This window comes from Astyanax mexicanus, chromosome 3 (assembly GCF_023375975.1).
Source record: "Astyanax mexicanus isolate ESR-SI-001 chromosome 3, AstMex3_surface, whole genome shotgun sequence".
NCBI classification, from domain to species: domain Eukaryota; kingdom Metazoa; phylum Chordata; class Actinopteri; order Characiformes; family Acestrorhamphidae; genus Astyanax; species Astyanax mexicanus.
Window position 1 is genome coordinate 50,179,755 of NC_064410.1, and position 69,009 is coordinate 50,248,763.

At 38.7% G+C, this 69,009-nt stretch overlaps 4 protein-coding genes across 6 annotated transcripts in view; 2 read left to right on the plus strand and 2 right to left on the minus strand.

The window, feature by feature from the left end:
* Positions 1-13,316, plus strand: part of LOC103031070 (programmed cell death 6 interacting protein) — a 14,748-nt gene extending 1,432 nt beyond the window's left edge. Inside the window, exons 2-18 of one of the 2 annotated variants that reach the window (XM_007245663.4) lie at positions 4,245-4,293; positions 4,381-4,450; positions 4,933-5,060; positions 5,161-5,314; positions 5,674-5,774; positions 6,205-6,336; positions 6,703-6,925; positions 7,077-7,200; positions 8,053-8,230; positions 8,357-8,468; positions 8,716-8,885; positions 9,457-9,705; positions 9,801-9,935; positions 10,601-10,695; positions 10,850-10,970; positions 11,066-11,271; positions 12,560-13,316. In XM_007245663.4, the coding sequence (XP_007245725.2) occupies positions 4,245-4,293; positions 4,381-4,450; positions 4,933-5,060; positions 5,161-5,314; positions 5,674-5,774; positions 6,205-6,336; positions 6,703-6,925; positions 7,077-7,200; positions 8,053-8,230; positions 8,357-8,468; positions 8,716-8,885; positions 9,457-9,705; positions 9,801-9,935; positions 10,601-10,695; positions 10,850-10,970; positions 11,066-11,271; positions 12,560-12,731 (2,419 nt within the window). In that variant the 3' untranslated portion in view covers positions 12,732-13,316. The remainder of the gene's footprint in view (positions 1-4,244; positions 4,294-4,380; positions 4,451-4,932; positions 5,061-5,160; positions 5,315-5,673; positions 5,775-6,204; positions 6,337-6,702; positions 6,926-7,076; positions 7,201-8,052; positions 8,231-8,356; positions 8,469-8,715; positions 8,886-9,456; positions 9,706-9,800; positions 9,936-10,600; positions 10,696-10,849; positions 10,971-11,065; positions 11,272-12,559) is intronic. The other variant, XM_007245664.4, reaches the window with a different exon arrangement.
* Positions 13,317-28,897: 15,581 nt separating this feature from the next.
* On the plus strand, positions 28,898-49,074 carry arpp21 (cAMP-regulated phosphoprotein, 21). 2 transcript variants are annotated; one of them, XM_022683284.2, is made up of 20 exons: positions 28,898-29,126; positions 36,254-36,329; positions 36,435-36,500; positions 37,983-38,051; positions 38,610-38,727; positions 38,865-38,943; positions 39,059-39,118; positions 39,208-39,345; positions 39,426-39,525; positions 39,922-40,020; positions 40,123-40,160; positions 40,558-40,617; positions 41,299-41,471; positions 42,146-42,271; positions 42,377-42,531; positions 44,163-44,234; positions 44,865-45,089; positions 45,237-45,315; positions 47,027-47,145; positions 48,391-49,074. In XM_022683284.2, exons 2-20 carry the CDS (start codon positions 36,279-36,281, stop codon positions 48,598-48,600), a joined length of 2,037 nt encoding a protein of 678 aa, XP_022539005.2. In that variant the 5' UTR covers positions 28,898-29,126; positions 36,254-36,278; the 3' UTR covers positions 48,601-49,074. The 2 variants fall into 2 exon arrangements, with proteins under 2 accessions (XP_022539005.2, XP_022539004.2); XM_022683283.2 differs by having other exon boundaries at positions 28,899-29,126; positions 36,114-36,329.
* Positions 49,075-50,606: 1,532 nt separating this feature from the next.
* Positions 50,607-59,821, minus strand: cyhr1 (cysteine/histidine-rich 1). The gene is made up of 4 exons (XM_007245665.4): positions 58,855-59,821; positions 56,159-56,397; positions 55,523-55,734; positions 50,607-53,846 (listed from the first exon to the last, which is right to left on the minus strand). The coding sequence occupies exons 1-4, from the start codon at positions 59,161-59,163 to the stop codon at positions 53,455-53,457; spliced, it is 1,152 nt and encodes a 383-aa protein (XP_007245727.2). The 5' UTR covers positions 59,164-59,821; the 3' UTR covers positions 50,607-53,454.
* Positions 59,822-67,423: 7,602 nt separating this feature from the next.
* dclk3 (doublecortin-like kinase 3) overlaps positions 67,424-69,009 on the minus strand; it is a 13,633-nt gene continuing 12,047 nt past the window's right edge. Inside the window, exon 5 of the mRNA XM_015604894.3 lies at positions 67,424-69,009. This exon is cut by the window's right edge and continues 871 nt beyond it. The gene's annotated coding sequence lies outside the window, so the exon portion shown is untranslated.

The window sequence follows — 69,009 nt, forward strand, 5'->3', positions numbered from 1 at the left end:
CTTCTTAAGTATATATAGGCTTATTAAACAGAACAAAAAAAAACATTTAATAAAAGTACAATATGTAATATTTTCCTACAAGTATGTTTCCTTTACGTTACCTTTTACTGATGCTGCGGATCCTGTGGCTTTTTATAAAAGAAATACATTATACAGCTCACAAACTGTCTTGTACCCTTAACAACATGCCACAAGGTAAAATTCAGTTATTTGAGTTCTTGGGTAATATTCATTTTGGTTAACATTTATTATACAGGACTTAAATAAAAGCTACATATTGTACCTTTAAACCAAGGGAACAGATTATTAAATTGAGAAATGTATGTATTTAATTGGGTTAAATGACTAGGACTGTCTGTGAATATTATTCCAATACTCTAATAATGGATAAGTGTCTTATTATTTTTGTTTATTTTCTTTTTGCTCATGCAGATTAGTAATGGCCCAGCCAACAAGATATTAAAACATTTTTAGCTAGGTGGCTTAACTTTGACAGTGTATCAGATTTCAGTCTTCCTGAGTTTATATCACCATCAGCCAAAATCAAATCTTGTTTGTTCATTATTATTTGTAACATGGAGAGCTTCTAAATATTTTCTCACTCTTACATTCAGTCAGTCCCATTTTAGGTTGTTCCATTTCTGACATTCTGGCGAGTGTTTAGCGTTTAAAGTTGACCAGTAATATTAATTTTTAAATCCCCCAGTCTTGATTCAATGTTGTATTTCCTGTTTCTTTCCCAGACCCACGTGTGTATAAAATGGGTACGTACATTGCTTTAGAGACCACAAGTCTTGAGACTATTCTGACCACACAACTTTTTATGGGTCAAAGAGCGCCACCTGCTGAAACGGACATGGTCTGCGCCTTTTCTCTCAAGCCCCTGGCTAACATTGAGCTTCCCTGTTCTTTGTGACGCATTTTGCCTTTGGCTCTGAAGACTTCTCAGTGCCTGTTAGACAAGTAGTCTTAAGTTCTCTGCTATTGCAGCATTACTTGATCTGAAAGCACACATTATGTAGGTAGCCTGTGTAATGTTTACCAGTATTGCCTCTGCTTGGTCAACAATAGGCAGAATGACATGTATTTGAGCACAGTGAAAAGGAGAAGTGGTTGCAGTGATTAAGACTAAAGCTTACCTCATACACTGGTAAATTCCCTTCTCCATTACTGGGTCATGCAGTGAATAACTTAAGCGATAATGATAAGTTTGCATACGGAAGAGTCCAGGAAGTGGCGTGATGATTTGTTAAACAAAAGCAGTGCAGGGGCTGCAGTCTTTGCCTTTTGTCTCTAGTGTATCTTGATTGTATTTCTTAACTTCAAATGCTGTGTGAAGTAGATGGAACCAATGTTTCAGTCTCAGACACACTTTTAAATCTAAATCTGGTAAAACTGACTGGCTAGGTTTATAATAATACCTGGAAATGTATTTGTGGGACTGGCCTTGCTTTAGTTTATCAGTGAAATATGACTGGGAGGCTCTCCTAATGCTTAGTGCAGCACCTGTTTATGAATAAAATAATGCCTTTCAGCATCGAGCCAATCGGCTTACTGGTAACTCTGCAAGAGAAGGAGGGGCATATAGTCAAGAAATTCCAAACAACTGATTACTTTCTGGCTGTAGAAGAATACACAAATAAATACAACAGTTATGATTGTGAAACAAATTAGTCTGGAGAGCTGCTTGTGTCTTGTGTTTCCGTTTTCCGTCGTTTTTCTCTTTTTGTATTTTTATTTATTTATTTATTTATTTATGTATTGCATAATTTGAAACGGCCAGTTGTTCTATACATATGTTCTTTTCAGTATCAATTCAATATAATAAATGGACACACACAAATGCTCTAAACACATGGCTTTTGCTTGGTATTGCCTTATACACTATGTCAAATGTTTTTGGACTGCCTTTCTAAAGAATGCATTCGACTACTTAACTATTGCTAACACAAATGTGCAAATGCACACACACACACACACACACACACACACACACACACACACACACACACACATCTTTAGTCCTGGTAGAGAAGTACTGCCAATAGAATAGGACTCTCTGAAGCAGGTAAGCATGAACCCATTGGGTTGCTGTTGGTTTAAGAGGAGGGGTATAAAGCCACCCTGCATTAAGCTGTTAAGCAGTAGAACTGTGTTCTCTGGAATCACTGGGCTCTTTCCAATAGCTTTGGCATGAGCTGTGGAGCATCACTAATGTTATTCAGACAGAAGAGACAGGATAAACTTATTAATTTTTAATGACCTCGATTCTAGAAGGGGAAAAAAGAAAAGATTTTTCAGTACTATTGTTTATGTCGCGTATATGTAAACAACAAAGTCTATTTCTCTGTGAATTATCCATGTTTATGTATCAACATCAGCCGATCTATGTAAGAAATATTGATGTCGGCACACAATTCCCGTGTGTCCATCTCTAGTTATGAATGTTAATGTAACTGCCAGAGCTGCTGTGAAAGTGCTGACAGGGGCTAAAGAAGGGGGCAGTGACTCATCAGAGGTTTGTGCCAGATATTGAATTACTTGCTTCTTGAGTGGCTTTCTGTTCTGCCCTGCATTCTGCTCTGGAATAAGTCAGTGAGTGCCGTCTGGTTCTCAATAAGACAGTGTTAAGTTTCCAGCTCCATTCTTCTGTGTGGAGAGTGAATGAGCCGTGTGTTGCGATGGAGACCGGCCTTTTGTTTTGGTATCGGCTTGTTGTGGCCTTGATGAATGCTTGGCTTTGCTACTGTGTTGGCCCTGCGTCTCGCCAAAAAGGTTTGTTTGATTCGTATGACAAGCAGTGTCTTCGGTACGCGGTGATCCTGATCAATGAGTCAACAGTCACACACCTGTTTATGTCATCGAGGAGAGGCTAAAAATAGCCACCAATGAGGGAATTTCCTTCCTATGACATGAGCAAGCCTGGCACAATGACACAGCATATGATTCAGTAAAGGGTAAAGTCAAGCTTGTTGATGTTTGATGTTACATCACAGCTCTTCAAATGACAAACAGTCACATGAGCCTGTGGGTCAGTCTGCCCTTCCCATCACTGCCCTTATAAGCTCAAGTTACTTCTCGCAGTCTTTTTTCAAAACAGTGTTTTTCTGGTTTCCTCAGCTTGAACTTGCTCTGTTTAGACATTTTACTGGATGATATTTTATGCTGTCTAAGGAAAAAGACGACACGTCCACTGGATGGAAAAAGGAAAAAATGAATTAATGCGTCATCAGCCAGTAGATTTAAACATGCACCATAAATGTCCGACAACAAATAGAGCAGATATGGTTACTCATTAACTGCAACTGATCTCTCTCTGGAATAGAACAGACACATGTGAATGTGAATTTGCCTCAATTAAATTTAAGGGTATTGTTTAATAAGAGAGAGTCTTTCAGAATGTACATCAAATTAATGGGATTAATAAGACAAGATTGAAGCGTTCCTAAGAAAAAAAAAATATTTGTAGTTCCAATGTGTGTTCTTAAATGCAGTTCTTTGTTATTTAAAAATTATAAGAAAATTTGTATTATTTTCTGAAAGGTTCTATAAATGTTCCTTTAGTCAAAACGAACACTTCCTGTTTATTCACGCCCCTTTCCCCATCAGCCATGCCTTCCTCCTCCTGCTCTTGTGTACAAGATGGTGTTGTAAAGCCTAAAGCACTGACTAGGCGGGTATATTAGCAAGAACTTGCCAATATGATGTTCATCATGATACAGGGGTATACAGGGGCAAGAAAACCATTTGGAATTTTAGGAATTTCTGCATAAGGTTGTCATAAAATGTTAAGGATATTGACAAATAAATAATGTGCCTAAAATAAAACGCAAATATATTATAATTGCAAGTCTAAATTGAACACATTATTCATCTTGGGAAATAATCTTCCCCTTCATGGTTGTAAAATGGCCAGGCCCTGATACAGCAACGCAGGTCCAAATCATGATCTTTCCTCAACCATACTTTACAGTTGGGATTAGGGGTTGGAGATATGGCTTTAAAATTATATCACAATATTTGATGATATTATTCCATACCATATGACATGGCACACCCCTAATCAAGATTTTCTGTTCTTTATTAAGATTATTTTGTGAATTTAGTGTGCCATAATTTAACTGTAACGTTAGGAAGTCTTTAAGATCATGTCTTGCATGTTTCTTCATGGATCGTAGAATAGTGGATATTTGCATGTGTTTGTGACGCTTTTATGCCTCACGTCTTCCACTTTCTTTCTGCAGGTACTATGATCAGCTGTGTGCCGTTGAGCCGAAATTTCCTTTCCCCGAGGTAATGCTCTTAAATACATGTGAACTGAAACATGCATATTTAAATGTAACAAACTATTATGATGCTAATGTTAATCTCTGTTTTCAGCTGTGTCTGACGTTCACATGGAAAGATGCGTTTGATAAAGGATCTCTGTTTGGTGGCTCGGTTAAGCTCGGTAAGCCTGTCCTTTAAACTTTTAGCTGAAGTTATAAACATAAAGATGTGTAAAAGGCTTTTTTGAGGGTTGCCATAGAAGAGCTACTTTTGTTTGCAGTAGGAGTGAGTGATTTGGCCTGAAAATATCAGAATATTTTACTTTTACACATTATTTTTGCAATAATGCTATTCTTGTTATTGAAAATATTTTATGAATGCAATAAAATAAATGTTAAAGATTTTATTTATTGTTCAGTTATACAAATCAGAAAAAGTAACTAAATGTAATAATAACAATGTAATGTAACCAAAATCGAATAATATTAAGTGCATGCATTTAAACAGAATGCAAACACAGTGCTTCCCTGGCATAACTTGAACCATTTTTAGCACCTTTATATTGAATAATGTGTTTACAATGATTCTGAACAGCAGGAAACAATTTAAATAGTTAGTTAGTTGGCATTCTTTGTTAAACTATGTTAAATGTTGTGTGTTTAGCCTTGGCCAGTCTCGGCTATGAGAAGACCTGTGTGTTGTTTAATATTGGAGCTCTGGCCAGTCAGATCGCCTCAGAGCAGAACCTGGACAATGACGAGGGACTGAAGTCAGCTGCCAAGTTTTACCAGGTCAGAGTCTGTTCTTAAACCATACTGATCTCTGCTGTTTATATCAAATTATTTGTTATAATGAGATGATTTTTCTTTTGTTTGTGCATTTTCTCTGTAGCTGGCGAGTGGTGCTTTTGCTCACATCAAGGACACAGTGCTGTCTGCTCTGAATCGGGAACCCACCATGGATATTTCTCCAGAGACCGTGGGCACACTCAGTCAGATCATGCTCAGCCAGGCACAGGAGGTTTTTGTGATGAAAGCCACTGCAGGTGTGTTTAATAAGGCGGTTTTATCACTAGTTAATAATAAATTATTCAGTATTAGACTATGACATTAGGCATGACTGAAGCAGATAAGATAAGCAAACATTTATTTTATAGTTAGCAGTGATGTTTTACAGTACTTTGTGATGAAACCAGTTAAAATGTGTTTTTTTTTCTCTATATTGAACTTTCAGATTTTGGTGAATTCCTCTTTTAATCATTAAATTTGATTAATAATTAATATTTAATCTTGAGTTATTATTGATTGATTAAGCAAATTTATATAATCTGAACTATATTAAGTTTAGATATGTGTTTTGATTGACTGATTTTGTTGTTGCTCTCTGATATGCTTTGCTCTGCAGACAAAATGAAGGATGCAATTGTAGCTAAATTGGCCAATCAGGCTGCAGATTTCTACGGTGATGCTTTCAAGCAGTGCCAGTATAAAGAGAACCTGCCCAAGGTACGTCCACCTCCTCTACAAATCTGACCCATTTACCAGTGGAGAGGCGTCCACTAGGGGACACTGTAGACACAGTATATAAACCATCCAGACTGACACATTGCATGCAGCAATCACTGTGTGTACCTGTGTTTTGTCTTTTACATTTAGTGTCTGTAATGGCCACTAGTCGTACCCTCACACACACACACACACACACTTGGACAATTTCAATTTCCTTCTTTTGTTTCTCCTCCCACTAACCTGTGAGTGTGAACGCTGCATGAGCGTAGTGTGAAGGTTTGGTTAAGGTTTGCTGAAGGTTGCGTGCTGATTTGCTGTTCTGTTCTCTCTTCCTGCGCCCTGTGCTGTGTGTCTGTGCTCGTTTGTGGTTGCTCGTGGTGTTTGTTCGTGGTTGCCGTGGTGTTTGTGGTTGCCTCTCCCTGGTCAGTATTTTTATTTCCAGGAAGTGCTTCCAGTCCTGGCTGCCAAGCACTGCATGATGCAGGCCACTGCGGAGCTCCACCAGTCAGCGCTGGCCAATCAGAAGAAGCGGTTTGGTGAGGAGATTGCCCGTCTTCAGGTGGGTCTTTGTTTTTCCTGAGTGTTTGTGTTTCTGCATCTGTTTTTCAGCATCTGATGCTGATTTAGGTCTCCAGAGAATAAACAGTTTTTTATTATCCTTAAGTTTAACACTATTAGATGAACTATGCCTTTAGTTAATTTTTTTTTTTTGTGGATTAACACTTCATTAATTTATAAGATATGGACAAAGAATTGTCTGTAATCTAATGCATGTTGTAAAAAACAAAACAAATGTAAGGGTATATGCTTTTTAGAAAATATCTGTTGGATTTTTTTCTTTTGTAACTATACGAACAAAGTATGCATGTTTGATCCATTTGTGTTTGTGAAATTGATTGGAGTTTTTTTCTCTGTGTCTTTGCAGCATGCCACAGAGCTGGTTAAGACTGTGGCGTCCCGCTACGATGAATATGTAAACGTAAAGGATCTTTCTGAAAAGATCAACCGTGCTCTCACAGCTGCTAAGAAAGACAACGACTTTATCTACCATGATCGTGTCCCTGAAGTTAAGGACCTGGAGCATATTGGCAAGGCAGCACTCGTCAAGACAACCAGCATTCAAGTACCTCTTAGTCAGAAGTTCACAGGTAAATGATTCATTATCAGTCTATACTGTTTTATTTAACAGCAGATTAGATTCAGTGAAATAGATTAAAATTTAGAGAATAAATAAAACAAATTAGCATTGATTGTGCAATAAATAAAAATTGGTTCATTCTCTTTTTTTCCCCTCTTCAGACCTTTTTGAGAAGATGGTGCCTATGGAAGTGCAACAGTCTTTGAGTCTGTCCAACTCCAGGAGGGCTGATACAGTTAACAGACTTGTGGGCAGCCTGAGAGAGGCAACCAACCTCTGCAATGGGTGGGTTTGAGATTTGTAAAATTCCATTTATTTTTATTTAACCTGGTTCTTCTAACTGAAAGTTTTTGTTTTTCTTTTTTCTGATGAGCAAACTAGCTGGCTGCTATATTCTTGTAAAATTAATACATGGTTTTATACATGTTTAGGTTTTACTACAATAAGAAATTGTAGGTTTGATTTGGCTGTGTATAGGATTCAGATAGTTTTCCACACAAATATTTAATTGGCAATTGAAGAACAGTTTAGCTGTTCAGAAGAGTAGGTCATTATATGATCCATGTCTTATGAGGCTGTCCCAAGACCTGGCAGATCCTTATTTATTGCTAGATGTCAGTATGAAGCTCAATTATAGCTGCAGAAAATCATGTGTGCCAATTACATTTATTATATATATATTTATATACATATTTTATATATTATATATATTTTTTATATATGTTCATATACTGTCCCCCTAAAACATACTAGTCATGTAGCGTAACGTGGAATCATGTTACTCTACATCCAGTCTATGATGTGCAATCAACATGGAAAACTCAAAAGACATATATATAAACATTCCATATTTGTAGGATGTGTAAAACTAACACATCTCATGCAGGAAACACTAAGTAAAGTTATTTTGAGTAAAATACAGAAAATTGCAAAATGCACAATGATTCATTACCCAGTAATGCCTGGAAATGTTAATTTTATCCAGTCTCACCAGTAGTCTGTATCTGTGATTGGCCTATAATGTTAAAAGACATTCGGCAACCAGTATTGACCCTAAAACCACTGATCATCTCTGAATGAAACTGAATTGATAATTAACTGGTTGAATTTGTGGATTGATTGTTGATAATTTTTCAGGGTGCTGGCCTCTCTGAACCTGCCGGCAGCACTGGAGGATCTGTCTGGAGATTCAGTCCCACAGTCCATCCTGGAGAAGAGTCGTGCTGTAGTCCAGCAGGGAGGACTTCACAGCATTGAGCAGCTCATCAAAGATCTGCCGGAACTACTTCAGAGAAACCGTGAGATCCTGGATGAGGTTGGTCTCTTATTCAGATATCCATACTGTAGATTAGACCCCTAGTTTAGATCAGCTGTCTACAGTAGGTGTTCATGCACTCTGCTTATTCAGTTCTGATTTTGTCTGTTCTGTTTGTTTTTGCAGTCGCTGAAGATGCTGGATGATGAGGAGACAACAGACAATGAACTCAGAACCAAATTCAGCCAACGGTGGAACAGAACTCCATCTGGAGACTTATACAAACCACTCAGAGCAGGTACAGCTCCACTATTCAACAACAGAATGTCAAGGTCCAAGTCATTGCTTGTGGAACAACCCAGACAACAACCCAGACACATATATCCATATATATCCACCACTTTAGCTCTAAATAAATAGTCCTTTAGTACACATGGATTTCCTAACCATTTTTATTCTTATTCTGTTCTGTTATTCTTGTTCTGTTATTCTGTTGTGTTTCTATATGAATCTTCTAATATGTTAATTGTTTTGTGTCTGTTTAGAGGGTGGTAATTTCCGCAGTGTGCTGGATAAGGCTGTGCAGGCTGACCAGGTGGTACGGGAGCGCTATAACTCTCACTGTGAGATGATTGCTTTACTCTGCAAGCCAGAGAATGAGCTCTGTGCTGCCATTCCTTCAGCCAATCCTGCCAAGACTCTGCAGGGCAGCGAGGTAACATGCCAACCCACACACAGACACTTTTTTTAGGTCAATGGGATATGAAAATGCTAGTATACTTTTGTTAGGATGGGGAATATTAAAATAGTTTAAAGATTGTGTTTGTGAAAAGTTGTAACATGTAATAAAGAACAATGATTTTAGAAATGCTTTGGAAATGGCAAGGCTTTTTAAAAATGTTATTACATATATGGAATTCAAATGCAGAACTTTGGTCAAACACTTCTTGCTGTAAAAAAGAATATTACTAGTTTTTCATTTCAGTTATTTTATTTGTAGCAGAACTGTGGTAGTGCCAGGTTTTGTTTGTTTATTTGTTTGTTTTGGTTAGATGTTGGTTTTCTAAAGTTCTCTAAGGGTATACCTGAGCATTGCACTGAACAATAGGAACTACCTCTATAAATTAAGATCATTTTAACATAAATATGCTTTAAGGAAACTGGAACCCAATTGTTAAATATGCAGAATGATTATTTTAATTGTTTTGTCAGGACTCAGTTTGCAGGATGTGTCTCTGTCAAAATAAATACACAATGAAACTCATTAAGCTCCTTCACTCTTGCAGGTGGTAAATGTGCTGAAGGCTCAGCTGGGTCAGCTGGATGCGATCAAACGAGAGCGTGAGGTTCTGGAAGGAGAGATAAAGTCTGTGACCTTCGACATGACAGCAAAGTTCTTAACTGCATTGGCTCAGGACGGAGCAATTAACGAAGAAGCCCTTTCTGCTGCAGAACTGGACTCGCGCTATGGCTCTCACACGCAGCGCGTCCAGCAGAATCTACGTGCACAGGAAGACCTGCTGGGCCAAGTGCAGGTACACAATACTGAAGTAGCTTTTCTGCCTGTTGTTTTACATGTTTCTCTTTTTTTATAAGCTGTTTTATACATTTCTCTGCTTCCTTATTTCAGACATCCCATCAGGAGTTTGCGGCCTTGAAGCAGTCCAATGCTGAGGCTAACGACAGAGAGGAGATGCTGAAGAAACTGGCCTCAGCTCATGACAGTTACATTGAGATTACCTCCAACCTTAAAGAGGGCACTAAGGTAGAGCCAAAACAAATTACTTCACTCATCTGTTTTAAAATGTCTGTGAACATCACCTCTTTATTAAAGTTATTTAGTGTTTAAGTTATAAATAGTATGCATATAAATGTAGAATATACAAAGTCTAGTCTGAAGTCTGCTGAAGATTTTAAAACACATCAGAGTCACTGCTGGACTGAGAATAGTCCCAAACCAGAAATATCCGGCTAACAGTGTCCTGTAACCAGAACAAACTGAACAGCAGTAGATGAACTTATGTCTCTGATTTTATATGTACAAAGTGGAGCAGCTAGGTAGAAGGGTTTAATAGAGAAGACAATAAGTAAACAGTGTGTCAGATCTACTTGTGGATCTCTGGAGTTCTGACTGGTGAAGCTCAGGGTGAGAAGATGCAGAGAACAGATGGACTACATTCGGTAATTATAGAACTACAGAGTGTTTTTATATACTCAGTAGAAGTAGAAAAATGGACAATATGTGTAGAAACAAGGAGGGTTTTTTTTAATATTCTGGCTGAGCTGTGTATTTTAGTAACCCAATAAACCAGTTTCATGGACATGGATTAAGCTTTGTGTTTGATTTAAATTGTAATCAGTGCACCAGTACTGATGAAATATTAAATGTATTTCTTTTTTTTTTCCTCTCCCTTCCTCCATTTCATGCAGTTCTACAATGATTTGACTGAAATCCTTCTGAAGTTCCAGAACAAGTGTAGTGACATTGTTTTTGCCCGCAAGACTGAGAGAGATGAACTTCTCAAGTATGTACTTTTGTTTATTTTGCATATGATTGTTGGTGGGAATGTGTCTGAAATGTGTTGTTATTCGTTTTCAAATCCATTTTTTTTTTTCAAATAAATTAGTCTTTTATTCAGTTTGTATGATTAATTAATATTGGTCATATCTAATTTACAGGGAATTGCAGCAGAGTATCGCTCGTGAGCCTAGCGCACCTTCTTTCAGTGTCCCTGCATACCAGTCCAACACCTCCACACCTGCAGCAGGAGGCCCCACCCCTGCCCCCAGGACCATGTTTGTGAGTGGTCAATCAGAGCAGACCTCTAATCAGAAATCTATGAAACTTTGTAATCTTCTTCTTCTCTTGTTCTGATCTGATTCTCTGTATTTCAGCCAGTGCAGCCCCAGCCTAAAGCCCAGCCTCCAGCAAGACCTCCACCACCATCCTTCACTCCACAGGCAGCCAGCAGCACCCCCGGTCAAGCACCTGCCAGCCAGGTCCCACCACCTGCCAGCTCCAACCCACCACCTATGGCACCAACTTCTGCACCCTCACAGGCTCAAGGACCACCCTACCCATCTTATCAGGGTTACCCAGGGTATACATCCTTCCCTTCTTTTAGAAGCATATCTGTCATTTTGTTTATTTATAACTAAAATAAATAATAGCACCAGTGTATTGTGTAGGCATCTGCAGCTGTAAAAAGAAAAATATATATATTTCTTCTATTTTACATGTTTGTCACTTTTTTTTTTTAGATAATCCAACTAACTTTATTATGAGATTAAGACAACAGAAGTAAGCATACAGTGCAGATTTTATAATCATTCCATGTATTGAAGACAAAACTCCTGAATAATAAGACTTTCCAAATTACAATTTATGTACTGATGAGTCAAAGGTGGAATCTTTCGTAAGACATGGGATGTGTTAAAACTGGCATAAAGCCAACACCACATTCTGCAGTGGCCAACAGTCAATCAGTGGTAGTAGTTTGATGGTGTGAGGTTGGTTAGTGTCTACATGGTCTGTAAATCTTGTTGTAACTGATAACCACAGTAACCCTACGGTTTGTATGAATGCAAATTATCAGTTCTAGATATTACTTTTTTTCTTTTTTTCTCTCGCATGTTGCCATACCAGATCCCTTATGGCTCGCTGTGTGTGCATATCCATTACGTTTTTGAATTAAAATATAGCTACAGAAGCAGGCATCATAAGTTTAAGGTTTTTAGAACTGTAATCTATAGCTCTGTAAATCCATATTCCATAATTTTCAGCTTATCTTTTGAAATTAAAAGGTACCTGTTCTGTCTGTTTTGCTGTTCTCTGATTGGCTGGACGCAGCGTGGTGGCAGGATACATGCTCTGCTGAACTTTTTCACCAGAGGGAAGGGTGGCGTTTTTATGCAACGTAACCCAGCATGCACCGTGATCTTTATTGAAATTAATAGGATGCGTTGCAGCTTACGTGCAAGTGGACACATCCCGTCTGTAGTGCAAAGCATGTGTAAATTAGCAGGTAGTTGTGGGTCAAGCCGTTCCTCCTGCACGTGATACACAGGTGCTACCCCTTGCCTGTGTGTAAAGTGGTATAAATGAGAAGCATAAGTGTTACTGCTCGGGAAGGTTTCTGAGGGTAATTACTTTCTTACATGGGAGATATGTCCTAAATAAATGAAATGATTGTTTAAAATTTGCATTGTCTATTTACTTGTTGGCATCTTTTAGTTGGAAGATCTGAAATGCATAGATGTAGAAATATAAGAAATTAGTAAGGGATAAATACATTTTACAAAGCTATATACATGGGGTTTGTTTGTTTTATGCGTTATACAGTATTGGATGCTAACCGTTGCACATCCTTCCTCTGTTTTGTCTCTCAGGTACTATCAGATGCCGATGGCGTATAATCCCTATGCCTATGGCTATAACATGCCCTATATGCACTATCAGGGCCAGGCCCAAGCTGGATATCCTGGAGCTCCACCTGCCCAGCAGACATACCCCTACCCCCAGCAGCCACCTCAGCAACAGCCATACTACCCCCAGCAGTAGACTATAATTACTGACAAAACCTTCCCCAGCTACAGCCATGCTGCCCCCTGTATACTAGCACTCCTTTCTCTTACTCATAATCTCTAACACCTCCACTCCTTTTCTTTGTCTTTAACACTTCACCTCCTGTGGGCAGATATTACAACACTAGATGGACCAATGGGATTTGCCCTCACATTCGAAGCCTCAGAGGGAAGCTCTCTGCTCTGGTTTGGATCTCTCTCTCTCTTTCTCTCTCTCTCTCTTTCTCACGCTGATTATCTCACTCACACCCAAAGTCAAGCTGCTGGCTGGCTGCCTGCCGCTGCGTATATCTTATTTTTGTAATGAATACTGAATATATACTCTAATGCAGGATATGTAGATGTTTTCTTACCCAGAAGATGCAGATAATTGTTGGGAGAAAAAAATACTGTAACTCTTTCACTATACCTCTGTCTGTACATCTGTCAATCAGCGCTTAGGGAATGGATCAGTTTAATGGACTATTGAATAATGCAATGCATCTGTCACCTTAAAAACTACTTTGCATTTTTGTTTCTCTTTTGTTCTTATGTGATTAAAACCTGTCTGATGCTGAAATAATTACTGTGTTCTCTCTGTAAATCTCAATGGGACACAGACAATTTTTTTTTATGTTTTTGTGGGTGGAATTTGAGAGGTGACACTGGAATGTGGAATAGGCAGGTTAAGGTTTTAAGGTTCCTTGCTTTTAGACCATAGGCTGTATATAAGAGTGGACTGGATGAATGGGGTTAAAAGTGACACTAGAATGTCTCTGACACCCTCTGGTGGTTGACTGCTGTTACAAATTTAACCCTGCCCAACCAGAGAAAGGAAACAGAAACACAATTTTATGTAAAATTTGACATTCAGTTATTTGGTTTGTAAATTATTTAGTTAATTTGGCCTTTGTATTGTGCGAATTCTGCAAGCTCGCCCTACAGTAATCCCCATAACACTTTTCTTCCCAATTAACAATTGATAAATAGTTCTTTGTTGATATGTAAAGGGTTGTGGCGGTGAGGTGATCAGCAGCCATGGGCGAAGATGATAGACTGCTAATACTGACTGTCTGATATTGATGATAATGCAGATACCTAAAAACAATCATTGGGGAAAAATAAACTCCTGAGCAAGTAAAAACAAGATGGCAACTTACCTGTTGGCCTCCAAACATAATAATAGGAGTGAACAGTATTGTACTGTCTGCTCTTGTATACAGTCTGTTCCAGACTGCAGTGAATTTCACATTGTAATGTTTCAGACCTACCCTGGTTTCATTTAATGTGACTTGGTTGTTTTTTATTTTTGGGCTGCTGCTCTGCTTTTATTTGGGCTTTCAGACTATTGACTTTTAGTTTTCATCAGTTGAATGGCAAAAACCTACCAGAATACCTTCTGGCCATCATATAAATTCCCTGAGCAAATACACTTACATTGCAATAGTCATGGGCAAGTGTTTCTCAGGGATGGCTCGAAATGCCCACACCTGTACATGTGAGGTGTTACGTTGTGAGGTTTAACACTGGCCATGGTGAATTTTTGTAGATTCAATGCAGAAGGCCCCACATGCATATCCTGTAGGACAGTGTAGCATTCTTTAGCTTCCTTAGGCTAGGACAAAAGTCACGGGACACAATACTCTTCCCAGTCTTATAGGTTGGTTTTGAAGTATGTGTATCTTTCAATGTTTTATTTGCTATAATTGAACCCATTGTTGCTTGTATTTGGACACTAGACAATTTTGAGAAAGTTTCCGGCACAAAAGCGGAAGCGACCAAAATAAGAATGGAAGAGCAGGTGTTTAAATGAACTTCCTCGCTCTGGCTGTGCTTACTGTAACTGTAGGAGGTGGAATGCTCTGTGCTGCTGTTGAGAGATTTGTGGGAGGTTTATGTGAGAGTGTCAGAGTCAGGGAGGGCGAGAGGCAGGTGCCACATTATTGTAGATATGCCAGATTTTCCCTATGTCTTTATCCTCTGTGACCTATAGACCTCTCAGACAGCGATCCCTCTCAGATGACTCACAGTTACGAGAAAGTGTCATCAGAGACGCTGCAGCGAGATGCCAGCCTGTGTGCGTGTCTGTTCGGTTAGATAACAAAAATGCTTTGATGGCTCAAGGCCCCCGACTGCTGTAGTCCGAGCCTCTGAAAGACAAGCCGAGAGGTGTGTTTATTAATGTGGAGTGGGCAGGTGCTGGTCTGGACATTTTATTCTCAGGAGGACGCATACCCGGGCATCATGTACAGTAAATGGGGCCAATAGTGTTTGAGGTGAGAGAGGACATCTCAGATTGTGGACAAAGGCCTGTGCTTTGTAAAATACATTTGCGTACAGTGTGAAATTTTTCCCCCTCGCTGCAAATTAGGTTTATTAGCAAAATAAAGTGTTTTAAATATAATAAAAAAATAACATATTATTTAAGTATACTTGATTCTACTCCCACACCTTCAAATGCATTGTGTGGGTTTGGGAATATAGACCGGAAGCAGGAGAGTTCTTTAAGCAGAGAGTTTCTTTACATGGTGAATCATCTCCAGGTTGTGATTCAGGATTTATACAGAATTTACCTCCACAGGTTTGTGCACTGTCATGTGTGCAGATGTTAAAAAGCATTAGTAACATTTAATCAACCCTGTAAGTACCCCAGCTACAACTTAGCAACACATACGCAATCGCCTGACACACCAAGACAACTGCCCAGCAACCAGTATGTACCGTAACTCCATGTTAACCACATCTGCCTGGAAGTGGAAAGCACTTGAGCTGCACTAAGCACTATTTTGATTTCTCTTCAGGATATATGAGCTTTAATTTAATTTTGGGTCTGTATCTTTTATTTATTCATAAAATTAAACCAAGATCATACTAGTCAATACTAAAAATATTTTGTGGCACTAAAAAAATAATCTAAATGGTTTTAAAATGGCCTATACCAGAGCTTAGATCAGGCCCAAAATACCCAGCCTGACCCGGCCCGAGCCCGACCTGCCCTGCCACACACTGTCCTTTTGAGCCTAAGCTGATTCAAACCCGACACTATTAGAGTAAAACTGAGCTTTGAAAAAAATCCGGCTGTTTAAGCGAAATCTGTTCTGAATGATGTTAATTAACATTACAACACTGAACAAGCATAAACCTATTATTTAAGAAAAAATGTTTATTTAATCTCCGAAAGATTAAAACACAAACAATGCGGACAATGAGCCACAGCCTAAACATCAGTTAAGAATAATGTCCGAATGACTTTCCTCTCATATCAAATATAATTTAACATGGTTTAAGAATAGAAAATACATTTTAAACAAAAAAATATATATTGAGCTTATAGTCTATGTGCAAAAACACAAAAAAACAGTAATAAGGCTATGCCCTGCACTGCACAGCGCTGCATGTATTGTGCAACTTTTTTTAAAGCGCAGTTTCATATGTTACTTTGCTATATTGCGATACACCATAGCTTTACATGGAATAAAAATAGCATAGACTATTTTCTTAAGCCTGACCCGACGAAAGTCGCGGGAAATCTCGGCCCGAGTTCAGGCCTAGAGTCGGGTCGGGTTGGGGCAGAGAGTCTAAACTCTAGCCTATACAGGCCAAAAATAGCAAATAGAAGGATAACAATAACTTAAAGCATCAATCCTTATGATTGATGATCAAAACACTGTTGTACCTAAATGGGGAGAGGGCAAAATAATATAATAAAAAGGCATCAACATGCTTCTACTACTATTCCTAAAAAGCCAAATATATTTATTCTAAAAAAAAAAAAAAACTTGAGAGAGCGCAATCAGAGAGTGTAACAGAATTGTCAGTATAATCATCAGATTCATTTACTCTTACATTCTTACTCAAAACCTATGGACTGACACTTTAAGATCTATTACAATATTAGGTGATAAGATATGCTTTATTATGGATTTAAAATCAGCTAGAACTGTTGAGTCAATTCTGAATAGAAAAACACAACAGGATGGTTGAATGGCTCGACCAACGCAGTAACATATCAAGTGATTTCTCTATTCTGGCAGCACGCAAAGCCTGAAATATTAGTGGACTGGAGTCTACTGCCCATGAGGGCTGAGCTAAGATTCCTCAGGAACGCTGCCAGAAGCTGCAGTCTGGGTATGCATTACTTTTGCTGCAGGTCATAATCACAAAAGAGAGTTCTACTATACACTAATGATGCACAAGGGAATAAAGAAGCTCAAAACTGCAATAGTCATTTAAAAGTGTCATTTTGTGTTGAATTGGGAAACTATTTGGTATATAAGTTGTGTTTGACTATTTTATTTGCTTTTGTTTGATTTGGTTTGCAGCCAATCTTTTACTAATAAAGTAATTATGATAAATAATTTCCCACTTACCCAGAGGTTTGTGGACAACTGTCCATGTAATATTTATTCGGTAACACTTTATAATACTGTTCCATAGTTAATAGATAACTAAGCAGGAACTAAGCAGTAACTAATTAATAGTGCTGCATTAACACCTACATATTTTCTATTAACTACCAGGGAGTACTGAATAATTACTCAGTAGATAGTACTGAACTAATATTTAGAGTAGTTCACTATTAACTCCACAATAATTACTGAGACTTACATATCTCCCAGAGAACTACTTACTAATGATGTCTCATTTATAATAACTATTCATTAATTACTGCTCAAATCAACATTAACTACTGAAAACCCTTACATGCCACCTGGGGAACTATAGATCTAAATCAGTCTAAAGGCATATTTGAGTTAAATGCTTAATAATTGAAGGCATGTTTGAATTAAGCAAGTGACACCAGTTGTAGTAGTGGTAACCTTTATTACCTTATTATCCTCAGTTTCTTCCAAATATTAGCAACATATTGTAAAATACTTTAGTGTGTATTACGCTGCTTAACCATCAATTTTTGGAAGAAAAAAAAACATTATAACGTAATATTATTGCATAGAAGACATTGATGAAAGTTCTCCAGAAGGCATCTAAGACTCTAAGAATGACTGTAAGACTGTAATAATTTAATAATCATTGCTTTAATATTAGGTATCAGCCTTATAAAAGTGCATCTTCAGCCTTTGCAGTCTCACAATTTTTTTTTTTAACTGCGCACTATTAGGGTAATTACGTTAATTTCACAGCGGACGCAGCTCTCCTGGTCCTTCGTGTAAATTCTCTGCTGTGCTGCTGCTGCTGCTGGAGGAGGATTAAGAGAGACTGCTGCTTTCATATTTCTATTTGATTGAAAATGAACTAGTAATCAAGATATTGAGATCTTTTCCAGCTTATTTTACCCCCGGATCAGAGGAGGACTCTTTGTGGGTTGTTAACCAGCTTTAGGATGTGTGTAAGCCAGCTAAGTTAGCTAGGTTATGTGTGTGTTAGTTAACTGGCTAAGTTAGCTAGGTTATGTGTGTGTTAGCTAGTTTAAATATGTGTTAGTTAGCTAGGTTATGTGTGTTTGTTTGCTAGCTAAGTTTACTTAACTAGTTTATGTGTGGGTTAGTTAGCTAGGTTAAATGTGTGTTAGTTAGCTAGCTAAGTTAGCTAGGGGAATTGTGTGTGTGTTAGCTATGTTAAATGTGTTAGTTAGCTAAGTTAGGTTAATTGCGTTTGTTAGTTAGCTAGGGGAAATGTGTGTTAGTTAGCTCGGTTAAATGGGTGTGTGTTAGCTAGTTTAAATGTGTGTGTGTTAGTTAACTAGGTTAAATGTGTTGTTATTATTATTATTATTATTATTATTATTATTATTAATGTATATTTCCCTTTGTAATACTGTGTTCTGATCTGCAGTAACTCTCTAGTTATTAGTAATTATTTACCATGTGTTTCACTTTATAATACTGTGGTATGATTTGCAGTAACTCCTAAAGAAGAACACAGTAACTCTTCAGTAATTAGTAATTAGTTACCATGTTTCTCACTTTATAATACTGTGACATGATTTGCCGTAACTCCGAAAGAAGAACACAGTAACTCTTCAGTCATTAATAATGGGTTACCATGTGGTGCTGTTAACTCCCTAAAAAAAGAAGACAGGGACACCTAATTAATTATCTATGAAGAACACAGGGATGCCTAGTCTGTTATCTAACACAAATATTTATTCATTAAAACATGATTTCCCCCAGAATATGGATGTAGGACACAACCTACAGTAAAGCTGTATGTGAGCCATCACTTCTACTGAGCACATCTCCAGGAGGACTGAAGAAGAGCACAGGTTTACAACCCCTGGCAAAAAGTATGGAATCACCAGTCTTGGATGAGCACTCCTTCAGACATTTCATTCTGTAAAACAAACTCTGATCAAAAACATGATACAATAATAAGGTCATTCCAAAGTGCAACTTGTTGGTTTTCAGGAACACTCAAAGAAATGAAGAAAAAACATTGTGGAAGTCAGTGAATGTTACTTTTATTGACCAACCACAGGGAAAAAAATATGGAATCACTCAATTCTGAGGAAAAAAGTATGGAATCACTCAAATTGAAGGTAGAAAATAAAGACACACCTAGTCAATTTCCTTTCCCTAAATGGACACCTGCCTCAGATTAGATCTGCTCGTTAGTCTGCAGTTAAAAACACCTGCAGTCATGACACCTTAGAGGGCTGCTGGACGAATTAGAGTGGCAAGAACCATGGCTCCCAACAAGAGAAATGTCTCTTGAAACAAAAGAGAGGATTGTGAAACTTCTTGAAGAAGGTAACTCTTCACGCATGGTTGCTAAAGATGTGGGCTGTTCACAGTCAGCTGTATCCAAGATATGGACCAAATACAAACAGCATGGAATGGTTGTTAAAGCCAAGCGTACTGGTAGACCGAGAAAGACATCAAAGCGTCAAGACAAGCATTTGTCTTGAAAACCGAAAAAGTACAACTAAACAGATGAAGCATAAATGGGAAGAAGCTGGAGCCAATGTATGTGACCGAACCGTAAGACATCGCCTAAAGGAAATGGGATTTCAAAACAGGAAAGCTAAAAGAAAACCATCATTGACACCTAAACATAAAAGAACAAGACTGCAGTGGGCTAAGGAGAGGCAATCATGGACTGTGGATGACTGGATGAAAGTTATCTTCAGTGATGAGTCAAGAATCTGCATTGGACAAGGTGATGATGCTGGAACTTTTGTTTGGTGCCGTTCCAGTGAGATTTATGAAGAGGCCTGCCTGAAGAAAACAACCAAATTTCCACAGTCCTTGATGATATGGGGCTGCATGTCAGGCAAAGGCACTGGGGAGATGACTGTGGTTAATTCTTCTATCAATGCACAAGTTTACATTGACATTTTGGACAGTTTTCTCATCCCTTCAATTGAACAGATGTTTGGAGATAATGAAATAATTTTCCAAGATGACAATGCATCGTGCCATAGGGCAAAAACAGTGAAGGCATTCCTTGGAGAAAGACACATTCAGTCGATGTCATGGCCTGCAAATAGTCCAGATCTCAACCCAATTGAAAACCTGTGGTGGAAATGGAAAAAAATGGTCCACAAGAAGGCTCCGACCTGCAAAGCTGATCTGGCAACTGCTATCAAAGAGAGTTGGCACCAAATTGATGCAGAATACTGTTTGTCACTCATCAAGTCCATGCCTCAGAGACTGAAAGCCGTTATAAAAGCCAAAGGTGGTTCAACTAAATACTAGTGATGTATTTTGAATCATCTTTTGTTCATCTGTTTTTCATGATTCCATACTTTTTTCCTCAGAATTGAGTGATTCCATATTTTTTTCCCTGTGGTTGGTCAATAAAAGTAACATTCACTGACTTCCACAATGTTTTTTCTTCATTTCTTTGAGTGTTCCTGAAAGCCAACAAGTTGCACTTTGGAATGACCTTATTATTGTATCATGTTTTTGATCAGAGTTTGTTTTACAGAATGTAATGTCTGAAGGAGTGCTCATCCAAGACTGGTGATTCCATACTTTTTGCCAGGGGTTGTAGAATAAACACCTGTAACACACTGACAGAACATTACAAAAATGGGGGTTAAACAGACTACTGCACATTTCAGTCCTGTGTCTAACATTGAGAAGATATTGAGGATACTAAGGTAAGTAAGGTTAATATATGATTTGCTAGTATTGACCCACGCCCTTGATTGGGCAGAGAAGAAGAAAGAGGGGGAGCGAACTCAGAGTATTTGGGATGGAGTTCGGGGCAGCTTCGCTGTAAAGCGTGAAGCCGAAGCCCCAAAAATTAAATCAGAACTTTCGACCACTGCTAGGATTTAAGAAGCAACTGAGTGTTGGAAGTCCGACCTTGTAGTCTTTGAGAAAGCCAGAGGATGAACCGATGCAAGGGGAAGGCAGTGTGGAAGTCAAAGGAAAGAAAGGTAGGGAATAATTAAGTAAGGTATTTGAAGGTGCTGCCAGCCTATTCGAGTATAAGAATGAATGAGGTCCTTGGTGGCAGAAATCGGTTGAAGTGGAAAGGTAGTGTTGAGCGACTTAATGGAATGATGCACGTGTTGTACATGTAGTTTAAAGGCCCCAAAAGCAGCCACCGACCCGCATGCGCAGCAGGAGCGACCCGGTAAGGTAGAAGGGGTGCTCCTGATGGTCCAACAGAAGTGAGGGGGGGGGGGCGATGGAGTGGGAAGATGGTGTGGGAAGACGGGGCGATGGAGTGGGAAGACGGTGTGGGAAGACGGGGCGATGGAGTGGGAAGACGGGGCGATGGAGTGGGAAGACCAGGCAAGGTAGTGGGAAGATGGAGAGGGAAGACGGAGCGGGAAGATGGGGCGATGGAGTGGGAAGACAGGGTGGGAAGACGGGGTGGGAAGATGGCAGCAACAGGAGATAAACAAAAGAGAGTAGGGAGGACAGACAGAATGAGGACAGTTGGAATGGCGGTGGGAAGATGGAGGATGGGAAGGGAGGACAGATGGACTGGTGTTGGGATGATGGAGGATGGGCAGGGAGGACAGATGAAATGGCGTTGGGATGATGGAGGATGGGCAGGGAGGACAGACCGACTGGTGTTGGGATGATGGAGGATGGGCAGGGAGGACAGATGGACTGGTGTTGGGATGATGGAGGATGGGCAGGGAGGACAGACCGACTGGTGTAGCGAAGATGGGTAAGGAGGCGAAGACGAGGGTGGCGGTGACAAAGGTTAGTACGGTGAGGGTGATTGTTACAACGGCAACGAAAGATTGGAATGAAGAGGGCGAGATTACGTCCCAGATGGTGGCGATTATGCGGGCGGTGAAGGTGCAAGCTATGAAGTTGCGGCGATGATGGCGATGACAGGCAGAGATGGTGGCAATGATGCCGATGGTGGTGAAGATGGCCAAAGTGAGGGCAAGATGATGCCCAAGACGATGGCGGCGAAGGCAAAGAAAATGAAGATGAAGGCGGGAAGATTGCAACGATGATGATGGCGATGACAGACAGAGATGGAGACAATGAGGTTGGCCCTGAAAACTGAGGCAGAGGTGATGAAGGTGATGCGGGCAGAGATGGTGGCGATGGTGACCATGGTGATGAAGATGGCCATGCGAGGGCAAGGTGATGCCCAAGACGATGGCGACGAAGATGAAGACGAAGGCGAGAAGATCGCAGCGATGATGTCGATGACAGACAGAGACGACGACAATGAGGATGGCCAGGACAACTGTGGCAGAGATGATTAAGGTGATGCAGGCAGAGATGGTGGTGATGGTGATCACGGTGGCCAAAGCGAGGGCAAGGTGACGCCCAAGACGATGGCGATGAAGAAGACGAAGGCGAGAAGATCGCAGCGATGATGATGTCGATGACAGAGACGACGACAATGAGGATGGCCATGACAACTGTGGCAGAGATGATGAAGGTGATGCAGGCAGAGATGGTGGCGATGGTGACCATGGTGGCCAAAGCGAGGGCAAGGTGACGCCCAAGACGATGGCGATGAAGATGAGGAAGATGGAGATGAAGGCGAGAAGATCGCAGCGATGATGGCGATGACAGAGACAAAGACAATGAGGACGGCCATGACAACAGTGGCAGAGATGAAGGCGATGCAGGAAGAGATGGGGGCGATGATGATGACCATGGTGGCGAAGATGGCCATAGCGAGGGCAAGGTGATGCCCAAGACGATGGCAATGGAGACGAGGAAGATGAAGACGTAGGTGAGAAGATCGCGCTGGTGGGATGTAGGCAGAGAGTGTGGCAATGATGAGGATGAAGATGGCTACTACAATGACAATGATAGCCACGACGAAAACTATGGCAGCGACGATGAAGGCGATGCAGACAAAGGAGGCGGAGACGATTAAGGTGAAAATGGCCACGATGAGGATGAGATGATGCTCAGCATGGCGTTGATGAGAGCGAAGAAGGTGAAAGCAACGAATATGCAGGCCAGAAGATGGCGGTAACAGAGATGAAGGCGGTGATGTAGGCAGAGACAATGGCAATGGTGATGAAGACTATGGCGGAGATGAAGGCGATGCAGGCGGAGATGGTGGTGATGACGATGACGATAAAGAGGGCAATGACGAGAGCGAGATCACGCTCAAGACCATGGCGATGACGAAAGCAATGATGCAGGCGAAGCAGGTGAAAGTGATGAAGATGCCGGCGAGAAGATTGCGGCGATGATGGTGATGTGGGCAAAGATGGAGGTGATGATGGTGAAGACTGCCACGAAGATGACGACTACGATGGTGATGCAAAGATGGTGGTGATGACGACTATGGTGAAGATGGCCATGCGATGGTGATGATGGAGGTGAGTATGATGAGGGTGCCAAGGATCGTGGTGACGACAATAGCACAATACAATAGACAGAGCAGCGATGGTGGCAGAGATATGGAGGCAACGACTACAAGGGTGAAGATGCTGATGGCAAAGATGAATACGATGGTACGATAATTATAATGATGGCGAAAATGATTACGATCATGGTGAGGAGGGTTATGATGGAAGCAGGGAGCATATGCGACCCACGCACTCTGTCCAGCTCAAAGGATAGACACCACGTTGGATAATTGTCTTCAATTCCGAAACGAGGTCAGCATTAGAAGGAACGCCAGTTCCGGGCCGAGCAGCACGCGACCAGCAGGCGGCGCCAAATCAGCAGCAGGGATACCACAGTGGCCATGCTCGAGTAACGCCCAGTGAGGCTGCAGGGAGGCGGAGCCACACCAAGCCAGCGGGTCAGGCGGAAAAGCATGCTGGAAGGGGAAAAAGGAAAGGGCGGGCGCCGGCAGCGGCAGTGGTAACGGCGTGGGCGCCGGTAGAGGCAGAGAGAGAAAGAAGATGCTGAGAGAGAGAGAGAGAGAGAGAGAGAGAGAGAGAGAGAGAGAGAGAGAGAGGGGCGCTGAACTCATATGCAGAAATACCGCTGATCCATGTACATGAAGGCACGCCGACAGAGAGAGAGAGAGAGAGAGAGGAGGCGTGGCTACGCTCTAGAACGGCCCAGTGAGGCTGTAGGAAGGCGGAGCCACACCCCGCCAGCGGGTCGGGCGGAAAAGAAACACGGGCCGGAAGGGGAAAAAGGGAAGAGCGGGCCGCGGTAGCGGCACCGGCGTGGGCGCCGGTAGCGAGAGAGAGAGAGAGAGAGAGGGGCGCTGAACACATCTGCAGAAATACCGCTGATCCAAGAAGGCACGCCGACAGAGAGAGAGAGAGAGAGAGAGGAGGCGTGGCTACGCTCAAGAACGGCCCAGTGAGGCTGTAGGAAGGCGGAGCCATACCCGGCCAGCGGGTTGGGTGGAAAAGAAACGCAGGTCGGAGCGGGCCGCGGTAGCGGCAGAAAGAGAAAGAGAGAGAAAGAGAAGGGCGCTAAACACATGTGCAGTAATACCGCCGGTCCTCGGATATAAAGGCACTCCGGCACTCGCACGGGAGAGAGAGAGAAAGAGAGGGAGGAGGCGTGACCACGCTCGAAGCTCGAGCATCGCCCAGAGAGGCAGTAGTGGGAGGAAATGCAAAACAGACGGCTCCAAGCAGTGCAGCGAGCCGCCGGAGGGGCGCGTGCAGCGCCGAAAAGGGTTGAAGAGGAGTCCGGCGAAGACGCGAGGAAGCCCTGCCAGTGTAGCAGGAGTGGTTCAGCGGAAGCGCTGAGAGAGAGAGAGAGAGAGAGAGAGAGAGAGAGAGAGAGAGAGAGAGAGAGAGAGAGAGAGAGACTGCCGCGGATGACAGGGTCGCGGGGAGGCTTCGTGAAGGAAGCAGCAGCGGCGAAGAGAGAGGGAGAGAGACCGCCGAGGACGCGGAGGTCGCGTGGAGGCCCGGCAGTGGCAGCAGGAGAGGATAAACAGCGGCAGCGTCGCTGGAGAGATGGCGGAAAGAGAGAGAGAACGCGGAGAACGCGTGGAGGCCCCGCAGGGGCAGGAGGAAGGGTTTAGCAGCCGCGGCAAGAGAGACCGCCCAAGGGCCGAGGAGACCATACGGGAGCCGCCAGACCAGGTAGAGGAGACGACAGCCACAGCAGCCGAGACAAGATAAAACCACTACCAGGGAAGGCAGCCTGGAGCAGAGGCAGTGGGGGAGTCAGGGTGGACGGGAGCAGCTGGTCGCAGGAGACAGACAGGTGCAGAACCATCGTGTACCAGGTAAGGAGCGGTCGGCAACACCACATGCGAGGTTTGTTCAATGAGTAGGTAGAGAGGAAGTGACTGTTTAAATAGGGATGGAAGTGGGAGGAGTGAGGGCGTGGCTCACTCCCAAAACTTAGTTATGACACATAACTCCACTAAGTGGTGTCACTGACTTTAATATCACCTCTGATCGAATAACCTGCAGCAGCAGATGAACACACTGATAGAGGCTAGCGGTCCAGCGTTGTGGAATTACCGTAACTACCCTAATAATGCGCACTAAAAAGTCTCTGTGACACTGCAAGGCTGAAGATTAATGTTTATAAGGTTGGTGCTTAATATTAAAGCAGTGATCATTAAAACAAAATTGAGTACAGTCAGTCTTAGAGTCTTAGATGCCTTCTGGAGAACATAATGTCTCCTATGCAATAATGTTACGTTATAAAGTTTTTTTTTTTTCTTTCAAAAATGTGGGTTAAGCAGACTACTATACACTAGTATTTTCCTATATGTTTTTAATATTTGGAACATAATGAGGATAATAAGGTAATTAATGTCACTACTACTACAAATGGTGTGACTGGCTTCAAATATGCCTTTAATATCACCACTGATCAAATAATTGTTTGTGTAGACTGATTTAGATCTATAGTTCCCCAGGTGGCATGTAAGAGTTTTCAGTAGTTAATGTTGATTTGAGCAGTAATTCATGAATAGTTATTATAAAGGAGACATAATTAGTAAGTAGTTCTCCAGGAGATATGTAAGTCTCAGTAATTATTGTGGAGTTAATAGTGAACTACTATAAATATTAGTTCAGTACTATCTACTGAGTAATTATTCAGTACTCCCTGGTAGTTAATAGAAAATATTTAGGTGTTAATGCAGCACTATTAATTAGTTACTGCTTAGTTCCTGCTTAGTTACCTATTAACTATGGAACAGTATTATAAAGTATTACCCATTTATTCTAACATGGGGAGTCTGTCTTTGGTTTGCTACTGTAAAACAGAAACATCTTTGCATTAGCTAAATGTTACATCAGTGGCCTCCTTCTTTTCTCTTGGAGAGCTACAACTTCCCACAGACAGGATTCAACTCTGACTCAACTAATTACTGTCTTATTTATTGATTAGTATTTATATACAGTCAAAGGTTAAAACCTGTAGTACTCCAGGAAGATCTCCAGGAAGAAGGATAGAAACACGTATAGTATTTTAATACCAGCTCTAGTCCTGGTCTTGCCCTTGGTCTCTTATGTTCAGGCAACATTATCGTGGTCGGGATGATTGCTGTGATGTTTTGATATCTGAGAGCACTTATAGTGATGATAAGAGGATTTGCACTGATATGCTACACCTGCTACTGTCTGTTCTCAGTGACGCCAAAGACAGCTTACTCTGCCAAACTGTCCATGGTGGTCTGTGTTCAGTTCCAGTCATGTCAGTTATTGCTAATATAATATAATTTAATAACACAAACAATTGTACTTTTGTCATTGAGCAGCAATTATCCCACCAAACAGCTACACCTTGCTAATGTGTTTCAGTTTCTGGCAGGCCGTTATGTGCACAAAGACCTCCACATATACAGGGAGTAGCAACTAAATTTTCTGTACTTATAGACAATTTGTTGTAGTTATTGAAACAAAGACTTTAGCAAAGTTTTGTAGCATTTTCCAGCTTTTTAACATGATTTCTGAAAGTTACTGGCATCAAGGCCTGGTCCACACTCACCAATCATTCTTGAGAGGAACAGATTTATCAATAATTAGACTTTAAAATGCAGCGATTGTCACAGCCACACTTCTAATCCCATCTCCTTAAATGAAACACCTTTTGACAATTGTCTCTTGGAGAAGTCGTTAATTTACTTTTCCTAGCCTGCACTGTGAATGTGGATACTCAATGCGCTGCATACAAGACATGAAAAAGTACCACTGTTTTTGTGTAGCAGTTTAGTTAGATTGTGCTTGTCTATAATTAGGATTTATTTATATTATATATTTAGTGTCTTTTCTTTTTTATAGTAATTTATAGTAATCAATGCAGAAATTCAGTCACAAATAGTTCACTTTCTTTTTAGCAGCTGTACAAAACATTTAAACAACATAACAGTAGAAAAGGTAAATCATACTTAGAAGTAAGAGAGAAGCAAAAAACATTTTGGAAAACAGAAACACTGGAACACAGAAACATTGCTCCTAGTCATCATGTTTAAGCGGCACAGATGCAGGTGGTCTGCAGAAACACTAGTTTAAAGCATTCAGTTTCAACCATTTCCTGAACCATTGAGTTTTCTGTAGCTAAAGGTGTGAAGACCACGTCTCCAATGCAGTGAGTTCATGCTACAGTGGTATGCAAAATGTTGGGCATATAATTTGGTCTGATAATTTTCATGATGTTCCTTTATAAATCACTGGTTGTTTGGATCAGATATTTCAGTTAAATATATCTTATAGCAGACAAACACAGTGATACTTGAGAAGTGAAGTGAAGTTTATAGGAATTACAGAAAGTGTGCAATAATTCTAAAAATCTAAATTGGCCAAATTACAATAATATTTAGAAGAGCCTCCTTTTGTAGAAATAACAGCCTCTAAACACTTCCTATAGCTTCCTCCAGGTACACACAATGTAACAAAATTACGTTCCTCCGGAACCATGGCGCAACAATACAACAGACAATATAAAGTGCAAAATTGTAATGATGTTATGTTCCTCACAGTGGAAATTGACAGCTGAAATCTATGAGATCACTTTTTGTATCCTTCCCCTAAACCATGATGTTGAACAAAGATGCAAAAAGGAGAAAAAACTTGCAATTGGCACCTTTACCTTTTCTCATAATTAGATTTACCTTTGTATGTAGGTCAAGGGTCAGTAAAACTACCAAACAGATTTTGTGTTCCAATAATTAATGCTGGGGTTATTCAAATCAATAAAACAACAAGGGTGCCCAAATTTATGCACCTGCCAAGTTTTGTTTAAAGAATTATTGCACACTTTCTGTAAATCATATAAACCTCATTTCACTTCGCAAATATCACTGTTATATGTTCATCTGCTGTATGATATATTTATCTGAAATTGCTGATCCAAACAACCGATGATTTATTAAGAAAAACACACTGTGTATAGGCCTTCATTTCTGTGCCTTGGGGACACCACTTTCTCATAGTGCATATAGAAAGTAGAACAGCATGTTGTGAGTGCACTGATGGGTTTGTGTGGTGAGAGAGTTTTATGTGTGTGTGTGTGTGTAACTCATCACCTAACAGGTGCTTTTTGGTTTTGTGGCTTTCCTTGTGCTCTTCATCAGTCCATACAGTGTGCGTGTGTGCTCGCGAGCGCGTGGGAATTTGCATGGTATTGTTTATCTATGCAATTACCGCGTGCTGCGGTCTTCCACGAAATGCCCCCTTTGATTTTATCACTCTTTCATCCAAGTTCTTCTGAAAAGCTACAGTGCACGTGGGCTACTCAGAGAAATGTTTTGAGCGTCACTTCTCGTCTGTCTGCTTCGTTCTTCCTTTACTTCAGTCTGACAGGTGTTTGTGAGTGAGTGTGCGCGCGTGTGTGTGTGTGCATGCATGCTTGTTTGTGAGTATGTGTGTGCGTGCGCGCGCGCGCACTTCACAGCGGCAGCAGCACTGGGTGTAGGCTGGAGCGCGTGCGTGCTTGTGTGTGTATTTATTAGCTCGTGCTGAGAGCGCGAGCAGGGCCAGAGCCTGTCAGAAACAACAGTGAGCAGTTCGAGGCCTGACTGTCCTTTACTCACCTCCTCTAACTGGGAACTGTGGTCAGCAGCTCTCCACACGGATTCGACCCACCATCACCATCATCAGCTCGCGGTAAGACACAGTCTGGTTCATTGGCTTCAGTTTTAGTCGATGAAACTTTAGTTTTGACTTGAGAAGACCAGCTTGCTGAGCTAATGTGATGCCTAATATTACCTATTTTATCTGGAGATTATTTTTATGATGTATTTTGAGCTTTATAAGGTCGTGTTCTAGTCTGCTGTAGTGTTGTATCACGTTGTTACATTGTGTTAACTAAAGCTAATAACTTTAGGACTATAGAGTAAATGTTGGAGAGTAAATTGGAGGCTGAGGAGAGGATGGGCAACGTCACAGCTCCCCACCCGTTTTCACACAAGCCCCGCCCTCAAACGCTATGATTGGCCGATAACTCACCCTTTCGGTTTGAGTGAGTGAATTGTCAGCCAATCGTATCTTAGAAGTGAGAAACTAACCCGAATCCAAGCACAGAATGGCGGGGCTTGGGGTAATTTAGGTGGGGAAAAAATAACAGCTGTCATGATAACATTTATTTTGGAAATAATTGCGATAAAACGATACTACTGTTTTATGACACAGATATAACGCTACAAATCAGCACAAATTATTTGTTCATGTCACATAAATACATTAAAAACACATAATTCAATTATCTTGACATATCATAATATTAAAACCAATGATGGCTGAAGACATCATTACAATAAAACGATATTAAACAATATTAAAACAATATTTTGAGACCATTTAATGCCACTGGATGCCACTCAGAAAAAAATATCCTAATCAGTATTAAAACCACTGATGGGCGAAGTCAATATATTGTCCCAAAAAAAAGCGTTAAACAATATTTTGACATTTAAAGACCATTTCATGCCACGGATATAATGATGAAATAATAGCTCTCTACAAAAAGCAATGAATTTTTAATTATCAAGAATATTCAGACATTCAAATTGGAATATAAACTGCCTTAAAACTTGTCCTAAATAAATAAAACATACTGTACCACTCAAAAGTCTGAACACCTATACATTCAATGTTTTTCTTTCTTTACTTATTTATTTAATTTATTTTCTACATTGTAGATGAATATTAAAGACAATAAAACAATAGAGGAACACATATATAACAAACAATTGCATGGCCTCTACAATCGTCTGATCGAAACTCAACTGAGATGGGTGATTTGGTGATTTGGGAAGAGCTGGAGCTTCACAGGCTGAAGGAAGCGCAGCAACTATTGTTCAGCACCTTCAGGAACTTCTTCAAGATGCTGAGAAGTCTATTCCAGCTTTAATGTCTTCAATATTACATTTTCAATGTAAATAATAATAATAAAAAAAAAGAAAACAAATTGAATGAGAAAAGGTGTGCCCAATCATTTGACTGGCACTGCATACGTAAAGCAGACACACCGGCTCATTCACTTTAATTGGCTGTTCCTGCTAGGCAAACACAATGGGTAGTATTGACGTCAGCAAAAAATAATTGAGCTTATGTGCATACCGTACATTGCATGATAAGTCAATAATGTAATTATCGTTACAGGCCTAATTAGCCAAAAATTCAAACCACCGATGACCAAAGTGAACTGCGTTGACTGTCTTGTCACAAAGGCACCTGTCTAGAGGTGGGATTTACATATTTACATATTTGCAAGCAAGTGAAGAGTGAATTCCGGGAGTTGTTGTGTTGTTACCAGGAAACAGAGTCTGAGCCACTTTATCAAAAACAAATCTGTGGGAATGGTCAGAGCATCTTTGGTTGTGTGGGATGATTCTGAGTAATGCAGTGGTCAGTACTTTTCAAAAGCGGTCGAAAGACAGACAACCAAAGACAGGTTCACACAGTGATAGCTCTTTTAAAGTTTATAAAGTCCATTCCTTTAAATAGTTACAGTAGTTTTAGCTGCACCAGGAGGGAGGCCTACACAATATGAGGTACTTTTTTAAAATATATGGATGATTGGTGTGTGTTTTCAGTATTATTCAGAACATTGTTAAAACAGCTGACTATGTGGGTCTCTTTATCATTAGTCTTAGCTGTAGTTACCACTTAAAAATGATGAGTTTCTTTGGTTTTACCAAATAGAAAACCTCTGGAATATAAACAAGAAAAAGATGGATAATCACAAGCAATTTTTGCACCAGGAGTGGCATAAAGTTATCCAAAAGCAGCGTGTAAGGCTGGTGGAGGAGAACATGCCAAGATGCATGGAAACTGTGATTAAAAACCAGGGTTATTCCACCAAATATTGATTTCTGAACTCTTAAATCTTTATGAATATGAACTTGTTCTCTTTACATTATTTGAGGTCTGAAAGCTCTGCATCTTTTTTGTTATTTCAGCCATTTCAAATTTTCTGCAAATAAATGCAAAATATTTTTATTTGGAATTTGGTATAAATGTTGTTTGTAGTTTATAGAATAAAACAACAATGTTCATTTTACTCAAACATAAACCTATAAATAGCAAAATCAGAGAAACTGATTCAGAAACTAAAGTGGTCCAGAGCTGTATTTCTGCTCTCCTGACTGGGTGGGTGATATGGTCCGGGGGGGTTATAAGTGGGTGGTTTATAAGAGCCATTGAGCTCTACTTTTCTTTTTAGAAACTGCAGCTGCTCGCGCTCCGCATGCGTCACGGTGCTGCCCGTTTGAGCAGGAGGCTCGAGACACGCCAAATATAGCGCGCGCCGGCAGAGGACGGCGAGGCAGGGACACTTACCGGCAGCGAGTGTTCACCAGCGGCCACTGGCAATGTCAGTGAGGCCACCTACCACCATTGAGCCCTGCAGGGAACAGGGCCACAGCCCGTCACCAGCTTCAGTAATTGTTTAATCTGGTTAAATGTTGCCTGTGACGTCAGAAGACCAAAATGTTAGAACAACCTCTAATGAACACTGATGAAGTTGTGGTATATTACATCATGTGTTCATGTTCATGTGAAAACCGACTTAATGAGGTATGGTAACCAAATACCAATGTCTGGTCGTAACCTTTATGTCCAACCTTAGTCCATGAAGTTCTAACATCATTAGATGTTAATATTTCCAACATCTAACATTTTCCAAACATCTCACACAAAAAAAGGTCACACACTCTAATATTTGGTTGGACCACCTTTAGTTTTGATTGCTGCACAAGTTCACTTAGGTATTGTTTCAATAAGCTTCTGCAGTGTCACAAGATTTATTTCAATCCAGTGTTGCATTCATTTTTCACCAAGATCTTGCAGCATTGATGATGGTAGAATCTGACCGCTGCACAAAGTCTTCTCCAGCACATCCCAAAGATTCTCAATGAGGTTAAGATCTGAACTCTGTGGTGAACAATCCATGTGTGAAAATGATGATCTCATGCTCCCTGAATCACTCTTTCACAATTCCAGCACCATGAATCCTGACATTGTCATCTTGGAATATACCTGTGACATCAGGGAAGAAAAAAACTAACCTGAACCTAAACCTGCAGACCAACTGCAGCATGTTCAATGTCTTAATGTCTACTTGATGTGGCATTCTAATATCTATTGATGTTAATATTTTGTTGGTGTTAAGTTTAAGTAAACTTAAGGAACCAACCTTAAATATTTAAGTCCAGCACCACATGCCAATGAAAACCAAGCCTAATGAGGTATGATAATCAGAATTAAACAGCTGGTGAATGTGATAACCTAAATCCAACATCATTAGACACTGAAATATTTAGCTAGTTTTCCATTGAGATGTCAGGTAACTAGATAATGTAATATATGTGTAACAAATGCCTCAGGCAACACGCCAAGGTAATGTTGATGCTCAGTTCAATCTTTATAAGGTATGGTGACTCAGTGTGCTATTCTAATATCATCACATAAGGATATGTTGTGGGTTTCAAATTGTGATGTTAGGTGACCCATATCCAACATGCAACTAATGTCTCACGCCAGCATAATATTGGTGTTAAATACTGACTTCATGAGGTATGGTGACCAAGACTCACAGGTAATCAATGTCATAATATTATTGTCCTCTCTAAATGACATTCTAACATAATTAGACTTTAATATTATGTTGGTTTCAAATTGTGGTGCCAGCTGACCAAAATCCAACATTTTCCAAATATCTCTTACCAGTGTATACCTGTATGGTATATAACCTTAATATCCACTTGATATTACATTCTAACAGTAATAGACATTGATAGTTTGTTGTTCCATTGTCTGCCTAACATTACACCACTAAATCTTGAGGATTTTATTCAAGCATCACATAAAACGTTTTCATGTTTAATAAGGTTTATAACTGAAAAGCATAATTGTAATAGAAAATATAAAAAAATATTGAAGTGAATCTGCTAATGCCAAAACATAACGAAAAAAATCATAAAATTGGCTCTTTCCTGAACTTCATTTTAAAATCATATATATCAAATATTTTCCTGAATACCAATCAAACAGTTAATTTCCTCCAAACCTTTAGTTTCATTATGTTTGTCTAGTTTTTACGTCTATTTTCAACCCTGCAGAATTTGGGTTGATTCCTGTTACTGATCTGAAATTATTAAGGGGAGTAGAAAGTGCACAGGCAGTGTCTCCAAGTGTCCTGTAGGAGATTACAAAGCCCTCAAATTTACAGAATGTAAATAAGTAATTTTACTGCAGAAAAAATGTTTTTGTATCACCTACTCCTGTAGCTCATATACAGGACAAGGCATTTTAAGGGGTTAAATTTCAGTCTCAAGTGGAGCTTAATGTCAACGCAACATTGTTTTTGACATAAGTTTGTTTTTTTATCTTCAATTAAAACTCATAAATTAAGTTGTTAAGTTAGTCCTATATCGTCTAACATCTGTCTGACATCGAGCTGAAGTACAGTGTGTGGTGGGATTTTTTTTTCTCTCTATCTCTCTCTCAGATCACAGCGCTGATGCCTGATCATGTCTTAGATAATGTCTCCGCTGTGCAGACGCTGAACAGCGAGGCCTCTCAGCCACCTGTTCACTTTCCAAGATAAGACCTTACAGATGATGTCAAGAGGAAAGTGCCAGAGAGACAGAAAGGGAACAGGAGAGAGAAAGAGAGTGAGAGAGAGAGAGAGAGAGAGACAGAGACAGAGAGAGAGGGGGTGAGAGAGAGAGAGGGGGGGGGTGGTGGCTAGCTCAGGGCTGGTGTTGTGAGGCCTGGGCAGTATGAGAGTTGTGTGAGCACTGAGGAAACAGTGGAGGTTAAAGCAGGGCACATTCTCCTCATGATGGTCTAGCTGGCATGATCACACAGCTCTGCTATCTGACACGCTACAAGACACACGCCTCAACAGGCTGTGTGGATTAGCTGTGTGCAAAGTGTACAATTCTAAATTTATAGGAGAACTTGAAACTTCTCAATGGTGGCCTAAATATCAGTGATATGGTGAGGGGGAGAGAAAGTGATTTAAACTATTGCACACTGTGACAAATGCAGACTACCTCCAAAACCAAGCATGCTTGCTTCTTCATATAAACTAGATATACTATCTGGCTTTGACGTAATGACACACCATGTTAATAGTTAGCAGTTAGTGTTTGTGTATGTGTAATGTATAAAAATGTACAATCAAAATTTGAGACCCACCTCAATGTAATGGAATAGCTGTTACATATTCTGCAAAAATGTGATAATGACTACCATATAAAATATATGCATCCATATTTGTCAACAAGTTTATATATCGTCCCTGTCCTATTAAAAACACAATTTTTAGTTTACTACATAATTTGAACAGACAAACTGTCCCAACACTGTGCTAAAATTTGTAGATGAACGGACCAATAGAAACTCTTCAAAATGACCTGAAATAAACTCTTTTTACATTGACTTCCATTAAAAGTTTACAAGGTTTTTTCTCTCTCCTGTAAAGTTGCTGTTTTTTAGATAAGTGTTTTTCATTGGACAGCGACGATATGCACTATACAGACGATATGCTATAGACACTTTATATAGAGGGACAGTATGGAATAGTGAATTCGGGTGTTTCATTCAGTTCCATTTAGAGCTTGGATTGGGACCAAAAAATCCTGCCCGACCCAACTCGCCCCATAAACTGTTTTTGTGAACCCGAGCCCGATTTATACAAGCCTTTTTAAGGAAGTAGAGTGTTAAAACTGAGCTTAAAAAAGGGATGTTTGAATGAGCAAAATCCATTCAGAAAGATGTAATTTAACACTGCAACACTGAAGAAGCATAGACCTGTTATTTAAGAAAAAAGTTTATTAGGACCAGTGCTCACTGCTCAGGTCCAGAGCTGAGTGATTATAACATTCTAACTTGTGCAACATTTTATTGAAAACACAGTTTGATTTGTTAATTTATGATATTGTAATTACCATGTCATTGCTCTATATAAAATAAAAATAGCATTAAAAACAGAGCCCTTTACAGCAGGTGAATAAACCCCACTAAACTCCAGCGTGGCACAGTAATAGGATGGCAAGACTGCAACAAGTAATTTCTGTTAATTGCGTTTTACAAAAAAAAAAGATCTTATATCATTATTTAAAAAATATATATTTTAGGCATTTTCAGTTTTGTGTGCTTTAATGTGCTAATGTTTTGACACACTGCTGTATCTATAAGCCAAGTCAAGTGTTTTCCTTCTAAAATCATTTGTAGATTATTTATGTATTAACTTATGTGTTTTTCTATTAGTTAGTTAGATATATAGTTATACATTGCAATAGATATACTGTTTAACAGGTTCCAAAACTTACAGTAAGATTCTTTAATATACAGCTACTACAGTGATGCAAGACTATTTATTGGTTATGCTGCTACTTCTACAACTTGATAAAGTAAACAGAATGCATGTGATCTCACCTGGAATTATTTTACAGCTCTCAGACAGGAACATTAAAGTACACCAGAGTAACGGAAGCCCATACACTGAACACGTACTGAAAGCATACCATGGAAATATGTAAATGATTAATGCATGCAAAATATTGTCTATAAATAGAGCTGAAATCACAATGATGTAACCTTTATCATGTAAAGGCTGAACAAATGTCCGTCTTTTTACAGTTCTGACATGGGAATGTGAAGATGTACAGCCATGCTCAATCAGAGGATGCATGAGATTTATGACCTGTGACTTTCACAACCTGTCTGTCTGGTGTGGAAAGTGAGGAGAAAACTTATTTCCCAGCGTCTATCATGAGCAGGGAGACGTCACCCACATGCTGTATCATGGAACCGACAGAGGAGGGTGGCCCTGAGTGCAGCCTGATGGAGCAGCAGGTGAGGAGAAGTTGTGCCCTTCTGCAGTGTCTCTTTCCAGTGTGGTCTTTCCTTGTCTTTATCCTGTTCTGATTATTTTCTCGTCTTTGTTTCCCTGTTGATTAGACATGTTCTTCTGCTGAACAACAGGACTCAGATGCTGACCATAGACAAGCTAAAAAGATACAGAAGGTAGGGGCTCCTCAGCTTTACACAGAAAACATGCAACAATAGTACACTGTTAGAGGGCTGAACACACTTGAAGGCGAACATCGTAATTACACTCTGTGGTAGAGCAGTCTGTAGAGTGTTAAAATAACGTTGAAGTTTTTCTAGTGCAGCGTGAACAGAATCTGCTGAGCAGTATAAGATTGAATCATCTGCATAAAGGTGTAATTTGCAGTCCAAGATAGAGGCGGCAAGTTTATTGTTAAAAATACAAAATAAAACTGGACCTAGGATTGAGCCCTGTGGGACTCCTTTTGTTATGGGCTGTAGGTCTGATTTATGGTAACCAAGAGACACACATTGTTTCCTGCCAGAAAGGTAATGCTGGGCCATAGTCTTTCTCTGAGTCTAGATATTTATTCAGAATAAAGGTTTCATACAGAACATACTTGAGCTGGTTATTCCCTAGAGTTTCTAAAATTATGGATAAACAAGACAGTTTTGAGACTGGTCTGTAATTATTTAGATCTGCCGCATCTCCTCCTTTATGCAGAGGAATAACATGAGTTTTTTTCCAGATACTGGGAATTCTGCAAGATAAAATAGAACGATTAAAAATGTATGTAATATGTACTAAAATAACTGGGGTTGCGAGACACAGAAGGTAGGGGTCCAGACCGTCCTCACCTATTGTTTTCCGAGAATTAATAGAAGAAAGAGCATTAGCCACTTTATATGGGGAGCGGGTCTGGAGAGTGAAGATATCGAGTTTCAGGGAAGCAGTAGTTGTAATGGTAGGCTGATCCACGGGCAGGTTTTAATCAGTGTTTTTAAATATCAGACCAGCTGCAACAAAGTGTACATTAAAAGCTTGGCAGAGTTCTTGCTGGTCAGCGATCAATTTTCAATCAATTTTATAAGCTAGAATTTTAGTTTGGATTTGTTGGGAGTTGTTTTTGAGGGGGTTTACTGCTGTACAGAAATCTTGTGGATTAGAGTAGCTAGTAATTTGGTTGAGGAAATAATCTGATTTGTCTTTTCTAATTGCAGAGGTGCATCTGTTTTTTAACAGATATATCTATCTTAAAGGTGAAAAATACCTTGTAGATTAAAAAAAATCACCAATTCCTGTTCAGTGTTCTGAAACAGTAGTCCATGATTTATCTACAATATCTGTTCTATAGGAGTGATATTGCACATACTCAAAATAAATTACTGCATACTATAGAAGAAGGTACAAAAGTCATATTACGCATATATAATTTTCCTAATTGTCAAAATGTAACCTTTTCTTTTTACAGAAAGAGCATGAATTATACAGAGTGATAGCAAGTGGTAAAACAGATGTCCTGTGCCGAATTGTTGTACACCATGGCACTCTCAGTCTATCACCATTGATTTAGGAAGAAACAATGAATAAGCAGGTGTCCCAATACTTTTGCTCATATAGGGTATGTAACATTTGTGGTTTATGTGCTGGTTAATAATTGTATTCTTGTGTTTCAGTCTAAAGGAAAACTGATTAGGAGTGTAGCTGTTTGCGAGGAGTCTTTACCCTCTGAATTCAACAGCAAGGTAACAACAAATGCAAAAATGTCTATGAACTTTCTGTCTTATTTATGGGTGTTATATACCGACTAAATATCCGACTAAATATTCAGACTCCAAACATCTGTTTTAGCTAGGCAGAATTGAACTTTTGAAGTTTAAAAAATAAATAAATAAATCACTAAATAATTCACAAACACACTTTGGCTGGTGTATTACATGATGGGTGAGAAAGGTACACTGTATGTCCAAATATTTGTGGACACCCCTTGTAAGAGAAAGATTGGTAATAGAATTGGACTGTGAGAGATAAACATGAATGGATTGGCACCATGCGTAATGCCAGGCATGAGCTACAGAAGTATATAACCCCAAGCACTGAGCTGTGGAGCAGTGGAACTGTGTTCTCTAGAATACAATACTGATACATTTTGGGTTGAGTTAGGATAATGGTGTGTGGTTTCTTTGTTTTTTAAACCATTGATTTGAAAAAAAAAAAAAAAATGTATAAACAGGTGCCCCAATATGTCTGTCCATATAGTGTTACTTGTGCAAATTTGCTTTAATGTCTGGTGTGTTTTGTAGGAGTCGGAGGTGGAAACTATTGCAACAGCTGAAAATGCTGGCAGCTTAGAATTGGATGAGGATGAACAAAGGAGACACAAGGAGGGCAGCACACGGAAAAAGCCCAGCTTATCCAAAGGTCTGTATGTACTATGGTGATTGTGTAAATGTAAGCAGGAGAGAGGGGAGAAAAGAAAATATGGTTATTCGTACATTATTATTATTAATAATAAAGTTTTGAACTGTGCAAGTAAATTGTGTTTGAATGTGTTTTAGAATCAAGTCTGGAATACACCGACTCCACAGGCATAGATCTGGAAGAGTTTCTGATCACTACTCTAAAGAGCAGCCCCAGGTAGTTATTCCATGTATCGGTGTGTGTCGGTGTGTGTGTGTGGGTCTGAACTGATGATCCCTTACTTTGCCATTTTGTGTGCTGTTTTATTGACTTGGTTTACTCTGACCTGCAGAGACAGACTGATGCTGCTGAAACTGGAGCAAGACATGACTGATTTTATGACAGACAACTGGTAGGACTGCGTGTGTGTGTTTGTGTGTGTGTATAGTTCTGTTTAGTAGATAAAATGAAGAAAAAATTAATATGGCTTCATGTTCGCAGCTCCTATAAGAAGTTCCCTCAGATGTCGTCCTATCACAGGATGCTGGTTCACAGAGTTGCGGCTTATTTTGGGCTGGAGCACAACGTGGATCACAGTGGAAAAGCTGTGATCATCAACAAAACCAGCAATTCCAGAATGTATGTGTCTGCTATTGTGTGTTTTGTTAGTGTATATAGTGTATAAGGTGTGTTATGTAATAATTTGGGTTTATATTCAGACCAGAGCAGCGATTTGCTGAGCATGTTCAGGAGGAAAAGGCTGAGGAGAGAAGGTCAATACTGAAGAGAGACAGCAGCCAGGAGAAAGAGGACATCCAGGTACTCACACTCCTCACACCATCTCATTTAAATCTGTCCTACAGACCATCCCTGGTTCTAGAGTATTTTTCAACTGGAAAAAGCTGATGCTGCCTTCATTGTTCATTGTTGGATGCACATGATAGGTTTCTTCAGTAAGTGAAGAACAGCATGTTAGGCTAATTATTTTGCCAGTAAAACTCTGCAGTACTTATGAAAGAAATTATGCATGCGTTCATATCTGATGTTTTCCGCTTTACAGTAGTTAATTGTGCAGGAACACAGTATACTACTGGGGATTTCACAGTATTTTTTTACAGTGTTTGGAACCACAGTGGGAAACCACTGATCTATACATACAGATATTCTGTAAGTTGTGAAGGTTAATGTGTCTGTGTGTTTTACTGTGTGTTGTAGCGGAGGGTGCCTTTACTGAAGGAACAGGCGAAGAGTAAGTCTCTTGAAGAGAGAGAGGAGGAGTATCAGAGAGCGAGAGAGCGAATCTTCTCTCAGGATGTGAGAACACTAACTTTACTACCACACAAATATACACACCTATACACACCTGTCTCACAGTTTCTGTCTTCTTTTACCTCCCCCTTCTGCTCTCTCTTCCAGTCATCCTGTGCTCCTAAAAGTGTTTACATTGAGACCAGGTAAACACTGCCCACTCACACCTGTGTGACTGTAACTGGGGTTGAAATGCTATAAATATCTCCTGCAATCATCACATTCTAATAATTAGCAAAACAAAAAATGTTTACACACATCACAATATTTTACACTGAAAGGGTTTATTAATCAGGTTTGTTTTAATATGCAATAAATGTGCTGGGCAGGGGGGCTGCAGGACCAGGATACAGACTTTTTGTCTGTAATTGCCACATTAAGCATCACTCCTCAATGTATTATGCTTATGATTTTTTATACTAATTTTATAGTATTTATTTAATCACTTACGGTAGTTAGAATATGTCTTGACACTAATAGTTGTATAATAACGGTAAGAGACATTTAAAACAGGTACCTAATGTTATCTTTCTGTGTCTGCAGAGTCTCAGAGGACTGCTATAATTTGCACAGTGAGACTCAAAGAAAAAGACAGCTTTTCAGGTTAGTACTGTAAAACTGAAACTGCAGATTGCAGTATTAGATTTTTTGTGTAAATAGATTTACTTCAAAGGTTTGTGTTTTAGGGTTGTTTGACATGAAATATGACTGAAAATACTGTATGTACTGAATTAACATATGGTTAAATATACTGAATTATTATATGTCTGAACATACTGAATATACTAATTAAAAATATAATGAATTGAAATATGGCTGAATATAATTAATATACTTAATTGAAATATGGCCGAATATAATTAATATACTTAATTAAAATATGGCTATATATAATTAATATAATGTTTTAAAATATGGCTGAATTTAATTAATATACTGAATTGAAATATGGCTAAATATAATGAATATACTGAACTGAAATATGTCTGAAGTATACACTGAATTAATATATGGCTGAATATATTGAATATAGTAAATTCATTTTTTTCTGAAATATACTGAGTGCATTGAAATATTGCTGAATGAACTGAATTAAAATATGACTGAATATAGTGAATTGAAATATGGCTAAATGAACTGAATTAAAATATGTCTAAAAATACTGAATTAACATATGACTGAATATAGTGAATTGAAATATGGCTGAATATTCTAAATTGACAGATAAAGGTAAAGTGTGCTATCTGACAGTGTAGAGTAGCTCATTCTGTGTTTTGTTTACAGTAAAACGAAGGATGGGTCTGGGCGGCTGTCAGGCAGCATGCAGAGCAGTTTTGAACAGGAGTGTTACTGGAGTGACTGCCGACCCTGGAGCAGCACAGACTCCGACAGCTCCACATGGACCTCCAAACCCCTGCACTCGCGCTCAGACAGCAGCTCCAAGCTTTACAAACCAGGTAGATTTGACACAATGCTGCTCTCTGTCCTCTCCAGAATGTGTATAAATGCATTATTGTTTTTATTTCCTGTTTCAAACACGTCATTAGTCATTTCCTGATATCATGCTGCTAGTAACCACAGCCGACAGTAAACAAACATAAATCAGTCTGACTTCATCTGACTTTTTATTAAAATATTTATTAATACTGTTTTACACTGACATTAAAATAAAATCACTGATACTAATACTGAAAACGTATTAAAAGTAAACCTTTTCCCACCATTATTTTACTTGCAAGATACTTGTGGAACTAAAGGAGCTCATTGGCCCTACAGGCTATTGAGGCTATTTACCTGTATGTCTTGGTAAATGAGGAAATGTTTATGTAATAATGTTTATTAAGATAGCTGCATGGTTTTAGATATATTTAAAGATCCCTTCTACTAGGAATGCACATTTAAAAAAAATAAAATACAGAAATAAATTCATGAGATATCTAGAGATATATTAATGCACTCATGTATCATGTATCCAGGATTGGAGTAAAATAAATTATATTGGGTAGATATTATACAATATCTTACAATACTAAGTAGCTTTGGGTAAAATAATTGCAAGTATTTACAGTATGTTATGCTTTATCACAGACCATTAGCTGATCCCTTTAACTCTATTTTGTTCCTGCTCCAGTGTCAGAGGCAGGGGCTACCAGTGGTCCTCTATCAGCAGCTCCAGCAAGTAACAGCCCTGCTTATATCATTGTGCCCCCAGAATCCTCCATACTTCCTGGCAGTATTCTAATTAACCCACACACAGGTAAATAGACAAACACATACACAAAGACATATATATTACACACGCGATTATACAGTAAATAACAGCATATCGGTTTACTCTAAGTGTGTGTGTCTGATATTTTAGGACAGCCATATCTGAATCCTGATGGAACGCCAGCTGTTTACAATCCACCAGCGAATCAGCAGCCAATGAGTAATCAACTTAACACAATGCAGCCACAAGCCCCACCCCCTCTACACCAGCAGCAGCAGCCGATGACGACTCATGGTGTTCCACAAGTAGGAAGAGCTTCTTAGGATATGTTCACATTACCAGGCTGAAGTGACTCAAATCTGTTTTTTTGCTGTATGTGGCTCAGATCTGATTTTTTCATGGCTGTGTAAATGAGCCAAATCATATAAAACACTTTTATATGTGGCCCTAAATCGGATATGTACCCAAACATCTCTTGGTGCAGCTGTGCAGCTATTGCTGCAAAAACAGCAAAAGCAAACCGCCTGGCATTTTTCCTCCTCCTCGACTTGAGCATGTACTTCAGACCAGCTGTTTACTGTTTCTCCACTCCAGCAAAAGATGCTCCACATATGATCTGCTAACACATCCATCCATTATAAAGCTACGAGTCGTCTCTCAAATATGAGTTTTTTTGCTGTTGATGAAAAAGGCGATGTTTAAACACGTTCAGGGACAGATTTGTTCATATTACACACAGATACAGATCACTTACATTTGTAAATGTAAACTGTCTGATCTGAGCAAAAAATCGGATTTGAGCAATGTGGCTTGTAATGTGAGCGTAACCTTAAATACTGTTTGCTGGTCCAACTGTGAAACAGATTTCTTAACATAAACTTAAGTTTAGAATACAGAATAATACAGAAGAATGTCATTAAACTGATTAATAGACAAATATTGCTCTATTTTTTTTGTGAGACCACAGAAAACATTTATCCATCAATCTAATCCATCAGCTAGCTTTGTCATTCATTTGAATAAGCAAATCAACGAGCTCAACCTAAATATGTAATGGTTTACACCTTAAATTTGCAATAGGGAAGATAAAAACAAAATCCAGCAAATGGCCCCAAAGCAGTACCACTGCAGGCTCCTGGAAAAATGAGGTCCACAGGTTGACAACCACTGTTGTAAATTATTTGTTAAATTACTGCTACACTGTTATATTCTCTGATTGATTTGAAAATGATCAAAAATGTGTGTATCTGTGTACATCAGTAAGTCCTGAGTTCTGTGTCTGTCAATATATATTGTTTGCACATTAACACAAATACATGTTTTCCCCTTGTGTCATTTTGACACAATCATAATAAACTGTGTATTTGGGAGGAAAGGTTAAATGTGTGGGCTGTTTAGCTGCTGGGTGTTTTTGTTGGCCAGTTAAAGTGTCTGTTTAGAAGATCAGATCACTCTAAGATTTCCATATTAGCCACAAGCACTACGCTAAACTCACTGTGCTGTGATCAGTCTCTGCTGTTCACCTGAATTTGTGAAACAAAGGTGTTTCTTAATATTCTGCACCAACTACAAAAAAGTGAGTCTCCTGTGTGAACCTAGACACTAAAGCTATATAAATAGAATGTGCTCATTAGTAGAAAACACAAAAGACTTTGCTACAGGTATCAGTGTCAGCACTCACTGTAGAATCTTAAATTAGGAATGACTCCTGGAGTGACAAAGACATTCTCATTGTTGTGCAAAATAGTCTGGTTAAGCATTGTTACAATTTCTTAATGAACCTACCACTGATATTATATTATAGATTATAATTGTTACATTAATTTCATTATTTATTTCCAATTCAAGAATTGCTTTGCTTCACCTGTACTGTTTTAAAGATGCAGTTTTTGTTCTGACAAAATATAAATATAAATTTCTCTGTATTTCTCTACAGTACTCTACTGTAACGTACCTTCCACCACAGCAGATGTTAAACCCCTCACAGCTCCACCCACCAGAACAGTGTGTAAGTATGCTTATGTTTCCTTCTGCTTATTTTAAATACTATTTTTTATATTGTGTATATATATATATATATATATATATATATATATATATATATATATATATATATATATATATATATATATATATTTTTTTTTTTTTTTTTTTTTTTTTTTTACACAATACGTACAACCATATATAGACACCCTTTCTAATTAATGGATTCAGCCACTTTACGTGTCCATTTTTGACAGATATTCAGTTGGAGACACATAGCTGTCATTATAATATAATCCTCAGCCATTGTAAGTGTCTTAGCTGAAGCTAAGACATTGATTTTAGCCAGTCTCACTCTTCAGTTCTTCATCTCTTCTCTGTTGTAGGTGAGGATGAGTCTGTGAGACAGTGACCTTTATCATGTAGAAAAGAGTGAAGTGCAGTTATTTATGTGGGATGTTAAAATAGTTTTATATTTCAATTCCAATGTCTGAATATTCTCAAATGTAAAAAGTTAATTTCTGGGATAATATACAGTTAAATAACAGTTTTCATGACAGGCCTGTAGAAAAGTATTGTTAATACAGTACAGTAAACAGTACAGTATAAAATATAGAGAGAGAGTAAAACAGACTGCTGGTTTTTTTCTCCACAGAGGGAGGATCTTTCATCTCAGTTCAGTCACATGACACTGAACCACCAGTCGTCAGCTGAGTCCTTAGATCCTCCTGCCTGTTACCTACAGGGAGCACACAGCTATGCACAACCCCAGCACAGTTATGCTGCACCGTTTCCTGTAGACAGCTACCTAAACTCAGGAATGGCTTTGGCCCCTCCTACAGCCCCGCCCCTGCAAACCTGCAGCCAGCAGAACACTCAGGTTCTTATCATAAGTGACTGCCATTTGGTTATGGATATCTTCACTGATATTATCTTATCTGATCTTAAAACTTCAATGAGTTGATATACAGTTAACTAGTAAGATATTTTTTTGTTTTATTAATTTTTGTTTTCCTCCTTCTCTAAGGCCTCAGTGTACAGTTACCCAGCTCAGTGTCCCAACTCACTGCAACAGTATGGACCAGCCAGTTACAGCACACAGACAGGTAAACACATCACTGCTTTGTGAAATCTCATTAATATACAATGCCTGGCCAAAAAAAAAGTCACACACTCCAATATTTTGGTGGACAGCCTTTGATAGCTTTGATTGCTTTATGGCATTGTTTCAATAAGCCTCTGCAATGTCACAGGCTTTTTTTTCAAACCAGTGTTGCATTCATTATTCACCAAGTTCTTGCAGCATTGATGATGGTAGATTCTGACCGCTGCACAAAGCAGCGCTTCTCCAGCACATCCCAAAGATTCTTAATGGGGTTAAGATCTGGACTCTGTGGTGAACAATCCATGTGTAAAAAAAAAAAAGATGATGATCTTATCCTCCCTGAATCACTCTTTCACAATTCAAGCACCATGAATCCTGACATTGTCATCTTGGAATATACCTGTGACATCAGGGAAGAAAAAATCCATTGATGGAATAACCTGGTCTATATTCAGTATATTCAGGTAGTCAGCTGACCTCATTCTTTCAGCACATACTGTTGCTGAACCTAAACCTGACCAACTGCAGCATCAACCCCAGATCATTTATTTAGTTAAAACCAAGTGGAGACTTTTTTCTGCCAGGCAGTGTATGTTGAGTTGAACAGTTTAATCTCAAAAATATAAACTTGAACACAACTGAGTGTTTTGCTAATCAGCCATACTATTAATACCACCTCTTTCTTTCTGGACTCATTGTCTATTTTATCATCTCAACTCACAATTAAGGAGCTTTTGTAGTTATAAACTGGTGCCAACAATCAGTGTGTAAATTAATTGAGGTATTACCTCAAGAGACTTCATAAACATATCCTGCAGGTCAGGGTAGCGTTATTAGAGTCTATGAGACATGGCAGAATCTTAGGACACAATACTGTTTCCTGGCCCATGACATTTGGCATGTCAGTGTGTAACTACAGACTGTTCATCAGCTTCTCTGCATACTTTTTTTTTTACACTATTTTACACGTTTTTTACAACTATCACCCTGTTCTTCAATGGATAGTTTCCTTCAGGACCACCACAGAGCAGCTTTTATTTGGGTGGTGGTTCATTCTCTGCACTGCAGTAATGGTGACATGGTGGAGGTGTGTTGATTAAATGGACAATATGTGTAGAAACAAGGGTGTGTGTTAATATTATAGCTAATCAGTGTATAAATAGTTACTGTCCTGTTGGAACATCTAATTGTGTCACAGTTTGAACTATTAATACTAAACTATTACTATACACTGTTACGCTTAAGGATTCTGAAGCAGAATTTCTTATTCAATATTCCATCCACTTTGTGCAGTTTACCAGTTTTTCTGTAAACAGCAGCAGAGAATGATGCTTCCACCACCATGCTTAACAGGTGTTACAATGTTCTTGAGGTTTAATGCCTCGCCTTAATATAGTGTATCATTTTGTGTTTGTATCATTCTACCCTAGAAAGAACAATAAAAAAAAGTATAGTGCTATGAAAAATATTACCCACAACTGTGTATTTATATATATTAGCTGTCAAAAAGCATCACATTTTCATTATCACCCAACTTTAAAACAAAGGTAGGCTGAACTCATGAAGACTCTGGTCTTTTAAATCAGGAATTTTAGTGAAAGAAATTCACCAACCAGAGCAGGGACCACTGCTCACTTTAGTGATAAGCATGAACAGAGCATCTGTTACTGTTTATCTGCACAATCTATAACTTTACCTGTGCTTTCTTCTAGGATATCCTCCTCTCTTACCCAATCAGCAACAAGCTTACTCAAGCATGGTGGGAACTCAGGTGCTACCCCAAACTCAGCAAAGCATCATGGGTACCTACCCTTCCTCCTCCTCTTATCAGGTAATTGTACACATACAAGTGCATCTCAGAAATTTTGAATATCACTGAACAAAATTACTTTATTTCAGTAATTAAGTTAAACATGTGAAACGCACAGATGTATTACACACAGAGTGATATATAGCATTTATTTCTTTTACTGTTGATGACTGAACACACTAAGAAAATTAAGTACAGATTTGAGTACAAAGCTTGTCGCTGGGGCTGTACCTCTTATTGAGGTACAAAAAAGTACCTTTCAGTGAAAGTCCTTTTTTGTACCCACATTTTTGTGCCAGTAAAGATTATAAAGATTATAAACATTATCATCAACTAAATATGTGTCAAGAACTTGATGATCCAAAATTGTCTGGCTTTCAAATTAAAAATGTGCAATTCAAATATATATAATTTATTTGTACAGTGATACAGAATACTGACTGTACCCTTTGGCTGGTTAAATGGTACAAATCTGTACTTATTGCTGTTAGGAATGACTTTGTATTTCAAAGGGAACAAATCTGACCCTGTAAAGACCAATATTGTACCTTTGAGGGTAAAATTATAAAGAATGTACCTTTGAGTACAAAAAAGTACTCATATCGTACCTCTGTTTTTTAGAGTGAATGAAACCCCCCAAAAAAACTCAGAAAATTTGAATGTTCTATAAGACTAATTGGTGCTTTTGGCAGTGTGGACAGTGTGCCAAGTCCGGCTGGAAAATGAAATCCACATCTCCATAAAAGTTGTCAGCAGAGGGAAGCATGACGTGCTGTAAGATTTTCTGGGAAAACACTGCACTGACTTTAGACTTGATAAAACACAGTGGATCAACACCAGCAGAGACATGGCTCTCCAAACCATCACTGATCATCAGTAAATTTTACATTTCATCTGGAAATTAAGGGAGCAGAGTCTGGAGGAAGAGTGGAGAGACACACAGTACAAGCTGCATGAGGCCTAGTGTGAAGTTTCTACAATCAGTGATGGTTTGGAGAACCATGTCATCTGCTGGTGTTGGTCATAGCCATTAGTAATAATCCATTAATAGTAAAAGAAATAAACGATTAAAATAGATCACTGTGTGTAATACATTTATATATGAGTTTCACCTTTAGAACTGAATTAGTGAAATAAAGTCACTTTTTAATAATATTAAATTTTTGTTAGATGCACTAGTATTTCAGCTTGTAATAGTAACTACTGCGGGACCACCACCCGTTGTTACATAACTGTGACTGTGTTATGTCTTTTATTGTTTTGAAGATGGCACCCCAGCTCCAGCCATACTCTACAATGCTGGTGCCCAGGCAGGGTGGGCAGTCTCAGAGTGCAGCGCCGCCAGCTGGAGTATCGGTGTATTGCAACACTCTGCCTCCTTCACCACCCCCACCAGTCAGCAGCCTGGCAGTCACCTGCCAATCAAGCAACTGCAGAAACGCATGTAATAGAAACCAGAACCAGTGCTGGTACTAACACAAATACACACACACACTCGCACATACCTGCACAGTGTGCCACACTGACTTGAATTACATGCACAGATACGGACATATGAATAAATACAAACCAGAGAGACTCACTGTTTACTACTCTTTAGTACACCAACCAAAAATAGACAGTAGTGTTTCAGGGTAGACCACCCACAGTCTAGTAGCATCAAACTACCTACCTGCCACACCTACCACATCACCAGGACAGTCCAGACACACCCAACCTTTTCTACACATGTGCCATTTTAATTACAACATGTTTATTTGTGACTTTTTTTTACATGCACTGATGTACTGTATATTCTATAATGTTGTGCCAGAATTGCTGTGATTCTCTTCAGGTTATATTTGATATTATAGTAATATGTGTTTTAAAGCTATATAATAAAAGTTATAACATATCCTGTATTGATGTGATTGTTAATTTAATCCATAAATAAAATATATAAGATAAGAATGTTTGCCCTCAATTTAGCCTCTAAATGCCTTTCAACAACATGCTTATCATCATTGTCATGTCACTCGACGTCCATTTATGTTGTTTTTCACTTTTTAACATTATCTGAATCATTTTGCTTTTCTTCATTTTCAAATGGTATGATGAATGGACCAATACAAAAGCTCCAGAATGAGTCAGATTAAATCATGCAATTAAATCATTACAATTAAAGGTAAGAAGTTTTATTTATTTCCTGTAATATTGCCTTTTTGGAGATGTTTCTGTTTGGCAGCAATAATATATAGTATGTGTTAATAATACAAATAGATTTGCACAAAGTTGAACAAATTAATTGAGCATTTTTTTAAAGATGACTTCCCCTTTCAGTCATTGCACAACAGCTGAAAGGAATTCAACCTCTGTGTTTAACCCATCTGGTCCAGTGAACACTCACACATTCAGATTAGTGAATAGGTGCTGCAATCACACACACCCAGAGAGGAGCTGAGCAACTCACAGCTTCCTCAAGGACACCTCGGGTGTGAATGCTGTAGGAGGTGATAGCACTGCTCTTTCGCACCATTTGCCCCCACCTCCTGCTAGTCCTGGGAATTGATGAATGCTGATAGAATTTTCTGATCCCCAATCCTGTTTCTCAAACCTTTAGGACATGGCTGCACAATTTTATTGTAATAACTGCGGTAACTGGGTCAGAACATCTGCAAAACATCAGGCAGGTCCTGTAGGGACCACTTCAGTTTCTGAATCAGTTTCTCTGATTTTGCTATTTATAGGTATATGTTTGAGAAAAATGGAACATTGTTGTTTTTTTCCTATATTTCTCCCAAATTCAAAATCAAAATATTGTCATTTAGAGCATTTATTTGCAGAAATGGCTGAAATAACAAAAAAGATGCAGAGCTTTCATATCTTAAATATTTGCAAAGAAAACAGGTTCATATTCATTAAGTTTTAAGAGTTCAGAAATAATTTTTTGGTGGAATAACCCTGTTTTTTAATCACAGTTTCATGCATCTTGGCATGTTCTCCTCCACCAGTCTTACATGCTGCTTTTGGATAACTTTATGCCACTCCTGTTCCAGCAGTTTAGCTTGGTTGATGGCTTGTAATCATCCATCTTCCTCTTGCTTATATAAACCCATTATTTTTAAGTGGTCTCTTAATATTTTTCAGAGCTGTATGTAGTGGTCAGGAACAGCTGGTGAACAGGTTTATTGATGCAATCAAGATCTGACCCCACAACGTAGAGTATAGAAGTCTAAGAAAGAACTGCTACTACTATCTTGGTTCCAGACATCACAGGACACTAAACACCAAAAAGAGAATACACAATATTAGGCAGGTAGTATTAATGTTCTGTTTTAATGCTGACGGGACTATACAACTTTTTAAAAAGTGATCTGTGGATTCTCTAAAGAGTGTTTTGTGTTTGTATGAAACCTAATCACACTGCTTTCTCTGTAAACTGGATAAGAGGTGAAATCCATCAATGCCATAAGACCAAATGAGTGCACACTGACTACAGCATCTTCTGTTTAGATGAGCTTTAATAGAAAGGCACAAATACAGCCAGAGTGTAATGTGAGAATTAAAAGCTTTTAAATACAGAAACAGGTTCAAACTAGACTCCTCCAATCTGAAAGCACAGTCTAAAGCTCCACTGTCTTTCTCTCCTGCAAGACTTCAAGTATGTCTAAACCAATGAGATACAGCTGAGAGTTCAACCCCACTGGGATCTGATTATTATACCCCATCTGGCTCTCTGGTTCACTGTGAGTGTGTGTGTGTCTGTATGTATATGTGTATGAGAGTGTGTGTAGGTAGGGGCAGTAACAGTGGTTTCCACTCAGATTCAGAGCGTTTTCACACCTGCATTTTCAAGCTGGTTCAAACGGATTCTGGTTTGTTAACACCATTGATGTGATTTACTTGGGCAGGTCTGAATACAGTAATTGCACTCGGATGAGGGTCAAAACAGCAGCATTGTGTACCATGGGTCCAGTCCCAAACAGTAAGAACATGATCTGTCCTAGATCTGACCGAACTATTAGGTGTACCCTACGAGTTTGAGCTGAACGGCTCTGCGGAAGTATTTACCCAGATAAATCAGACTCTGGTTCAATTTCACACATGGTGTGATTCAGTCCAAAATGAACTCTGGAGCGGTTTGTATGTGCTGAGAATGTGATCAGAACCAAAAGTTTGAGTAAACAGCATTCTTTAAATATTGTTTAACCTGGTATATTAATCAGATAATTTCTACAGCCAAGATTAAATACAATTTCTGCTCAATGGTAAACTAGTCCAGAATACAGGATCTTCTTCCTGTATTTACTTTCTTGCTCTGCCCAAGGCAGGACTGACCAGTAAGCAGAGAGAACATGCTAACATGACTTGTCGTGTATTACCCTAAACAAACTAAACCAAGGGAAATATCCTCCAAATTTTGTTAACAGGCTCAGTAACTGATTTGGACCAGAGTAAACAAAATACAGGTGTGTGGAAACGCCCTCAGACTCCATTTACACTTGATCACTTCATGTGACTAGCACCTGAACTGTATCCTGATAAGATTATGAGATTTTGGCCACATGCATTTATACTTAGTAGTCAAATGTGTCTCCATTTGGGCTAAAATACAGATGCTGTGTGGAACAAACCAGCTCATTACATGTCAACCAGCTGTTCAGCCATTTTCTGTCATGTGCTAAAGATATATAATTATATATTTTGCTATTCTCCATGATTATCTTTACTTACAGATACGGATCATAAGCCCAGTGACATACTGCATGGGTAAGTGTTTTGGTTGCAGTGAAAGGGGTTTCGGTTTTGGAGAGACAGACGTGTTTATACTGCTATAATTTGGCTCAGATGAATTTCAGACCACCTCCTCCTTTTTTTAAACTTTTACACATTTTAATGTGATTTGGCATGATCTATATGTAATCCAGATACTTAAAACACAAAGTTACCAGGTGTAAACAGGGCCTCAGTCATTTGTCCAGTCTGTTTCTGTGGTAAATAAGAGCCTCTGTTGCCAACAGTAACAAGGAAAATTTAAATAAAAGCAATAAATAGTGATGCTGTTCTCAGACCCTACTGACAGTTGTGGCTCATGTGTGTGTCTGTCTGTCTGTGTGTGTTTGACAGGGGGGAGGTTGGGTCTAAAGAGGGAAAGGTGGGCGGGATGGGTGCGTGCAGGTGTGTTCTTTAGTAGGAGCAAGACAGGAAAAAAATTAATGACAAATCAAACTCTAAAGAAGATAAAAGGGTAAGTTTTACATTCTTAAATAAATGTGTTTTAGGAGGTCAAACTTAAGTTAGCTTACAAGACTATGATGCTACTCGGCTAAAAGTGTGTGTTCGTTCCTGAGAGCACACTAAGAGAAAAAACCTTAAAAAAAAAAAAAAAAACATGCAAAATCTCATCAGCCAAGTTCAGAAGTCTGCGGCCGTATTGTGTAGGGAAGCCGACCCTCTGAGCCTCAAGTAAAACTTTTGCCTTCACTTACAAAAATATGTTTAAAGCAAGTGCAGCCTATTTTCTGCTGGGTGTGTGTCTGTGTGTGTGTGTATAAGCATTGAGAGGAGGGTTCTGAGCGGGAGAGAACACTGCATGGACACACACATACAGTACCACAGCATGTCTTGAGTAACACTGCCTGGCAGAACTGCTGGCAGGTGATATTAAAATCAAACCCAGTGCGGCCTGGATTATCCTTCTAAGCAACCTGTCTGTTTCAGAGTCACAAAACACACACACACACTCTTATACACACACTCAAGCTTAGATAGTCGGCTCATCCTGATTCCCGCTCATTAGGTTGGGTTGTCTTGCGCATCATTCACACCCATTCATACACATACATGCACACACACACAGCCATAAGACAAACATACATGCATGCGTGTGAGTGTGCGTGTACATACACACGCTCCCATACATCATATATACGCTCTGGCGGTGGTGATGTCCATTCAGGCCTGTCCTGCTTTTATTTTATTTTTTTTTGTTTCTATTTTCTAGCGAGAGGTCAGCACGGCGCTGGGTCACATCATTGATAAACAGAGACTCGTTTTTGGACCATACAGGATCTGAAAGCATTTCCATAAACCATGTACACACAAATAAACAAACAAACAGAATCTACTGCGCTTCTCACGGGCTGTCTCTAATTATCTCTCCATCTTTCTAAATCCTTGTTCTAGTCGAGGTATCTGTGGTTCAGCGGTGCTTCTTCTTTCTCTTCACCTCCTCCTCCTCCACCCTTCCTCTCTCTTTAATCTCTCCAGCCCTGCCTCCCCTCGCCGGCTCGTCTCTCTCTCTCTCTCTCTCTCTCTCTCTCTCGGTCTCCTCCACTCCTGTTCTCCTCTCTATTTCTGGATCTGAAAGATGAAGAGGCGCAGGTTGATGTTTTTGGCGGCCAGCAGCTTGTTGCACTCCACGCTGTCGCTGATGGGCAGCGGTGCGTACTCGGTCTCGTTTGCGTCGTTGGAGAAGACGTGGTGTTGGATGACGGGTTTGATCTTCACGTCGTCGTAGGGGCCCTTGAGTAGCAGGAAGGAGCACTCCAGTGCAGAGTTGACCTTGCTCTTTAGGATCAGCTGGAAGGAGAGTGTGCGCTTGCAAGACAGGTTGGGGTTGCGCTCTGAGTCGTTGACACGAGCCTTCAACACCCACGTCTGGTTGAGCACTGTGAAGCGTGGCGTCTCGTAGTACAGCCGTGTGATGAAGTCATCTGTGCGGTACGGCCGGAACTGCACCTCTGCAAGCAGAGCAGGGAAGGGGGGAGGAGGGCGGTCAGTTTGGTACTTGTATTTTAATCAGGTTTAGATATAGTGTGTCTGGCCATGCTGTATCAAAGTGGTTCTCAACCCTGGTCCTGGAGGACCTCCTGCTCCTTCTCCTGCATGTTTTAGGCTTTACCCTGCCAACCTACCAACACACCTGATACAGCTAATCTGCTAATTATCAAGCGTGTCCTAGGCAAGTGAAAGTAGTGCGTTAGAGCAAAAATACACTTGCATCCTCAGGACAGGGAGTAATCAGTTGTTATTTGTTTATTAAATGAAATTATCTTGTAACTAATATGCATTATAGAATGACGATGAAATTATTACGCAAGATATGAAATTACCAGAGTCTATGTAAAGAGTTACCATATATCATATATAGGAGTCTTATTTTATATACTCTGTATATACAAAAGTTTATCCTATTTTTTGTTGCAGTAAATACTTCTACTACTAGCTTTTGGTGAGCATTTTAGTGAGGAGTTGATTGCAGACAGTGTAAACACAACCATTAGTTAGGATATAATGTTGGTTGGTCACCATTTCACTCATCCCCAGTTCTCTAAATCATCAAAAAATACTGAATGAAGCAACATAATGCTTCACAGCTTAGTATTAGAGTCATTAGCACAGGCCTGGCATAAGTTTCATGTTTTGTACACAAAAGAGTCCTATTTTATTGGAAGTAGTTATTTTCTACAGGGACTAGAAAAGCTGCTGTGCACATGCGGTGTACTTCCTATCTGCTGTGCAGTTCGCTGCAGCGGCCATGTATAATGTCTGCTGTATTTATTGTAGTTTTCTAGTTCTATGTTGCACAATTTCTTATATATTTGCACTTCATGTTGTCTGTTGTATTGTTGTTCCATGTTGCTGCATGGGTCCGGAAGAACATAATTTCATTGAATTGTGTACTTGTACTCAGATGGAATGACAATAAAATCTTGACTTGACATCTGTGTCATCAGTGGACAAAACATAAAGTAGCAAACATTTGGACATATGGTTCACTTTACCTAAATAATAAGCTACACTTAGATGAAAGTAATGATGCATGATGATTTTGGAATTATATCAGTAATGCTGGCCACACCATTTTTAACCACGCTCATTTTATTATTTTTTATTATTTTTAATAGATCTATTGTTTAAATTAACATGTTAATTAAAAAGATGATTTAAAGCTCTGAACAATATATGTAAAAAAAACAGTTAGTTAAATATATATAAAAAAAATAAAAATGTTAAACTTTTCTCCGGAAACACCTTTCATTTCATGTTTTGCATATAGTCAGTTGAAAGCTAAAATGCAAGGTATAATTGTTACACTTATTACTAAAGGTATAGAGAGACGTCTAGTTTTAAATATGTATGTATATCAGCATCTGTAGAAATATACATGTGTAATATTAGATATCTGAATTGGCCCAGAATTCCCACATTGGTGCTTCCCTAGATAGAAGTACCAAAGATATAAACAGATCTGCATTTATTGTTTTTCAGCCACGTCAGTGCAACCAGAGACTCCATAGGTCTACTGATTCATATGGTTAAATGGAGAGAAAGCTGAGAAAGCTTAACTCAGCTCTGGCTGCTGTAACTGTGTAAGTGTGCAGGGTGTTCTTTTGTGCTTGCTGAGTGTGTGTACCTGTGAATCCGATCTTCTCAAAGCTGAGCAGACTGAAGATACTGTTATAGAGCTGCAGCTCTCTGCGATGGCTCTGGTCCATCTCGTCCAGGATGCCCATCAACTCGATGCCAGTTTTGGAAGGGTGGCAGCAGTCCACCTCATGGGCACATAGCTCATGGAAAGGGCCCTGCCACGGGCAGCCAATCCGCTTGTACTTACATTGTGTAAGTCTGTTTGCGTAAACGCCAGACACAAACAGGAATCAGAGGAACCACAAAGGAAATGCCACAAAAGTGTAACTACAAACAACTTGTTTTTTATGAGTGTAATTGTGCACTGATCTGATGGTGTAAGTCTTAGATTTTCTGGTGAAATTTATTTTCATTTTTAATAAACATGTTTTTGGACAAAATAAACATGATGTAAATAAAGATAATCGAAGTATTAAAATAAGTATCAAAATGCCTGAAGTGTATACTATGTATATAACATGTTACATATTAGTATTTATTATTTCACAATAGTGCATAAACCGTACAGTCCAGGGAATTTTTAAATAATTCTGAATTACTAGGTTTGGTTATGCATCATCTGAGTCACTTCCTTGTTGGTGAGTCAGACACTGTGAGAGAGCCTGACTGAGTGAGTGTGTACCTGTCCTGGCACTCCTCTGTCTGGTGGTGGTCCAGGCTGGAACGAGGGAACTGTTTGAGGCAGTAGCTGCAGTCTGATGGCAGTTCACTCACTGCTTTCTCCACTGCAAGGTTCCTGCAGCACAGGCTCTTACTGATCTCACAGCGGCAGTTCGGACATGTGGCCTGTTCTTCTTTCAGCCGTGCATCCGCCAGCAGGTGGATGAAGCAGCCTGCGCACATCAGGTGTCCATTCGTGCACTAGCACAAAAAAAATCAAATTAAGCAATCACATTTATTCCTAGCACCAGGTCAAAAACAATGTCATTGTTCTATTGTTCGTCATTTTGACATAAACATAAATTTACCCAGTGATTAGTATCTTCAGGTGAGTAATTTAAGAAAGACTGAAACAGGATGTGATCCTATTTTTACCCTGTGTGTGTCTCTGTGTGTGTGGTTAAATAAAAAAATACCATATAAAATCAAATTTATAACAAATGATAACTAATTATTGTGGAAAAAAGTAATATAACAAAAATATAAAACACAGTGTGAAGCTTTTCAGATATTATTATGATTATTTACATAGGTGATATTTTCTTCTCTTAACTTACCTTCATACCTGTATTTTTATACTACACTGCAAATATCAAAAGCACACATTTTATTCCTAAGCTTTATTATATAACGCTTATTTATCAGTATACTTATTTGCACATATTTCTATATTTGAACCCTTGTGTGTCTTTTATAACATGATCAGACAGTCCTAAAAACTTTTGACTGCTCGTCACATAGATATATGTAACTTACTCTGGTCATTATATCTGTGCTTCATTAATATGTGTGTTTGTCTGTATTACATGGATATAAACAGAATCAGACAAAGATTTAAGCTGATTTGTTGGATAAGGATTAAAGATTCAGCTCTGTTACAAATCTTGGTAAAGTCACATGATTCTAATTTTAAAAGGTGTGTGAGAACCCGTCATCCATTATTAGAAATGGCTGACATGCGCATAGATACACACACAGATACACACACAGATGACCTCTCTGTTTGCCATGTATGATCAGCTTACACTAATTAGCATTATATATTACATAAAATTAATTACTGACAAATCCTTTAACCATGTTGTAAAGTTGATCACTACAGTCAGCTGCTCTGAAGGAAAGGCTCTGTGGAAATTAGCAAGTGTGAGAATGTGAAATCTGTTTGCATGTGAGCACTTCTGTGTGTTTGGGGTAGTTGCTTAAGGATGTGGTTCTTTGAAGGACTACAAGAGGGACATTTTTGGGGGAGGGGAACTGTGCAGTGATTGGATCAAAGGGAGCATGTGACTTTGCATTGCCATGTTTGTCCCTGACTGCCAAACAGCTGGTCAGGTCACAGTTACAGGTCCTTAGTTTGTGAGCACTGTCATACAACAGGGCCATTTCAAAGCTACAATTTGAACAAAGCAAATGTTTGGAGTCAGTGGTTTGTGGGCCTCTATAGGCCTCTATACAGTGGTTCCTGACCCTGGTCCTGAACAACCACTTGGCTTGTACATTTTAGTGTTTACCCTGCAGACACTAATGAGTTAAGGTGTTGTGTGCAGGCTAAGAAACCTCCAAGAAAAGACAAAACATCGATATAAGTAACATGTTTTATATGATAACGCAATTTATACCATTTTATTACATATATTACATATTATATCTGTACACTTTATCTGTTAATCTCTATAATTTCTATTCAACACTCTTCTTCAATGCTGTAATCATTCCCAACTTCTTAAAATAAACCTCTCTCTATTTTTAACCATTATATTTAATCACCTTGACTTTTTTTTGTTCATATCACCTTGGCCTTTTTTGTGGTTGATATGATCAGAAAAACCTCACAGCAACATTTAATATCGTAGTTCTAACATATATTAGGATATATCACAATAATTACATTTCTGACTTATCATTCCATAAATGGACCTGATTTGATAAATGTGATTTTGTTTGTATGTTGGTTTGTATGTATCTTTCCCAAAAATATAATTAAATAAATTGTCAGTTTTGAAAGTGTGTAAAAATATTGGTATCATGACAGGCCTATATATAACATAATGTACCTTAATCTGATCTTTATACATGTGTTTTATTTAATACGAGTATTTGCCTGATTCAGTTTGCTAGCTAACTAATAATCCTTACTGCTTTACGGTAACATGCTGTGTCGTGTTTTCAGCAAAACTGTATACAGTAATAACAACATATAACCTATATCAAAATTATTTCAAAGCTGACTACTATCTTCTATCTAATAGTATTTATATATAGCTAAATGTATTATCACATCTCAACCCAGGCCTGTTATATAGTTATCTCTCTTACTCATTGCCTCAATCTGCCTCTTTCCTCAAAAGCACCACATATAACACAAACCTAAAAACCTAATTACAGCACAGATAACTAGCTAGCTAGTTGAAAACTGAAAAATCAATCAACCTATGCTATTCTTCTGTAACTAAATAACATTACATTAGCTAGCCTACTGCCCTGCTTATCACCCATATCTAGGTTATAATATAATTAGATCCTAACAAACAACTAACGTTAGCGTTTATGTTAGTTAACCTAGCTCCTGCATGCCTGCAAAATGGAGGCCCTGTGCTTGTTGTGAAAGCGCTTCTGTAGCAGGCAGGTACACTACTTCAGCCAGCTAACCCAAATTACCTGGTAGACAGAGGCTTTGGGCAGGTCCAGGCACACCGTGCAGCACAGCACCGAGTACAGCCTTTCCTCCAGCTTCCCCGCTTCGCCCTCCTGCAGCCTGACGCGCTTCTTGGGCGGCGCGTCCGCGTCTGCCTCCGGTCCTGAAGCATCCCTGCGGCCGCCGCTCTCCTCCTGGATGCCGGAGAGCCCGGCGCTGCCCTGCCCGGCATCCAGAGCTCCCCCGACCACCGGCCCCACGCCGAGGCCGGACGAGGAGGAGCCTGGGGCGGCTGCCACTGCCAGCTCTCCCCGCTCTTCCATCGCAGACATGCGCGTCTGATCCCAAGCGAGCGAGTAGAGGAGCTCTGACGCCTTTATTATTATTATTATTATTATTATTATTATTATTATTATTATTAGCTGGTGAACAGCAGCTAGCTAGGGTTAGCTAGGTAGCTGAGCTTGGTTAGCTTAGCTTAGCTAACCAACCAAACTGTGTGTTGTGAAGCCACTGAAGTGTTTGGTAGCTAATAATAACAACAAGCTCCAGTTCATATGGAACTGCTTGTCACAGTCTAAACCTGTTCTGGAGGAGGTTAACAGCATAGGTACGAGCTGTGGGTCAGTCACTTCAGCTGCAGTGTGTTGGTGTTTTTGTGAGTTAGTTAGATAGCTAGCTTAATAAGCTTGACTTTAGCTGGATTCTGCAGCTCTTGAACGCACCACTGTTCCCCTGCTCAACAAAAACAACACTGTGCTGCTGCTGCTGCTACTGCTGCTGTTAGTGTCGCTCGACAGCGGGCCACCGTGGCCGCTCTCCGCCGTCACCGCCTCGCCCTAGTCTCCCTCAGCCCGGCAAGCCTGGCCCGCTCTACCGCGCTCCTCCTCTCGCCCTGTAAAAGCCTGGAAGTTGCTTCTTCTCTGCAGCGTCTTCTCGACACTTCTCAGCTCGGGCTACACTGCCATCTTTGTTTTTTTCCTGTCTGCCCCCCTCCCTCTCTCTCTCCCCTCATCACTCCCTCCCTTTCACCTTAGTCCCCGCCTTTCGCCCTCCTCCACCAATCAGAGACGCACATACTCAGGGAAGTCCGAGCCATCAGCCAATCCCCGCGTCCACTAATACACTACTACTGAATGTTTTGCCCGCAGTTGTTATGGCCGCTCCGCCAGTCCCCGCCCCCTGCGCTCTGATTGGCTGCAGCAAATGTTGTGTTCCATCAGATGACTGAGGGGGGGATTTAAAGAGCTGCTGCGAGCCGCGAGCCGCGCATGCGCAACCGCCTCCTGCGGGTCAGCCAGAGAGAGCCACTACTACTGAAAGGAAGGTGACTGTTGTCAGGTTTTGACATTCATGACTTTTTTTTATTCTTTTTTTTAATTATTATTAATTTTGTATACAGTACAATACAACAACCTAAAATATACACAATAATAGGTTAAATACACATAATGTATTATATACAACCAACATCACAAGCACATTAAAACAAAAACATAAATAAACAAACAAAACAAACAGGAAAAAGAAATGTGGGATTCAAATAAAATTGAAAAGCTTCCAAATATCAATGGATTTTTTTTTTTTCAAAAGTGTATATAATTATTTAAGTCTGAATTAACAAAAGTTTGTAATAATGGTATCTTTTAAGCAAATTTAGTTTTGTGAATATCCAAATTACATAAAATTATTATTACATTAACTATGATGTTTTCTTTGTATAGTGTGGATAGTATATACTAGGGTTTAGAATACTTTGGTACAAGTTGAAGTATCAACTCAAGCTTTTTACTTAAGTAAAATGTAAAAGTACTACTTTTAAAACCATTTAAATATAAAAGTAAATGTAATGTAAGGGGAAAAAATGCCGTTAAGAACAAAAGCATCATTCTAAAAGCCATAATGACTATAATGTTATATTAAAATTGTAATGTTAAAAAAAATGCATTAGACCACTTCATTTTCTAAATCAGTTTCTCTGATTTTGCTATTTATAAGTATATGTTTGAATAAAATTAACATTCTATATTAATATTAATATTCTATAAACTACGGACAACATTTCTCCCAAATTCCAAATAAAAACATAGTCATTTAGAGCATTTATTTGCAGAAAATGAGAAATGGCTGAAATAACAAAAAAGCTTTCAGACCTCAAGTAATGCAAAGAAAGTTTTGAAAGTTTTAAGAGTTTAGAAATCAATATTTGGTGGAATGACCCTGGCTTTCAATCATCTTGCCATGTTCTCCTCCACCAGTCTTACACACTGCTTTTGGGTAATTTTATGCCAATCCTGGTGCAAAAATTCAAGCAGTTCAGCTTGGTTTGATGGCTTGTGATCATCCATCTTCCTCTTGATTATATAGGTTTTCAATTTGGTAAAATCAAAGAAACTCATTTTTTAAATCTGTCACAGATCATTTTCATACTAGGCTGCATATGTCTGCTATATACTTGCTGGAATTTTTTGTTTACGTATGCTTCTCATCCAATCACAAATTCACTCTATCTAGATGGTGTGATTTATCTGAATATGTTTTTTAAACGCAAGAAGGAAAAAAAGCTGAAATAAAATAGAAATAACAAGGCTATTTTTAACATCCAAGTATTAGAAAGGGCAGATAATTGTGTGAAAATGTAAAGATTACCAGCTTATCCCAAATCACCTATCTTTGTTGGGTTTAGGTCAGTGGATTGTGGAGGCCCAACACTTTTTTGTTGTATCCTTATAGTATTAGTAAGTAGTATGCTATTGGGTCGCTCCCCCAAACCAGATATGCGACAAAGTGACAACATCATTTATAGGCGTCTCCCCCTTCCCACATGTTATCAGAGAAAACAGCTGCAGCTGATCGACTTCAGCTGTCCCTATAAAACACAGTCCTGCCAGAACATGGTGATCCAGGAAGCTAAAGCCAGTGAAGTGTGTGTCTTGTCACCCAAAGGACCACACACCTGTTTGGATGAAAACAAACCCATCCCTATAAGCTTTATCTCAGTTTACACATAAAAGAAAAAAATCCCTTTTTTGGCTTCCACAAAGAACAAAGGAGCAAAATGAGAGCAAAACTGAGGCTCAGAGTCTCATATCAATGACATAAAATACTAAAAGAAGTGTCCAAATACTGTTGTCTATATAGTGTATTTATTAATTTGTTTGGCAGGTTTGTACAACAAATGTTAGCATTTAGGTTTATACGAACAGGAAGTGCTGAAGCATTGCTATGCCAACATACATCACCGCAAGTTATGTGTCTGCCATCACAGTGCTTACATTGTTATATGATATAATTTTCCTTTTATTTGGCATTGCATTGTGGGATAGTCAGAACCATATTTAAAAACCAGCATGTTTTAAGTATGCATCATTTGAGTATACTGAATATTATGATACTTTTTGGCACTTTTTTCTACTGTACATTCTACATACGCAACAATCAGTTAGTATTTCTGAGTAGCATGTCAAATCTGTGTTAGAATAAAAGAAAATCCTAACTAATGGGCGTAACATCTCTTTATTCCTATTCTGTTGTTACAGTGCTAATAACAAGGTATGTGGCTTTTGTGTAAGCTTGTAAACACACCAACCAATCAGAGCAGAGCTCTTTAAAGTATTCTCAGCCCACCATAAATACAAAATCTGCATGTTTAATTCTGGGGCAAAATAACGGGGTTGTAAATGGGTGTGTAAAACCACACCTTTGCATTTTTCACCTCAAACAAAAAGAACACCTTCTATGTAGACATCAAAGAATTAAAAATACTGTTAATTCTATTGTACCTTTAATTAATATGCTATAACCACTCTAAGAGCAAAGCTCCAGCCGTTAACTGCATTTCTGTCAGTATCTGCATGTAGCCGAGTGAAACCAGAGCGTAGCCTCTGGGGGTTGGGGTGAATAGGCAAACCAGTCAAAAGGTGCAGTGTAATCAGGAGGTCTGTCCCAGGCATGACAACTAGACTGACATGTGTGTGTGTGAATTTGTGTGTGTGTGCCTGGGCTGCTGGAATGGTGAGCTAGAGTAGAGGGAGGTGTTTTTTTTACAGCTTTTTGGGTGTGAATGAAACTGTGTTTGAGCAAATGCCTTAACTGGGGTCTCATATGTTGTGGTACATCGTACTTATCTCAATACTAACATGTCTTAAAAGTAATAAACATGTTATTTGACATCTCAGTTATTAAAATATCTTTATATCAGTCTAATATTAGTGACCTGGCAAATCCCTGTGCATTGTATTGTTGTAAAATACCATGATTTTTCATCTCAAACCTAAAGGTGATATAGGTGGTATAAAGACATGCACTGATATTAAATAAAATAAAGTCTAGTAGCTATTACTAAAACATTAAAAAGAGTAAAAACACAGTAATAAAGCTATTTTGGATGGTTATAAAATGTATTTTATTGTATAGTAGTTTCCTTTTAGTTAAACTATTTCTATGCTGAAAACTTAAAGTAAAACATAATTTAATTTAATTACAATTTTTGTAATTCATATAAATGGATTTTGAAATTAGCATGGATATGTATTAGCCTGTTACAAAACAGCCGGAAAGGCCATAATTAATGTTTACAGTCCAAATATCTCAAATTCTCAACATCTTTAAACACAGAGTTTTGCAGTGTCTGAGAAATGACTGGAATACCTTTTAGAACGGTAGATCACTCAGACCCACTGCAGTGTGCTTACCAGTTTAAATGGGAGCAGATGGTGCATGAATGGATATGATTTATATGCTTTATGAACACCTGGATTGGTCCGTCTGCTGCTGGAGCCGCACTGTTTTCCACTAAATATTTCTAGAGTTGAACATTCCTTCATTCCATGCTCTTAAAATGAATGTTATGATTATTGTATGTCTAATCATATACGTCCAAGAACGGCACTGAACCAAGTTTTTATCCTACTCTGTTAAAAATAAGTATGGAAATAACTAAACAATAAACAGGGGTTACCATTTTTTTCTGTATATCAAAAAACAGGAAAATACTATTAGATTAAAAAGGCATGGTTTACATTAACTCTCAAAAGTATTGCAAAAAATCTTTTTTATTCAAATACGATAATGTAATGTAATTGAATTGTAAAATACATATATAAAGTATATACTGCAAAAACTCACACACTTTAAAGTCAGTTAATATTTGTTTGCATGCTGATGTACTAAAAAACTCAAAGTGACCCGTAATGACCTTTACTCAATGACAAAAGGTTATGACAGCAAATACAAGCAACACTGCTTTTAAAAAAGGGACATATTGTCGATGTCCTCATATCATCACTATCTATCCAATGAAAGACATGACCATCTCCAAAACATCAGCTTTAAAAAAGAGAGATAAATCTTCTTAACTTTCAATGGAAGTCGATGTAATGTAAAAAAATATATATTTAAATTTGTTTTGGACAATTTACATTGGTTTATTTGTCAAGAAAGTTTGACACAGTTTGAGGGACATTTGCTGTGTTCAAAGTATGTAATAAACAAAAAATCAACACTAAAATCCATATTTGTTTTTAATTGGACAGCGACTGCAGTATATGGCCTTTTTTAAAAAGGAGATATAGCTCAAAAAGGCTACATATCAGATAATCTGATTACTAAAAAAATACTAAATTAAAAAGGTTTCTGTTTTTAGTGACACAATTTGTTGCAGTTGTGAATTGTGTTTCACAGTGACGTACTGACCTGTTATACCATTAAAAATGTTTTTATTTTATATAATCTAACAGCCACTAAAGCTGTTAAAAAAACTAATTAATATGTTCCATTTTAATAGAATTCACAACAGTTTTTTGTATTATTTTACAACGAGACCTGTTCCTTTCCATCCACTGTTACCTTTAGATATGATCAAGAACTAAGTCATATGTAAACATTCTGATAACACAATTTGTTTATAAGTGTTACTGATTGATAATCAGAAAAACAATGATCCATCTGTTGTAACAATCTCTTTAATATCTGAAAATGAAAGAATGCCTTTAGGAGGGGGGCTTTCACTGCAGAGCTGTCACTGGTTAACTTCACTGGAAACAGAACTTGTGGACGGACAGTCACCAGCATGGCTCGGCTGTTTCAAACATTTGCTAAAAAAACAGGTTTTACATGTTTTATCAATGTGGGGCTTGTAAATCACTAACCTGTCAGGGTGTCAAAAGACAATCCAGATTCTCATGAATAAAGTCTTTGAGTAAGTGAGGCATCTGTACAAGTACATAATACATTCTCTAACAGAGTAGAGTTTAATCAGTAAAAGCTTCATAATTCAGATCAATTCAGTTTGAGTGTATATATATATATTTACCTGTCTGTGGCTAGTCTTTTCTTCCTAATCATTTAGATATGATAATCAACTGACTACCTGTCCTGCATCTGAATATCAGGATTATATATTGATAAGATCAATACAGCTGGCACATGATTGACCTTCAGTGCTGAAATGGATTGAAATTAGTGTCAATGTTACAGGTTAAGAAAATAAATAGAACTTTTGATATTTTTACCTGAAATCAGTGTAAGGAATTATAAATATAAACTGTCACCCATGATAGACAACAACAGCCACCCCATTAAGGACACTCTGACACCACTGGAGAGCTCTTTCAGTGGACAACTGCTTCAGAAAATGTGTCCTTCCTGCTGCTGCCAGACATTATAACCTATATATCATAGTATTATACTAACTAGTATAATAATACACTATTATTATATAGTTGTAGAATTGTCTCAGGTTTAAATATTGATGTAAATATTCTCCAGATAATCTTATACAAATAACAAACTAAGTCTGTTGTACTATTTCTGCTTCAATATAAAAAAAACTTTTCAGCTGGAGGTGTTTTTTGAGAGATGATTGTTCTGTATGGAAACACACCTTAGCCTGTGTCTGTCTTATGTTTTTCTTTTTTTGGTTCTTCCTGCTCCTGTCCTCTGTTCTCTTGGTTTGTTTACCTCCCCGTGTGCTTTACATCACCCTGTTTTGTTTTTGGTCTTTTCTATGCCTTAGCCCCGCCCTGTCAACTGTAATCCCTCCTGTCTCATTTGTAACCCCACCCCCTTGTTACTTACACAGGCGTACCTTGTCTGTACCTGTGTATAAATACCTCATATGCCCCTTTGTGCTCTGTCATGCTTTTTGTTCGACTCTGGATGTTTTGTACCGGTGTTTGTTAAGCCTCTGACCTGCCGTGTTTTGGTCCACAGAGTTCTGGTTTGTTTTCTTTAGATTGTTTGATTTTTTGTTTCACTTCTTTGGTTGTTAGGACCTGGTTAATCATTTGTTTTATAGTCTTTGTTTTTAAGTCTTAGTGTTTATTTCTTTGTCTCAGTTTTTGTCAAAAAATAAAACCAACTCGCATTTGCATCCTGCCTCCAATGCCTTACAGCCTTTACTAAACCCTCAAATTAACATCCGTTTTAAGAGTGTACAATTTAGAATAAAAAAGCAACATAATCTACAGTTTATTAAATGTTGAAAACTAAAATGTTGAAACATCACAAACATCTGAAAATTAAACCATAATTCACCACTTGTTTAAATGTGATACAGCGTTAATAAAAAAAGTGTATAAGAATTAGAGTGCAGGATGAGAAGCCACATAAAAATACATGTGTAAATGCACCCAAGATCACTCAAACCACTTATGTTACTTCTCCCAGCAAAACCAAATCACCAGAATAAACTAATTTGCATTTTCTGTCCAATACATTAATTAGATTTCAGTCTGTATAACAGTGAAAGCATTTGTAAATGCATGTGGTTAAAATCTTATAATCATATAATCTGGATACTACTCACATTAATTGACGAGGTGTAAAATGTACACATGAATACTTAATGTAATATTTATTATTTGTATAATATCTGCTTAATATCTGCCTCTTTCATTTCATTTACACAAAGATCATGACTTTACATGTATTAATACAAAATAACAGAACAATGAGAAGACAATATTCTTCATGAAATAGATATTTATTGTGATGATACTAGTTCATGAGGAAGAAAGAGAAAAGCATGTGTGGTGTAGAAACACTATTATTAATACATTCTAAAGATCCTCTCTAATGACTAAACAGCTAAAGGACCTAAAATGGCTACCGTCTGTCCACACTGTCATTGGCACTCAAGTTACACAGAGCCAGAGCAGGCCTCATCGCTTATTTTGGATTTCCACAGTGGTGGATATACCTTTTACATTTACAAGGGATTATAAAAAAAGAATTAAATGGACAAAAAAGGTTTTATACATTTATAAATGGTTTTTGTACATGTTTCTATTCTTCTCCCCCCTTCCAGCACAGCTGTACTACAACAGGCCTACACAGTGTACAATATAATAGTTTCTTTATCTTACAAGCAACATACTTCAGTTTATTTCAGTGTAAGAGTACCATAAGCTGGTGCTTTGACTGGTAATACAGATTACTGTAGTGTAATGTAATGCCTGTGGTTTATGTAAACCCTAAAACACAGTGGATTTTGACTACACGTGCCCGGGTAACTTATGCATTATGCATTTAAGATGCTACAATGTAACTCCAACCCAGATAGCAATAAGAAGTTGAATCTTTATGAATGTCTCTGATGCAGTAAAATGGAAAACAGAATATATTTATTTGTGCTCATCAATTTTACTTTGATTCAAGATTAATTTAACTTCATGGTTTTATATGTATGGTTTGTTAAACTTTACATACATTAAATATGAATATCTTGTCTGTATTCTATTCTTATATCTTATTGTACTGTGGTTTACAGTAAAGAAGGGAACATTTAAATAATCAATATTCATGATTGATGAAATAATCAAATATTCATTATTTAAACATTGTGAGTAGAGTAAAAGAGCTCAGCCCAACCGTTCTAAACTTTAAATTAACTTTGATTTGGTGTCACAATTTTTACACTAGCTGATGCCTATAAGTCAATGTTACATAAATGTTTTTTAAAAGTGTTTTTATCCATCATCATCATCATTAAAACATCTATTCAATGTTTCTTTGCTATCCATTTTAGAGCCATTTTAGTTCCTTAATCTCTAATTTGCCATTAATTTTATTACAAGTATTACTATTATGTAACTACACATAAAGCAATGCAAACTGAGTTGTTCATAAGTTATACCAGAAAGCAAAAAGGCCTGAGAGTTTAAGAAGATAAAGAACAACTATGACCCCGTTTACACCTGGTCACTTCTTGTATATTCATATGAATTGTATCTCCATATGATTTTAACCAAAGTCATTTACACTATGTAGTCAAATGCTTCTCTGGTTAGTCAGATTGAAATCCCTTTGTTGTGTGGGACAGAGTATAGCAAATATTACTATAATCTTGTTTGTACTTGGAGGATGTGGATCAAATTTGGATCAATCTAAAAAAAACTGTATCTGTTTTAAACTTGTCTTTGGTATGTTACACTTGCATTTTTATGTTTTTGGCTTTATCCAAGTATAATCCTGATACTCAAGATGCATGAAGTGACCAGGTGTGAACAGGGTCTAAATGTCCAAATGTACAGATTAAACAGATAAACATGAACCTATTTGCATCATGCCTAATATCAGTTGTGGGCTGGGGGTACAAAACCCTCCAGTATTTAGCTGTGGAGAAGAGACACTGGTATTATCCATTTTTTAGGGCTGTGAAATATGCTGATCTAACAAATGCTTCTGTCACTGAATTAAATCGATTCCTCACAGCAGTGCTCCAAAACCTAGAAGTAACTTTAAGCACTAAAGTACAGTTACTCCAACAAAAGCAGGACACACTTTTTTTGTAATACAATTAAATTTAAAAGAAACAATGAATGAACAGGTGTCCCAATACTCTCTATATATTCTATTTTTAAATGCGCAGTAAGTATAATAACTCAAAGAACCTGCTACCACTTAAAAATTAAGGCTTCCTTATAAAGGAGTAGTCCAGCTAAGCGCTGCCACTATGATCAGGAACTCGCCGGTTTGAATCCTGTTCCTGTAGCCCTGAGTCCTGAAGGAGCACAATTGGCCTTGCTCTCTCTAGGTGGGTAGATGGCGCTCTCTCCCCCTATCACTCAGGGTGATGTCGATCAGTACAAGAAATCTGTGAGCTGATGTATCAGAACCGAGTCGCTGCGCTTTCCCCCGAGTGCACTGTGACGCTACTTGGCAATGTTCGAAAAGAA

Bases quoted from the DNA above. Each gene is read 5' to 3' on its own strand.
- cyhr1 (XM_007245665.4), bottom strand. From the start codon at position 59,163: ATGTCTGCGATGGAAGAGCGGGGAGAGCTGGCAGTGGCAGCCGCCCCA. The intron at 56,398-58,854 runs GTAATTTGGGTT...TTTTTGTGCTAG, and splicing joins CCAAAGCCTCTGTCTACCAG to TGCACGAATGGACACCTGAT. The intron at 53,847-55,522 runs GTACACACACTC...CTCTGCTTGCAG, and splicing joins TGAGAAGATCGGATTCACAG to AGGTGCAGTTCCGGCCGTAC.
- arpp21 (XM_022683283.2), top strand. From the start codon at position 36,246: ATGAGCAGGGAGACGTCACCCACATGCTGTATCATGGAACCGACAGAG. The intron at 42,272-42,376 runs GTAAATAGACAA...CTGATATTTTAG, and splicing joins TCTAATTAACCCACACACAG to GACAGCCATATCTGAATCCT. The intron at 47,146-48,390 runs GTAATTGTACAC...ATTGTTTTGAAG, and splicing joins CTTCCTCCTCCTCTTATCAG to ATGGCACCCCAGCTCCAGCC.